The sequence below is a fragment of the Silene latifolia genome, chromosome 2, assembly GCF_048544455.1.
Source record: "Silene latifolia isolate original U9 population chromosome 2, ASM4854445v1, whole genome shotgun sequence".
In the NCBI taxonomy this organism is placed as follows: domain Eukaryota; kingdom Viridiplantae; phylum Streptophyta; class Magnoliopsida; order Caryophyllales; family Caryophyllaceae; genus Silene; species Silene latifolia.
Window position 1 is genome coordinate 82,968,677 of NC_133527.1, and position 72,089 is coordinate 83,040,765.

At 38.0% G+C, this 72,089-nt stretch overlaps 2 non-coding genes across 2 annotated transcripts; one reads left to right on the forward strand and one right to left on the reverse strand.

Moving 5' to 3' along the window:
- Positions 1-26,729: 26,729 nt before the first annotated feature.
- LOC141644692 (small nucleolar RNA R71) lies at positions 26,730-26,836 on the reverse strand. Its single transcript, XR_012544303.1, has one exon. It is a non-coding gene; the product is annotated as a small nucleolar RNA R71 (small nucleolar RNA).
- Positions 26,837-52,655: 25,819 nt separating this feature from the next.
- Positions 52,656-52,762, forward strand: LOC141645463 (small nucleolar RNA R71). The gene has a single exon (XR_012544945.1). It is a non-coding gene; the product is annotated as a small nucleolar RNA R71 (small nucleolar RNA).
- The last annotated feature ends 19,327 nt before the right edge of the window (positions 52,763-72,089 follow it).

Sequence of the window (72,089 nt, forward strand, 5' to 3'; positions counted from 1 at the left end):
TGACTAGTTTATGAAAAAATTTTGACCAATAGTTTCAACCTTGAGATTTACTTAAGAGCCTAAATGAATCAAAGTAACATACTAGTTATGAACGAATTGCAAGGATTGATATACCGATATCCTCTATAGCTAAGTTTTTTACCTCGCAAATGTCATTACTTAACCACATTATGAAAATGAATTGGTTAAACCTCCTTCTAAAAGGGATATTTTGAAGGATGTGTATTAGATATTACTTATATTTAATAAATGACATTGCCACACATCATTATGACATGAATGTGTTAGAGATTTAAAATCTCTTTCCATAAGGTTAAAGATGAGACCTCTTCAAAATAGGAATTTTGAAAGGATATGATGGGAATATATATGGTTTCATCTTAATAACTTTGCAAAGCAACATACATTCCAATTTTGAAATGTTTTCAATTGAGTAATCAATTTCGAAACATATGGAATTAAGTGGGAGTTTAGAAATTATCATGTGAAGACATGGAATTTAGTGGGAGCTATCATCCTTTGAATGTTTACAACTCATTACTCATTAGGAATGACGAGCTAATATCTTCTTTCACAAAGAAGTATTTGAGTTTTCAATTCTGGATGAATTTGGACTATGATGAATCCAATTACGTCAAGAAATATTGGATTAGTATTAAGAGATACACATCGTATCAACATACACATAGGTTATTCATGTAGATGAAAATGGAATTGCCATTAGCAGTCATGGTCGTTCATTGAACCTATGAACGGTTGATCTCATGATTATTAGTAACTAATGTTTCCGCCATTAGAATAATCATGCACATGTCCAATAGTGAATCATTTGCATGAGAGCATGATGATTCATTGGCAAGCCATACAAGAAACGTCATGAATTCTCGAGGAGAATCCGATGAGCGATTTCAAGATGTTTGATGAGAATACTCTATTATGTGTTAAAGAGGTTGCACATATTATAGAAAATCCGAACACACGTAAAGATTTATGAAAATCCTAAACTTTTCAAGTCAAAAGGAGAAATAAGAAGTTTGGAAAGATACTTAGTTGAATAAGAAGTTACTCAAAACTAATCTTTCTTAATATGCTAGGACTTGTGAGAAGTGCTAGGTCAATCATCTTGATAAATTGTTGCAAGACTCTACAAAACATGTACCTAGTGCATTGTGTGTGGATGGAGTACTTGATCAGTACAAGTTATATCATTCACCACAAATTCGTTCGTTATGTGATAATCGATAAGGAAGTTCTTTCAAGATAATGAACCGAAACCAAGGTCGGGAACCTTGATGTGTACTTGGTAAGGTTCATGCTATGAGTGATAACATGAATATAAAGGATAATACGATTAAGAAGTTTGAACACATGGACACATGACATGTTAAACTTCTATTGCAATCAGCAAGTGTTTACACACTTACGATATGCATCACAAGGTTGTAATATGGTATTGACTACCCGAGTGTGATGTCGACATTTGTCGTTTGAGTTATTATTAACTCACCTTATACATTGTTATATCCAAACGGGTTGTAGAGACAATTGAACCCCGTTAAAGTGAACATGGATTAACATTGTATTTGCCCATAGTCACTTGTATGAGGTGACGTCTCGAAGTGACTAGAGTGTGATGCGATTGATGGCAAGTTCAAGTGCCATAGAGTCATGTGAGATGACTAGTCGATCACATAGGCAGACTGTTAGGAACCTTTTTGTCGGGCCTAATGACCGCTTATAGAGTTCTGGCAAATTTATATAGCCTGGTCGTGGCGAGAGAGTCGCTATAGTATTCAAATGAGTCGATTCTTTTGACTAAAGACTATTCGCCTAAGATGGCACAGTTTCAGATTAACTTTGATTTGTGTTACTACGACCTTCATAAATGGGGTCAAATGGGCATATTTTGGGTTATGATTGCTGTGGCTAGTTGAAGGGAATGAGTGCGATAGGAATTGTGCACCCCTAGTCAGGGTTATAACAATATTTCAGGGCCACTCGAGGAGTAATGAACTGGAAATGCGTGGCCACGCTCGGAATGTATCCATGGTGGATAAATCCGGTCAATCAGTTATTCTCCAGATCGAGGAAACCACTCTCGATATGATCACTTGCAAGTACGACCTGAAAGACACCTTGCATTGAGTGGGAGATAGTAATAGGACAAGAGAATTGGTGATGCACACTTGTCGAGGACAAGTGGGAGATTGTTGGAATATGTGTCCTCCGACAATAATGCGATCACGACTGTTGATCATGATGATCACATGTTTAAGTCTCATTATAAAGAATGCAATTGGGAAGTAATATTTTACTGTCAACTGGTCCACACATATCGGTAATGATTGGCTGACTAGAGTTTGACATTACTGTCGTGCGACGGTGGTGATCAGTTGATCCCCTAGGTCATACCTATAGGGCAACACTCTTAATTGAACATTTAATTGATCGTATAACGTTACGAGTCAATTAAAATATTTAAAATTGACGGAAGATTTTGGAAGTATTATTTACGTATCTCATTGAAATTTGATTAAAATGAGATACGGTCTGAGTAATCGAATTGTATCATTACTCAGATGAAATTATTGTTTAAGGAAACAATTAAATTTGAATGAATTATTATAAATACAAATTGTTGTGATTTATAATTGGTAAAATATTTTGGTACAAGTAATTATGAATTATTAAGTCGATTTTTGTATATGATGTATTTTTATTAATACGTTGATTTTTAATATGTTAAAAATACATAACAAATTTATGTAACATATGACATATGACATAAGACAAATTGACATTTTAACAAAGATAATATGGAGTCCATATTATCTAAATGGACAAAAATTAAGGGAGTATTAGGCTAATATTGTGTTGATTAAATTAGTGGAGAACATGATGATTACATAAAGACTAGCCATGCAAAACCTATTGTTCATTGTGAAGAGCAACTAGAGCATGCATTGACTCCCTCCCATGCCCTCTTCCACCCGGTTTTTGGAGAGGAAAAACCACTTGGTTTTTCCTCTTCCTCTTATTTTACCTAATATACACAAAAATGTTTTTGTTGTATCATTCATTTCATTCATTCACCAAAATATTTTAGAGAGATAAAATATTTTCACCTTCCTTTCTCCTCTCTCTCAACCGGTTTTGGGAGATAAACCAAATATTTTTGGGTCAAGTTTTCTTACAAAAATTAATATTGTCTAGTATTCATAATATTAATTTTATTAAGAGTGTGCTTTGGGTATTAAGCTTTGGGAGAGATCCTACACTTGGGTCTTTGTTCATCCAGAAGGAAAGCACAAGAACAAGAGAGAAGGAGATCTCTCTTGTGCCCTAAAAACCGAAAATCACAATGTAAGATAAAGATTTCTTCTTTATATTGTTTATAAGTTTGCATGCATAAGATCACCATTAATTTAATGAGTAAATTAAAATAAAACATATATGAATATGTTAGTATATAGATCTACTTTTCCTTCACTTATATTTGTCGCACAAATACGTGTAATTTTACTTTAAACATCGTTTTATGTTTAAATGCTTCCCGATTGATTTTGTCCAAAACACTCCGTAAATATACGTATACCGCTACACGTATTATTTACGTACTAATATTAATCACATTAATCAATTAGTACAATTTTAGTGAATTAACAATTAATTTACTAAAACCTGTCTCAATAAATTTATTATTCAATTATCGCATAATTAAATAATAATAGCCGCGCCTCGAGTTCGCAACTCGAAATCTCTCTAAAAATAATCGACTATCCTATTATTCAATAAATTAAGAGACTAAATAAATTGTATCTCATACAATTAATTAGTTGTCAATTGAGGTTCGTTCCTTTAGGTGTGACCGAAAGGGGTCAGTTGATCACCGCCGTCTCACGACAATAACGTCAAACTCTAGTCAGCCAACCGTTATCGATTTACGTTAATCAACTGACGATGATCAAATAATAAATATCCTGATGATATTCCTTTAATGAGATTTAATATGTAAACGCACTATTGTGGAGGACACTAACTCCAACACATGCTTCCGGGAACAAACGTTCTAGGAGGGGCTGAAAAAATTGATATATTTTTAACTGTACAACATCATGTTGTTACTGTAAAACATGCTGTTATAGTTTATTTTTAAGTTAACTACTGTTAGTTTTGCGGAGAGTTTAGTTTTTTTTAGTAGTTGTTGACTTGACATTTTGTCTAAGAAGATATTTTTCATGAATGAACGTATCCTAATTTAATAATTGTGCAATTTATTTTGTTTTAAATATTATACTATAGTAACACTCTTTCTGCAACAATGTGACACTAAATACAAACCAATCGTTTGGTAACATGGAATCATGAATGATGCTTTTAAAACGGGTCGGAAAAGGTCGTTCATAGTCAAATATATAGTAATACTGTGACTCTAAAACATGCATGGGATTTAAAGATAGAAAGACGCTTCTAAAACGGGACGGAAAAGGGTTTAAGGTTGGATTAGGCGTCACGGCTTCGCGGAGCCGCCTAATCCAACCCTAAACTCTTTTCCTTAGTCAAAGGTCGTTCGTAGTGGAAAAACCCAAGACTAAAACCTAGGGAGGGACGGGTGATACCCTATCGTTATTGGGTTCGCGGAGCCGTCTAATCCAACCCTAAACCATTTTCCGTCCCATTTTAGAAGCGTCTTTCCCCTCTTTTAATGCCATTCATGTTTTAGAGTCACAGTGTTACTATATGTTTGACTATGAACGAACATTAACTAAGGAAAAGGGTTTAGGGTTGGATTAGGCAGTTGACCTTTTCTGTCCCGTTGCATGAGTGTCTTCTTGGAGACGAAGGATGACACGGGGATAGAAGATATGGCCAAGTTTTCTTTGGTAAATGTGAAGTGGGAATGGCAGTGTCAGACTCCTACAAATGAAGAGTCAGCCTCTTTCGTTATGATGGTTATATCCAACTTTAGGGGACGTCCGTATAAGTCTTGGTACCACAATAAATTATATCGGCGGGCATGTTGTGCTCAAATCGCTGCATCTTTGCTCTTAGCAGACATCAGTAAAATAAGGACTGAATTGCTGGACACTGTGGAAATCTTCATCAGATCCAACAAAACTCTTTGGCCTGAAATATATTCAAGGAGAGAAGCCCTTAGAATGGCCAAAGGAAAGGCACCGGAAGACGTTCTGATAGATGGCGAAGAACCGGTTCAGGAGAAACCGAAAAAAATCAACACTGAACTGCCTGTCCTTCGTTGTAAAATCAAAAACAAGTAATGTTAACTTAGGTCTACTATAAAACAGTGTTACTGTAACAGTGTCATAGTGTGTGAAAAAGTGGAGTTGCATTTTCGAATATTCCTATTATTATGTAATGTTCAACAATGATGTTAATCTGTGACTAATTAGAAGTGAAGTTTCTTAATTACCTAACATCTTACTTTGTCCAATTCAATTTTGTTTTAAAACACTGCTCTTGGACAATAACTTAAACGACAAATCGTTAATAAGTAACTGTAACACTGTGAATAATCATTAATAAGTAACTGCTCTTAATCAGGGGAAACATGCAACGTGGGTTACAAAAATTTTTAAACTTAATTTTAACTTCTCAAATAATTTTTTAACTTTCTGAATTCCAAAAGGTAAAGCAACAGTTTTTTTATAACAGTTAATTAATTCTGAAAACTGTTTTTAACCATTTGAATTTAAAACTATAACTGCTATTGGACGTTATTTGAAACCACAAATCATTAATGATATTACTGTAACAATGTGACGGTTAAAGAATGTGACGCTTTGAACTCTCCACTCTCTATAGCAGTTATTACTGCTCTTAATCATGGGGGACATGTAATCTTGGGGAACATACAGCATGGGTTACATCAATTTACACTTATTTTTAACTTTCTCAATTCCAAATTAAATTAAAAGTTTATTATGTAGCAGTTAATTAAAAAATTTCACTACTTCTTAATCTCACTTGTCTATAAATACAATCATTTCCATTCAACATATGCACTTCTCTTTTGTTTTTTGTTTTTTTTTTGTTTAAAAAACTAAGACAAAACACAAATCCACTAAAAAATTATCGAATCTTTAATATTAAAAATGTTGATGTGTTTCGATTTTAATATATTAATATCTTGCTTTATGTTTTCATCGTACCTGCGTTACTGAAATGTTATTACTAAGAGTAACACCATTACAGTTTAAGTTTTTTTATTAATATATTTTGTTTTCGCTCATACAGAGACAAAAGGTCAAAACAAAGGAAGAAAATAAGAAGACACTTTCAGACACCAAGAGTGAGCTTAAAGAAACAACAAGGCATAGGGATTCCTTGTTTGAAGAGGTTATGGCGCATCATTCCAAGGTTCAAGAATTAGAAAAACGTGTACAATTGCTTGAAGAAGATTTGCAGAATGCTGAAGCGCATGTCAAGTTTCTGATTGGAGAAAAAAATGTATTGCAAGACAACTAGAAGAAAATAAGAAGAACAAATACACTGAAGCTGATCTAGACAGGCAATTTTTCCTTGGTGTAACAGCTTTAAGGGAATCATATGTTGGGAAATGTGTCCTCAACAATAGTGCGATCACATGATTTAAATATCATTATTAAATCTCATACTAAGAATACGTGAGGGATGATTCTTTATATAGTCGACTGACCGTCATTAATCAGTAATGATTGGCTAACTAGAGTTTGACATTACTGTCGTGTGACGGTGGTGATCAGTTGATCCCTTTAGGTCACACCTATAGGATGAGGCCCAAATAGATATTTAATTAATTGTATGTGATACAGATTAATTAATTCCTTAATTATGGGAGTGCAATTTTACGTCTTATTGTAATGTGATTAAATAAGATTTAATTTAGTAATTAAGTGTTAAATTACTAAATTAGTTGAGGTATTATATAAGTTTAGAGGTAAAGGTAATTAGTTATTTAAAGTTACAAGAAGTTGTAATTTTAACTAACTAGTAATTATGGGACCCATTATATGTTGATATAATGGTAGTATACTACTCAAAAAGTGGAGTGTATATTATATTATTAATTGTAATATTTAAGTGTTAAATGATTACATTAATAATTAATTATGTAAGATAGTTAAACATATGACTTATAAGCATTTGTGGGACAAATGACAAAAGGAAAAAATGGACCAGAATGGCTCCATTATTTCGGTCATATGGAAGAGCAAAAGATGCTCTTTTGTTTTTTGTTGGTTTTGATTAAAGGGTGATAGTGACACTACATACAAGCTTTAATCATACCTATTCTTACATTACACTACCTAGCCTAAACAAAAGAGTAAAAACAAAAGCAAAATCTTTTCCCCACATGCTCCAAGGCCACCGGTTTTGGCTCTTTAAGATGAGCATGTGTTGCTCATTTTTCTTGTTGTAGTTTTGCTTGTTTTCTCTCTAAATTTCCCTCACATGCAAATTGCTAAAAAACTCTCACAAATACTAATACACTCAATCTATTACTAGAGGTAGTAATACTAGAAATATTAGTATTATTAAGGTTACATTTCTACTACATATCTAGTTAATATTAGTAGGAATTTTTGGGATTAATCTTGGGTGCAACTTATTGGAGTGTCTTCTATACTTGGAGTCTTAGGAGGATCATCCATCATATTTAGCTCAAGAACAAGTGAAGGAAGGTGACCTTACTTGTGCCCATATTTTCGAACCTACTACCAATGTAAGGGACATTGTTTTTCTTATAAATCTTTCATTTTGTTATGCATGTACTAGATCTAAAGAACAAATAATTAACAAGTTAATTAGTTCATTATTAGAGGAGTCTAATAATAGGTATATGAACCTAACAAGTGGTATCAGAGCATAAGAATGTTGCATGCATAATCGGTTATTGTTGTTCCGAGTTAAAAGGTTAACATATAAAACTAAAAAATTGTGATTTATAAGTATAAGCCACGAAATCACCATGCATGTTATATATTCTGGTCCTAAAATGTTTTTAGGTCATTTTTATGATTTATGGAAATTTATTGCTCATTTTAATGATTTTTGGTCATTTTATAACATTTTTATGGCTAAAATGGGAATTAAAATGCTAAAAATAGTTACACTAAGTTTCTGACTTTGGAAATTTTATATGACCTCACATGCATATTTTACATGTTGTGTGTAAAAACTAGTATTAATTTGATTAATATTGCATGATTTATGATTTTTAAGAGATAAAAATGGACTAAAAGAGGTAAAATGGTTAAAAATAGTTAAATTTCGAATTAAGCCATGATTTTTTAGTATGATGTCACATGCATAATTTACAGAGAGTACGTAAATTTTGAGATTAAAATATCTCTTTTAGCATGATTTATGGATTTTTAGACTAAAAATGGCATAAATAGGGACTATTTTAGCAAAATTAGCTAAAACGTATTGCATGGCTTGAGAAAACTATTTTAAGTTGCATTAATATCCCACTAATCAGATATAAGGTTGTAAAAATTATTGGAGTAATTTTTGGATACTTTAAATATTTTATGAGATAAAACCGATAAAATGCAACTATATTTTCTCAAAATTAATTCGAAAATTTTAACCATGATTTTTGATATTATGAGTGTCATGGTATTATTCCAGAATATTCAAAAATTTGAAATTCAAAATTTGAAATTTTTATCAATTAATTTGGATTTATTTCATAAATATTATGATTTTAAGGTAAAAAATGAGCATAAAATTAAATCAAGTTGAATTATTGTCAAAAATTGAGTGATGACTAATTTTGTGAGTCCTAAAAAGTGTTAGGATAATTAAATTGAGCTTAAATGTGATTTAAGTGTTAATTAGTGATTTTAAAAGGTTATTATCACGCATTTCCATAAAACCGGGTTATATGTACGACATAAGTTAAATAGGGCGATTTGGCACATAATTTGGCATGATAGGTACATATTATAATGCTGCATATTTCCATTGTTGATTGTCTTTTATTTATATAATTTTGAATTATGTAATTTTATATTAGTATGGCCTTAGTTTTAATCGATATTACCCGTAATGAAAGGGAATATTGATTCGGTTGTAATTTAATGTGATCTCGTATCACTTTTATTTTTATTTTATTAGTTTTTCCATTTTACAAATGTATATAGCTTTGTATTTATATTATTATTTGTAATTATCGAGTATCTTCAAAGACGGCGCCATTTGGAAAGGTAATTCGACGAAGACGGTGTCTTGGGAGGCGTGCCACTTGAAGATTCAAGGGACCAAAGGAGTTGGTTTTTGAATATGTAATAGATTATTTGATTTTCTATTTTAGGAAGGCCATACTAGGAGTTTTATTTATTGCTTTGCATTTCTTTTAATATGTTGCATGCATTGCCAAGTCGCCATAACAACACATGCATATCATATCGAGGCATCGACCGTGTCAATTATAATTATCGTAGTTCACCGCTTTAGTTCACTTAAAACGTGATAGATAATAAATTGACAAGACCTCTCACATAAAAAATTGAGAAATAGCCTTACCAAATAGTAGAAACCCATGAAGTACCAATTTCATAATGGAGTTGAGCCCGCTTTACCGTAATACAAACCTTGTTACGTTGGCGAAGTGGGGTAGTAAAATGTAATTACATCGAAATTTGGATTGAGCTCAACGGAATTATTCGTGACCGTAGTCGCATGTGTTCCGGGCTAAAGATGAAAATTAGAGTAATTTTTATCGACCGAGAGTTCTAAAAGTAGAATCGATTAAAGAGTTAATCCACCGAGTTATATTAATAAGGGATGAATCGGCTCACCGTGCCCGTATTAATATGAATTTGGATCTCGGAATCATTTATGTTAGTTGGGTGGAGGTCACTACATAGATGCTTAAATACTTGTAGTTATAATTACGAGTATTATTAAAACGATAGATGTTAATTAATTCCTTCAAACTTCCTATTTTGTAGCCAAAATTTTTTTTACAATTGCAATGGCAACTCCTAATTCATCTAATACTCCTACACCAATCACCGTTGAAACATGGCTCCAATCATTCGCTGAAAAGTGCTCCGAGTATGACAATGATACGATTAAAGAATTACGCATTGGCATTGGTCAGGATGGAAATTTTTGCTTCTTTACCACCTCCACTCCACCCACTCCAATATTATTGCCCACGACCTTGGAAAGAAAATCTTGTGAAGAAAAACTTACAAAACCCAAGGCATCCTTGTTTGAAGAAACAAAGAGAAATGTTAAATTCAGTGGGAGTTCTAGCAAGAGTGTCCTGGCAAATGAAAGGAGTATTGGTATTTATAAAGGGAAGGCAAAAATGGGCAAAAAAACGAACCCTGATTATGAATTGGAAATGGATAGTGGGACTACCAAAACCAAGATCAAGAAGGGTGCCAAATCCTATGAGGAATGTCATTATTGTAATGTCATGGGCCATTGGAGGCGAAATTGCCCCAAGTATTTGGAAGATATTATAGTTCGGCTTGTTACTCCAAGTGGGACTTGGAAATGTGGAAAAGCTAAACAAGAGTAATATGAATCTCCGACAAGGAAATGGAGCTAGGGTAGCCGCCACTTCAAGAGGGGCTTATGTACTTGTTTTTGCTAATAGCTTTGAGTTATAATTTACATAATTGTTATTATGTACCCACTTAGTCTAAAACATTATTTCCATTTCTATGTGAGACATGAATGGATTTATATTTTGTCATCAAAGACAATTGTTGTATTTTATTGAAATTAGACATGGATGTGAGCAATGTCACTTATCTTTATGATATACAAGTTTTAGACACCTCCAACTCAAGCAATGATATCTACATAATACGATCAAAAGACTCATAACTAGTAATCCAAATTATTTGTACATTTGATTTTTCAATTTGGTTACGTAAAAGAGAAACGCATTAAAGGCTAGTGTCGCTGGTCGTACTCACTTGAAGGTTTGGTTTTCGGTTACTAGTCGTTAGGAGCACCTAGACCAAAACAATATTTATAACTTCACAAACAACTCTACTATTAGTAAAGAAGCAAGTAAAGGTCGGATCCCAAGGAACGGGTATTGAAGTAAGATTTTCAATTGTAAGTAGCGGTGTCTAGGGGTGTCACAATTTGGGGTTTGAAGTAGAAGATCACTAAACTAAATAGCAATGAGAGTAAACAAGTAAGATGATTAAAAAGGGATGTAAACAATTGATAAAAGGCACTAGGGTGTCATGGGGTCATAAGGTATTCATGGGAATTGATCATACAAACATATTCTCAAATTATAAGAAAACGATTATTGTTGTGATGGATCGAGTTGGTTTATATCTTACAATCCTAGGAAGGTTTGGGTCCCGGAGCCGAATCGATTAGATTGTACAACACCTACAAGTCGACTTAATCCTCCCTACTCAACTATATGTATGGTCTAATGAGACTCGAGTTGGTTTATGTCTTACAAGTCTCATTGAAAAGGTAAGTGATGGGTAAAAAATGCAAGGATTCATAGGCTCGCATTTCATCAAACATAACATGTGCATAAGTTGAGATCACAACAAGCAAGAAAATAAACTATGAAAACATATTAAATTAAGCATGAATCATTCCCCATGTTGATTTCCTCTAATTACCCATTAACCCTAGTTAAGGAAACTACTCACTCATTATCAAGTTTAGCATGTTAACAAGGGTGTCAATCACATTAACAAAGCAAGACATGATGAATAAATGAAGATAATTAACAATAATTAAAAAGGGATTAAGAGAATTATACCTACTAATGATTCAATAATAAAGCAAAGAATAATAGAAGTACTTGATGATTGATTGGAAGGTTGTCAATCTCCCAATAATAACCCAAATAATCTTCAATTACCCAAAATAAAAGATGTACAAAAGAGAGATTAAGGAAATGAGATTTGTATTAAGACTTGATTAAAAGTTGATTACAAGATTAAGAAGAGACTAGAATGATATAAACTACACTAGAGATTGATAAGAAGAACATGATTATCTAATTAGACTAATGGGGTATTTATAGTGGGGATTAGGTACATAAATTAAGGTTTACTAAGAGCTTAAATGACGATTAAGTCCTTGAGGAATCGCTCCTCTCAAAATAGATGTCGGTCTCCTTTTTGCCGGTCTTTCCGAAATATGCGCATCCTTCATAGAACAAGAAAAAAACAAAAAGTTGTTGTAACACAATCCGAGCGTCCAAGGCAGCGGGACGAGCGGATTGCTTGGCTGTTGGACGAGCGGATTCCTTGGTCGGACGCTCGGATTCTGGCCTTCTTGGACGAGCGTCCCGAGGGTCAAGCCGCTCGGATTCTTCGTCAGTTTCCTTCTTTTCTTCTTTTCTTCCTCCTTCTTCCAACAATCCTCGGGGATCTTGTCGGAGATGCAAGGATCTTTCCTCATCATTGCCCATCTACTATAATATGTACAAAGGCCTTCTAGTCTTTTCTTGTCTTTGATGCTTGGTCATTGAATTCAATCAATTTAGCTCTATTTTGCCATGAAAATGCAAGGTTTGCACTCCTTTCCTACCAAGGGAACAAAACCTCAAAGAATATGCAAAACAAAGGACTAAAGACAATAAATGACCTAAATATGCACTAAAAAGCATGGGAACAAGGCTAATTCGGGGACTAAATATGCTCAAATAATGGTCACATCAAATATCCCCAAACCGAACATTTGCTCGTCCCGAGTAAAGAAGTGACAAAGATTAGGAACGTTATTTAAACTAACCTAATAGAATTGCCGATATGAGACAATTAGCGGGTCTCACTCCACCCCTTCAACTCATAACAAGACAACCATGAGGTAGGATGCCTTCTTGCAAGGCAAGGTGGGTCTTGCCAAAATGGCGACACATCCGAACATTAAAGCACACAAAATAAGTAATGGATGCATCTACAAAAGAATAGCCACTTTCCTCATCTAAGTGGCGGAAATTATCTACAAGGGAAACAATTCAAGGGTACACACTCCTTTATAGATGCAATTTCTTCAAACTACTAAGCCTAGAAGGATACCAATAAATCACCTCCAAGTTGTGTTAAGCTAGGGTACCTTTGTCCTCAATCGTTAAATGCTTTTGTCAAGAGTAGACTCCCTATGGTGTTAGAAACACTGGAGGATCGCGGAATTCCCCTTCTTGCCAAGAGAAGAAGAACGGTCGTCCCCTCTCTACCATGCACAAAAATGGATACGATGGATAAAGGGATCGATAGTATTTGAGTTTCATTTGGGAGTTTGCTTTTGTTGTTTGTTTTTTCCCCCAATTTCTTGTGGCATTTGACATTTGAGAACACTTTCTTTTTGCGATTTCTTTTGATTTTTGGCTTTTCAACACTTGACAACTTTTCAACTTTTGCATTTTTCTTTTGAACATTTTCAAAGTCACCCCAAATAGTAACGAGGGTGCCTTATTTTTGAAGCATAGGAGTTTTCATTTTGTTACTCCTCTTTTCTTTTGATGCATTTGCAAACTTTTTTACTTTTCATTTCATTTCTTGAACTCATATTTTGAACAATTTTTGTGCCCATTCCCTTTGATGACAAAATATATGGTAGAACATGGATGAATGATGGTTGCATGGTTTCAAGGGTCACCTTGGAATAAATGGTAGCCAAGGAGTTATCACACCATAAGGTACTCTTGACTAGGCCTTAATCCATGGATCAAAGGATACTAGCATGACACATCCTAGGGTGTTTTACAAGTATTCTAACAAGCAAAGTCTTAAGAAGAAAAAGCATCTACTAGGGCCTATATACACATGTGAAGCTTGCCAAGTAGACGGTTTCACAAAAATTTTCTAACATGCAACTATATGCCATGATGCAACTGACATTTATACATCCTAATACATATGATTCTACCAACTAGTATGACAAATAATCTAAATGCAAGTCCTATAATCACATTGTTTATACCGCATCAATCAAAATAAAGCCACATAGTCATTAACATAGAGAGAAAAAAAGGAGATTGGAAAGATCATATCATGCGGTCTTTAATATCCTCATGTCTCGGATGTGGCGTAGTCGATCAATGTGAACAAGGATAGACAAACATAATAGTATATACAAAATATATACAAGACTACACTACAAAAGAAATGAGCATGTTTTTGGATTTTTCAATTTTTCAATTTTTTTGGATTCTTCGAAATTTTGATTTTTTTTGGATTTTTGAATAAAAGTCAAGTTAGAATTTACCATCCCCACACTAGTATGGGCATTGTCCCCAATGGCCAATATGATAGGAAATTATGCAAGTATGATGCATGATTTCTAAACTAAATGCAAGCTATACTAACCTACACTACATGATGCATGGGTTTTTGTTATGGCGGAGAGCGTAATTTATATTTCCTCCCGATGCGTATGCATGTACTTCCCCAAACCAAAGTAGACATTATTTCTAATGTCTTAAATTTCGGGGTAGTTCATGCACACGAAATGCAATGCATGAAACAATAAATTGTCATTTTGGATTTTTCATGTGGGAACAATAAAAAGAACACCTTAATGGAGCCAAGGTGTTAGTCCTCCGTGTTGCTAGGACTCTCAAGACTATGATCAATATAAAATAAAGAAAACAAAAGAAGTAGACAAACCATAAGAGTGTAGGAGCCTCCAAGGTTTGCTAATCCTCCATCATATCATCATTATCATCATTTTCCTTCATAGAAGTGGAATCATCTCTACTCCCGCTTTCACTTCCTTGATCTTCCACACTTTCTTCTCCTTCTTTATCTTGAGCTTCTTCTTCATCATTCTCTTGAACCTCTTGTTCTTCACCACCCTAATCATCGACGACTTCATCATCAACATTCTCCTCCCCACCCGATCTTTCACCACTAGATGTGCTTGGAAAGAAATCTTCCCTATCCGCCCAACTAGGCAAAGGACATGATGGATCAAGTAGTCCTTGCCTAGCTAAATGAAGAAGGGGTGGATATTGGGCCTTGTAGGCATCCACTCGATCATTATATGCTTGTTGGTGCATTTCTCTCATGAGAAGGGTCAAGTAATCATTTCCCACTTCAACATCCTTGGGTTTGAACTCTTGATATTTGAATGGGTAGGGTGGTGTGACAATGGAGGAGGAAGGCCCTTCGATTTCGCCTCTTTGTTGATGAATGATATACTCGGCATCCTTGGAGAGTGGAAGAAGGTAGTTTGTTCGGTGAACACTCAATCGGCAAATCTTTGAAGGTAAGGTGAAGGATCTAGCTTCATTGGTTAGCCACCCATAGTTGGTGTCTAGAGGATCATGCTTGACCCACTTAAACTTGTTAATCATGGCGTCCATATCAATGAGATGGCCTCCTTTGACCGCTACATAAGTTTTGTCTTTGTTGAAGTTTGGGTCAAAGTGCTTGGCCAAATAGGTAACTAGTCCTCCATTCACAATAAAAGCGGTGCCCTCTTTGCCACAATCGACTTTAAGCCATCTTTCAACCAAAAGCCTTAGAGCATTATATGGCTTAGTATACTTCATTCCTATGTTCAAGGCCGACTCAAGAAGAACAAAATCGAGCTTGTTAAGATGATTAGTGCCATTTCTCACTATCAAAGTATTTCCAATGACCTTGTGCCACACTCTAATGCCCGGATGGTGGACTAATAGAGCACGACAAGCATGAAAGCTCACAAATTTCTTTCCGGAAATTGCCTCCCAAAGAGGAGCGGGGTCATACTTTTCGGGGATCTTATGATAGTATGGGGTATCATTAAGGCCTAATATCTTACTCAAAATATCAAAGGTGATGCGTCTATTCACATTTGCAAGACGAAACTCGATGTATTCTCTAGTCTCCACCTTAGTAACTTTCAATGAACTTATGAATTCCAAGGTGAGGGAGGGGTATGTCAATTCTCTCATGGTAAACAATTTTCCCAATCCCATGGCCTTAAAGAAGGATTTGGTTTGCTCAAGAACACCCAACTTTGTCAAGGCATTATCACAAATAAATTTTGCAGGCATAATGGTCTTCTTAGCAAAATGGACAAATTTATCCCTATGAGAATCGGAAGTGAAAATTACCTCCGGATAGTCGGATAATTGAGCAATAACCGGAGTTGTTGATGTTGTTGCTTCCATAGGGGGATCATGTTGTTGAATTTCCAAATTTGCATTAGAAACTACCAAAGCCTTTGAAGCTTTCTTTGTTTGAAGAAGTTGTTGCCTTTTTTAAAGTGCCTTTGCTTTGAGTGCCTTTGTTGCTCCTTTATTTCTTGCCATTGTTGATTTACACCAAAGAAAGATTGAAATCTCCAATTTCTAGCTATGCTCAAATCGATTCAAGATGAAAAGATGTTGCTTTGTATCCCAAAAATCGATTCAAAAGTTGAAGATTTTGGTGTTTGAATCAATTGATTTTGTAAAAGGAGTGATTAATTTTTTTTGTGAGAAAGTTTTGATTTGATTTTGTCGAATTTGGTTGAGGAAATCTTGTTTTGGTGATGGAGAGGATGAGGGTTTTGGGGTTTATGGGTAGTGTTTGAATGTTAAAAGAATGAAATGAATGAGGGAAGGGGGTTTAAAATACCCGAAAATTTCAAAACAGCAGGGGAAGACGAGCGGCTGGGGGCATGGGACGCTCGGATGCTGCATAAATAGGCTTCAGGAAAACTCGCCACAAGACGAGCGTCTTTCAGTGAAGATGAGCGGATTCTGCTATGTGGGACGAGCGTCTTTTTAAAAAGACGAGCAGATTCTCTTACAGGAACTTTTCTTAAAGTGTTGCAGCAAAAAGACGAGCGGATTCTCCTTAAGACGAGCGTCCAGAATCAGACGAGCGTCTTCTCAGGTGGGACGCTCGGATTCTGTTACAGACCAAATTTTTGATTTTTGCAGCTCAACAGGATGAACGGATTCCTTCTCAGACACTCAGATTCCTGCAAGACGAGCAGATTACCCTTAAGCCGATCAGATTCCTCTTGGACAGCACGGATTCAGGTCCATTCGTGCACTGCATAACCCGTTTCATTTCCATCAAATCTTGTGTTCTACATTGTAGGGGCACTACAAAGGCATGAATAGCCTAAGCAATTGTTATCTCCACACTAAGTTAAAGCACTACACATCAATAAAATCATTAGTCCCTCCCTCACTTCTCTCAAAAATGATGAATATCTTGATCAAGGCACAAAAATCCAAAAATGACAAAAATGCAATGTAAGAATTAAAATGCAAGTTAGGGAGTTAGAATATTTACAAATGATGGTTTGAAGAGGACTCCACCAAACTCTCTGATGTGACCATAATTAGAGCATATTTAGTCCCCGAATTAGCCTTGTTCCCATGCTTTTTAGTGCATATTTGGGTCATTTATTTTCTTTAGTTCTTTGTTTTGCATATTTTTTGAGGTTTTGATCCCTTAGTAGGAAAGGAGTGCAAACCTTGCATTTTCATGGCAAAATGAGGCTAAATTGATTGAATTCAATGACCAAGCATCAAGAAGAGACAAGATTAGAAGGCCTTTGTACATACTATAGTAGATGGGCAATGATGAGAAAAGATCCTTGCATCCCCGAGGAAATCCCCAAGGATTTTATGAGGAAAAAGGAAGAAAAGAAGAAGAAACAAGATTTCTTAACAATCCGTGCGGATTGTCTAGAAGACGCCCGTCTTCACTCCACAATCCGTGTGTCTTCACCCCCAAGACGCCCGGGCAAAAGCTCCAGAAGACGCCCGTCTTCACCACCTGGACGCCCGGGCAGAGACCGCCAAATCCGCCCGTCCCGTGCTAAAGACGCCCGGATTCCCAGACAATCCCATTTCGTCTTTGTAACACCCCTAATTTCCGTAATATAATACTTTAATTTTATTTTCCCATATTTCATATTTTATTTTTCGGGAAAATATCCGTTTGTTGTCTTTTGGGCTCGTTGGGCTCGAAAACCGGTGAAGACCCATTCCTTCATTGGGTTTCACGTGATTTTGTTGGTTATGGGTGGATTTTGGGCCTAAACCTAGAATAAACCCTGGTGGTGATAAGATGTATAAGGATCTGAAGCTAAAGTTTTGGTGGCCGGGTATGAAGAAAGAGATCGCCGAGTTTATGAGCCGTTGCTTGGTTTGTCAGAAGGTCAAGTTCGAACATCAGAGACCTAGTGGTCTACTGCAACCCTTGGAGATTCCCACATGGAAATGGGATTCGATTTCGATGGACTTCGTTATGGGCTTGCCGAGGTCGCCGAGAGGAATGAATGCGATTTGGGTTGTGGTTGATCGTTTGACTAAGGTCGCGCATTTCATTCCCATGAAGGAGACTTGGAGTCTCGAGGAACTAGCGAATCCTTATCAGCGTGAGATCATTCGTCTTCATGGGGTTCCTAAGGATATCATCTCCGACCGTGATCCGAGGTTTTGTTCTCAGATTTGGAAGAAGCTTCAGTTGGCTTTGGGTAGTGAGCTTAAGATGAGTACGGCTTTTCATGCTGCAACTGATGGTCAGACTGAGCGTACGATTCAGACGCTTGAGGATATGTTGCGAGCTTGTGCTTTGGAGTTCCAAGTTAGTTGGGAGAAGAGTTTACCGCTAGTGGAGTTCTCCTACAATAACAGTTGCCAAGCTAGTATTCAGATGGCTCCGTTTGAGGCACTTTATGGAAGGAAGTGTCGTAGTCCTTTGTGTTGGGACGATTCTAGTGAGGCTGTCGTTCTTGGCCCAGAGTTTGTTCAAGAATCGATTGAGCAAGTGCGGTTGATCCGTGAGAAGCTTAAGGCAGCCCAGGATCGACAGAAGATGTATGCAGACTTGCGGCGTAGGCCGATTGAGTTTGAGGTTGGCGATAAGGTTTTTCTTAAGGTTTTACCAATGAAAGGTGTTAAGAGGTTTGGGTTTAAGGGCAAGCTTAGTCCTAAGTACATTGGACCGTATGAGGTGCTCGAGAGAGTTGGCAAGGTAGCCTATAGGTTGGCTTTACCTCCGAACTTGTCGAAGGTTCATGATGTTTTCCATGTGTCACAGTTGCGACGTTATCGCAGTGATCCTTCTCATGTGCTACAGGCTGATGTTATCGAGGTTGAGCCTAACCTGACTTATGAGGAACGTCCTGTTCGCATTTTGGAACGTCAGGAGAAGAGGTTAAGGAATAAGGTCGTACCTTTGGTTCGGGTTCTATGGAGGAGTCAAAAGTTTGAGCAGGACACTTGGGAAACCGAAGCGTCTATGCGAGAGAAGCATCCACATCTTTTCGAGTGAGGTAGTTCTCTTATCAAGTTTTTAGGACGAAACTTCTTTTTAGGGGTTGGATTATAACACCCCTAATTTCCGTAATATAATTCCTTAATTTTATTTTCCCATATTTCATATTTTATTTTTCGGGAAAATATCCGTTTGTTGTCTTTTGCGCTCGTTAGGCTCGAAAACCGGTGAAGAACCATTCCTTCATTGGGTTTCACGTGATTTTGGTGGTTATGGGTGGATTTTGGGCCTAAACCTAGAATAAACCCATGAGCTTCTCTATAAATATAAGGGGAAACCAAACCCTTGCTCCTCTTTTCTCATAATTCTCAAAACCCTAAACCTAAATTCTCTCTTCCTCTTTCCTCCTCGTGCCGCGCGCCCCTTCCTAGGGTTTCGTGCCGTTCTTCCTCTTCCTCCTCCCTTCATCATCTTTCGTGCTTAGATCGATACTACTTCTTGGATTTATCTATCTTCTTCGTAAGTTTTATGTTTTCGTATAGTTTCATAGTTTTCATAGTTTTTATATATAGTTAGTATATTTATTAGTTTCGTTATCTTTGGCACGTGGATGATTTCAATGAAGGCGTGGAAGTTGCTCCTGGAGAAGACGTTTATATCATTGAAGACGATCTCTAGGGTTTATTTGCTTAATAAGGTAACTAGGTGTTTTCTTTTAATTGTGTTTATGCCAATTGATGTAATTAATATGATTTAATGATTGTTTTGCATGATTGGTACATGTTTGATTATTTGTTGTCATGATTAAATATGTTTCGCATGTTTGTAGATGTTTTTGTGCATTAATTATATCATATGTTGCTTATGCATTAAATTATGGGTGTCATGAGCGCAATTAGGGTTTACGAATAAACCCTAGTGGCGGCATGATAGGCGGCCAAGGGTGCTCTCCAAAGTTATAGCTAAAGCTAGTATATCCTTGATGATGATTCATGAGTTATAGCTAAAGTTAATACAACTTTGGGTGGCTACTCTAGTTATGGCTGGAGCTACTATAACGTTGAAGTACGAGTGAGGGTTATAGCTGGAACTAATGTACCCTGAGATTTATGGCTCAAGGTTACGGTTGGAACTAGTATAACTTTGAGTTTCATGTCAAGGTTATAGTTGAGGTAAGTATAACTTCAAGTAGTATATGTTGAAGTTATAGTCGAGGTTACTATAACCTCGCATCCAGGGTTTATGTTATGGTTCGGGTTATTAGAACATTGAATGGTTAATGTTAAAGTTATAGCTGAAGTTACTATAACATCGGTTGCTTATACTTGTTTCATATGTTGTATTGTGTTCAACATGTTATGTCCTTGTGTTGCATATATCTTTGGTTACTCTTGTTCATATGATAAGTAGGATGGTCAGTTACACTATCCTATGAGTTGAGTCATGATGTGGTTAACACATGTTAGTACAGTCGGTTATACTGTGCATTTGTTTGTTGGCTAGTTTGAATAGATTACGGTAGTTACGGTTATGTGCTATCGGAATGAACCAAAGCCACCCGTTGATGCGGGATTGATTTGGTCTATGTTCGGGATTGGGCAGAGGCAGTGGTTATTGTGGACAAGGCCCTCGGGAACTGCGTCCGCGGGATCCACACTAGGCATAATCGACTCGAGGTTCTTTCGAATCGAATTAAGACAAAATAGATTCGCCACCAAGTTTTTTGGGAACTTGGAACCGTTCAAGTCAACTTTACACCTTTCATCGAAAAGCATAAAGCCAATCGACTGCGAGTGATTAAAGATAAAGACTTGTACCCTATATCACTCGATTTGAATGACTCTCGTAATCCAATGGTATTTAGACGGATCCAGAAACCATAGATCTTGAGTAAGGGGTGAGGGTACGTGTTAGGAAGCCCATAAGGACACCTAACCCCGCCCGTCAATAACGGCCTCTACTAAGTCAAGTATCGGATTTCAAACAAGGTCATAGCTACTACGATATATGATATGCAAACATCATTTTAAAACCCTAACATGTGAAGTTTCTATGTCGATTTAGATGCAACTAAACTAACTTTGTCAAAGTTGTAATATAGCATGTGGGTTGATTGATCTAACAACATACAAAACAAAGCAAACAAGGCTTAGGGGGAATGGGGGAGCCGTTGGGATCTATCCTATTACAACCCAGGCATTTCATGCCGACACAACGATAAATTAAAGATACAACTCGATCTAAAATACAACGCTATACACAAAACCGTACATGACGCATTACACGGCCATTCGACCTAGAAAAACGTGCACAAAGGGGTGGCCCACGGCTTACTTGACTCACGGCCTTGGGTTACTCCTCGTAATGTGTGCTTTCACTTAATCTTATCGAATTAGACATAGGGCTACGCACCAAAGCATGCATTAGCATAAATCGGGCCATGTTGCTTTAAACAACATGTGATTTACTACGCTCTTACATGCATTGGGGCACAAGCATCTAACCAAACAAGACTAAGGTTTTTGGAAGAGGTTTTGACTCGATAAAATAAAGCTAACTTTAAAATTACAACTCGATGAACAAACGATAAACTACAAGCGATAAAGCAAATAAAGAACGAACGATGTAAAAATAAACGAAACAAGAAAGATCAAAGGACACGGCCAAGCCTCACGGCCTAAAGCCACGTCAAACCCTAGGTCCTAGGTCAGGTTCATTAGTTAGATTAATTGATTGCGAAACGAGATCGAAAGCGAGCTAGAAAACAAGTTAGAAACGACGTTGATCGATTGGAAGGATGCCTTGCAAACGCGCATTCTACACGGCCTAATGGTCAAGTTCGCTAATTAATTTAACTCATCGAGTGTTAATAGGAAGGTGCTAATCACGCACTCTTATACTAACGAGAAATTAGGTGAAAGAGAGAGATGCATTCGATTTAAGTTACAGAATCGTCGGTTGATTTTTTAAGCTATGTCGATGTACCCTAAAGTGTCTAATTAGGTTATTAAACTGATCTAATATCATCTAAACGAGTTATATGTTAACAATCAGAGGTCATACTAACATGTGAATGGTCCTAGGGTGGGTCGAATCACACGAAACAAAGGAGAGGTCAAAAGCGAAGAACGAAGTTAGAATTTGTTTTATTAATGCCCTACCTTGAACACGAGGATATGTAAATGAGACGGGGGTGTACGACCGACTGATGTAGCGGTTTCTTTCCCATCTCAAGTCAACGTGGGTGTTCATGGTGGTACTTTAACTCATACTCGGACTAAACTAGTTTCATAGTTAATTTAAACGATAAATAAAAACGATAAACGAAATAAAACGAAACAATAAAAAAACAAACATAAAAAAACGAAATAAAAGGGAGAAAGAGGAGGATTTGATGCGCCCTCAACCTACATGTATCGTTGACACCGTCTTGGGTCGTAATCGATGGTAGATTTTATCTCGAGAGGCCGTCGTCGACGAAGAAACAAAGCAAACAACACGTTTTTATCGAATCTGGACAGCAACTTTCAAACAGCGATTTCTCTCTCGTTTCTTGATGAAAATTCGATTTAAAAGATGTTTTGAAAACTAGAAAGAGAGGAGAACAGAGATCCTAAAGCAACCCCTGCTGGTTTTGAGTTATTGAGCACGGAAAACGAGCACAAACAGAACTGGACAGACAGGAAAAGCCGCGAAAACAGAGTGTATAACACTCTGTTTTTCGAGGGAATTCGTGTACTCTCAAGGGCAATTTGGCTCGTAAATCTTTGTCTAATGTGTAGATGGATGTTGTATGGTTAATTTGGAACAAGAAACCCGAATTTTAATGGATGTTTGAAGGAGGAACAAATTGTATTTCGAAGAGGACACACAAACTGTTCCAGTTTGCAAGTCGGTTTTGTGGAGGGTTTTTGAGAGGCAATTAGGGTTTGTTTCTGGAGTTTAAAGCTTGTAAGTGACGGTTGTATGTATGAAGGACTTAGAGGAATGAATGTATGGTGAAAGGGGGGTATTTATAAGGAGTTAAAGTAGGGTAAAAGGGAGGAGAGGCAGACGGGCTCGGCTGAGCATAGCTGCTGTCCAGCAGCTTTTGGGGGGTTTTCTAGGGTTCGTTTGGGGGGTTTTCTTGGTGGTTAAGGTAAGGTAATATGGGTAGGATATTAGGGTATGGGTTAGGGTTAATGGGCATGGGTTTTGGTGGTATTTGGAGCGGGTTTTGGGCTCGGGATTGAGCTGCAAAACAGGGGGGGCTGCTTTGTGTATGCGGGCTGTTTGGGGGTGATTTGGGGCATGATTTGGGCCGTGGTTATGGGGTTCGAACTGGGGTTGGATGGGTAGAGGCTTAGGTTGGTTAGTGTACTCGAGATTCTTGCCAATTCGTAAAGAAAACGGGCCCAAAAACCGAGCCATAATCGAGCTCCAAAACACGTGTTTAAAACGAGTTCTTTTCGATTTTTAAATCGATTTTTCAAAACAATTAACACATTAAAATAAATGATTTTTCAAATCAAATATACTCATAAAATGATTTTTCAAATAAAATATTTATTTTATTTTCAATAAAATAAATTTGAGAAAATAAATTCAAAATAAAAATAAAATGAATTCACCTTAAAAAAACTTTAATTTAAATATCATTTAAATTAATAAAATACTCCGTCGACAACGCTCATTCTACATCGTAAAACGAACCCAAATAATGACAATGACAACTAAAGAATACATGTGTCCTATCATCATCGGGTGTTTGTCGGGTTCTCTATAAATTCCAATATCGACGGATACGGGTATCTACAGTTATACGCTCTGTTCCCCGAGTGTCGTTCAGTTTACCGAGAGTCTGGCCAGGTCTTAGACATATAGGCAGTGGTTATACGTTATACATAGTACCGTGAAGGCAGTGGTTATACCCTCCACACCGATGGAGGCAGTGGTTATACTCTCCGTCAGCTAGAGGCAGTGGTTATATGCTCTGGCAAGTTAGAGGCAGTGGTTATACGCTCTAACGGGCGTTCACTCTATTCGCTATGCTTTGTTGCTAGCTTTGTGCCTTCTGTTGCTGTGGATTGTGTGTCACCATGTTTGCTATGCTTCGATGCTAGCTTTGTGCCTTAGGTAATTGTGGGTCGTTTGTTGCTACTAGTCTTGTAGGTGTTCATGGTCTAGTGGTTGCATATGGTCAAGGTTGCATGATTGCATTCGTCCAAGGTTGGTAAGTCGTGGTAAGCTTTGTTGGGTTTTTCATGAGTATAGATGATCTCGCATGTTTACTGGTTTTACATTTCAATTGTTAATGATTGTTGGTTATATTCGATTGTTGTAAACACGACTGGGAGAGCATCTAGTTACTCCCGACTGAATTGTCGACACCCTTTTCAGGTTGTTCAGTTTGTTGCTGTTTTGGATGACATCTTGCTGGGAAGTTCCGTGCGGCGAGATGAATAATAAATTAGGACTTTACTTTGTGTTTTAAGAACCTTTGAATAATGTATTAGTTGTTTTGGATTTAGTAGCGAACCGGATTGGTCAGGTGTTTCCGCCACCTTGACCCTTTTATCAGTATCGTACTCTGATATTCTTTTTATATAAGTTTTTCCTCTGCTTTATAATCCGGGTTGTTACAGTCTTCTTCAAGCTTCAAGGAAGAATGCACATCTTTTTCTAAATACCGGAGTCTTCCAAAAGAGACCGGCGTTTCCTCAACAAGGGACTTAATCGTCATTTAAGCCCTTAGTTAACCTTAATTCATACACCTAATCCCCACTATAAATACCCCATTAGTCTAATTAGAAGAGCATGTTCTTCTTAGCAATCTTTAGAGTAGTTAATATTAATCAAATCTCTTTTTAATCTTGTAATCAACAATTAATCAAGTTTTAATGCAAGTTTTATTTCCTTAATCTCACTCTTGTTCATCCTTTATTTTGGGTAATTGAAGATTATTTGGGTTATTATTGGGAGATTGACAACCTCTCAATCAAGCATAAGTACTTCTTTCTTTGCTTTATTATTGGAATCATTAGTAGGTATAATTCTCTTAATCCCTCTTTAATTATTGTTAATCACTTTCATTTATTCATCATGTTTCACTTTGTTGGTATGATTGACAACCTTGCTAGCATGTTCAACATGATAATGAGTGAGTAGTTACCTTAGCTAGGGTTAATGGGTAATTAGGGGAAACCAACATGGGGGATGATTCATGCTTAAATTAATATGCTTTCATAGTTTATTTGCTTGCTTGTTGTGATCTCAACTTATGCACATGTTATGTTTGATGAAATGTGAGCCTATGAATCCTTGCATTTTTTACCCATCACCTATCTTTTCAATGAGACTTGTAAGACATAAACTAACTCGAGTCTCATTAGACCATGCATATTGTTGAGTAGGGAAGATTATATCGACTTGTAGGTGTTGTACAATCTAATCGATTCGGCTCCGGGACCCAAACTTTCCTAGGATTGTAAGATACAAACCAACTCAATCCATCACAACAATAATTGATTGCTTATAACTTGAGAATATGTTTGTATGTTCAATTCCCATGAATCCCCTATGACCCCATGACAACCTAGTGCCTTTTATCAATTGTTTACATCCCTTTTAATTCATCTTGCATGTTTACTTTTATTGCTATTTAGTTTAGTGATCTTCTACTTCAACCCCAATTGTGACACCCTTAAGACACCACTAGTTGCAATAGAAATCTCATCTCAATTCCCGTCCCTTGGGATCCGACCTTTAATTGCCTCTTTACTAATTGTAGAGTTGTTTGTGAAGTTATAAATTGTGTTTTGGTCTAGGTGCTCCTAACGACAAGTAACCGAATAGTAATCCACGACCAAAAAATGGCGCCGTTGCTGGGGACGGTGTTAACTTGATTTAGATTTTCTTATATTGTTATTAGTTGTGTCTTTCTTTGCCTTGGGGAAGTAAAACTCCTAAAGGTTTGTTCTAATTGTTTTCGAGTTGTTTGATATTTTGCATGTCTAGAAGGTCACAAGGTGACTTGTTATCTTTTGATCGCGAAATTGAAAGAACTTTGACAACCAATAGGAGACTTTCTAGGAGAACTTTAAGAGGTATTGGTGAGGTTGTAGATATTCAACCAAATACTATTGAGTTCATCAACCCTTTTGCAAGATAAGGTGAGGAGAACCCAACACAAAATCCAACACAAAATCAACCCACAATGCCTAAGTTTTCATCACATTCCGTACCCACCGAGGAGAACCTAACCAATGGTACTCCCACACCACAACATCTAACCGGAAATTTTATTGCCAAATCCGCATTTATCCAATTAGTCGAAAGAAGCCAATTTGTGGGGATGCCTAGTGAAGACCCTCATTCTCATATGGAGACTTTTGTGATTATTGTGATGCGATTTCTCAAACCGGTGTAAATGAAGACCAAATTAGATGGGTCTTATTTCCTTTTTCTCTAATTGGCACCGCAAAACAATGGTTGAAAGGCCTTGATAAGGCTACTCTCGGAATTGATTCTTGGAAAATGTTGGCTCTAGCTTTCTACAAAAAGTTCTATCCACCGGAAAAGACTAACATGCTAAGGGCTCAAATAACGGGCTTTAAGCAAAGGGATGAAGAATCTTTGTAAGAAGCTTGGGAGCGATTCAAGGGAATTTGTCGCTCATGTCCTCACCATGGACTTAGCGAGTGGTTCTTGGTACAACAATTTTGGAACGGTCTTTATGAAGATTCAAGGAACATTCTCAACATGGGATCAAATGGAATGTTCACCGAAGTTGATGACAATCAAACTTGGAAAAAAATTGAGGAAATGGTAGTCCATAACTCACAATATAGTAGACCTCGCAAGGCTACTAGAGGAGGAAAGCATGAAGTGGACTCCATTACTCAATTGGGTGCTCAACTTAGTGCTCACATTGATACCTTCAATTTGAAGTTTGAAAAAGCTATGGCTAGACTTGAAGAAGCCTCAAAATCACCAAAGCATCATGTTAATGTCATGACGGCATCTTCATCAATCACAAGTGGGATATGTGAGAATTATGGAACTTTGGGACATGACCAAAGTGAATGTAGGGGAATAAATGAACAAGTGAATGCTTTCCAAGCATACAAGAGTGGTACCCCTTATTCAAACTATTAAAATGAAAACACCAAATTCCATCCAAATCTCTCATACAAAAGCCAAAATGTTCAAAACCCTCAACCAACATACACCCCACCTCCCATGAGAAACCAAAATCAAAGACCCTTTTACAACCAAAAGCAAGGTTACCAAAATCAAACTCCATACAATCAACAAAATGACAAAGGTTTTGATGTTCAAAAAGCGGTCCTCCAAATGCAAAAGAATCAACAAGAGTTTTTCACTCAAATGCAAAAGGATAGTCAAGCAAAGGAAATCACCATCAACAACATCCTAGCTCACACCAAAATGTTGGAAATCCAATTGACTCAACTAGCATCTTCAAGCTCACAAAGACAAAAGGGGCAATTACCACCTCAAAGTAATCCCCCAAGACATGAAACGGTTAGTGCCATTCACTTGAGGAGTGGTACAAGGTATGAAGCACCGAAGAAGCAAGTTGAGGATAAAGTTGTAGAAGCTAGTGACAAAGAAGAAATTGTGCAAAACTCCAAGGATGGAGAACCATCAAAAGAAGAAATTTCAAAGAAAAATGAAGACAAGGTCAAGGAGAAGGAGCCCATTGTGATTAGACTTCCTTTTCTGAGTCGTCAAGCCAAGCCCAAATTTGATGACCAACTTGGAAAATTTATTGAAATTGTGAAGAATTTGGAAGTCTCAATTCCTTTCACGGAATTAATCAATCACGTGCCGGCCTATGCAAAATACATGAAAGACATCCTCACAAAGAAGAAGTCGATCCGGACGCTTGAGACTATCGCCTTCACTAAGGTGAGTAGTGCAATACTTCAAGGGAGTTCACCTCCAAAACTCAAAGATCTGGGAAGCTTCTCAATACCGTGTACCATTGGCGACACCACGATCAACAAAGCCTTATGTGATCTAGGGGCTAGTGTGAGTGTTATGCCGTACTCGGTGAGTAAAAGGTTAGGGATGGGAGAGCTTAAATGCACCAATATCACACTCCAAATGGCCGATAGATCGACGAAGACACCATTAGGGATATGGGAAGATGTTCCCGTAAGAGTTGGGAAATTTTTCATCCCGGTGGACTTTGTCATTGTTGACATGGAAGAAGACTCCAACATTCCAATCATTCTATGAAGACCTTTCTTACACACCGCGGGTGCGGTGATTGATGTGAAGCATGGAGAGCTCACTCTAAAAGTGGGAGATGAGAGCATAACTTTCAATCTTGACAAAACCATGAGAGCTCCACGTTTGCATGAACCATGTTTTATGGTTGATCATTATAGCCGGCAGGATGATAGGAAAAAGTCGGAATTCCAATGCAAGAAGAAAATTGAAGATGCTCCATTCAAAGAGCAAGTGAATTGTAACAAAGAGAGCTTGAAAAGCTGATCAAAGTCAAGCAATGAAGAGGATGGCCTCATTAGCCAAGACAAGAAAGTGGGAGAGTTGTCTCCATCAACTCAAGAGATCTTTAGTGATTAAGTAGATGAAGTTTGTGGTCTTTGGGACGATGAGTTTGAAGGGATTTTCAATCCCTATATTGGTAATGCTATCAATCAAGACCGACAACAAGGGCAAAGGTCTATTGAAGACCTTTATCATGACAATGAACAGGCTTTTGATTACTTCTTCAAGGTGTTGAGCAACATCAACAACACCTTGGACATGCCCCCATGACATCTCACTAAGGATGAGAGTTTGGTGGAGTCCTCCCTAAACCACCATTTGTAAATATTTCTAACTCCCTAACTCGCATTTTAATTCTTACATTACATTTTTTGTCATTATTTGATTTTTATGCCTTAATCAAGATAATTATCATTTTTGAGAGAACTGAGGGAGGGACTAATGATTTAATTGATGTGTAGTGCTTTAGCTTAGTGTGGGGATAGCAATTGCCTAGGCTATTCATGCCTTAGTAGTGCCCCTACAATGAAGAACACGGGATTTGAAGAATGGAAAATGACAAGGGATATGCAAGTGCACGGATGGAACTGAATCCGGGTAAAGAGGGGCAGAATCCGAGCGTCTTCATGGGAATCCGCCCGTCTTCAGGCAATCCAGGCATCTTTGTCAGAATCCGCCCGTCCATTTGAGCTGAAATTTTAAAATTTTGGGACTGTTGAAGAATCCGAGCGTCCTGGAGGAGAAGACGCTCGTCTTCAGAAATCCGCCCGTCTTGGAAGGAAAGACGCCCGTCTTTTTGGCTGGGAGAAACAAGAAATCACACTGTCTGAGAATCCGCCCATCTTCAGCAGAAGACGCCCGTCCTGCAATTGATAAATCCGAGCGTCTTTGCTGAAAGACACCCGTCTTTAGGCGAGAATTCTCAAACCAAAACAGGCAGAATCCGAGCGTCCCGAAGGAATGACGCCCGTCTTCCCCTGCTATTTCAAATTTTTCGGGTATTTTAAATACCCCACCCTTCATTCATTTCTTCATTCCTTCATTCAAAACACTAACCATAAACCCCAAAACTCAAAACCCTCATCCTCTCCATCACCAAAACAAGATTTCCTCAACCACATTCAACAAAATCAAATCAAAACTTCCTTCTAACAACAATTAATCACTCCTCTTCCAACAAAAATCAAACCAAGCAACAAAATCTTCAACCTTTGAGTCGATTTTTGAAATTATAAAGGCAAAGCCTTTCATCTTAAAATCGATTTGGGTATACATGGAAATTGAATATTTTCACTCTTATCTTGGTTAAATCATCAATGGCAAGGACAAAAGGAGCAACAAAGGCACCTAAGGCAAAGGCACTCTCAACAAGACAAAAGAGTCTTCAAGCAAAGAAAGCCTCATTGGCTATGGTGGTAGCTAGTTCAAACTTGGAAGTGCAATAACAACAACAACCTCCCTCGGAAGCAACAACATCAACAACTCCGGAAATTGCTCAACTATTGATGCGGTCGTTTCGTATCAAAAATAAATACCTAAGTACAACTAACTAATAGCTAGCAGTAAGTAGGGTCGATCTCCACAGGGAGGCAAAGTTGCTAAATATCTGTCTAATTTGGTCTGTCAGGATGTCACAGAACTGGGGGTTTTGAATTGATTCAACTAAACTAGAAATTAAGGCAAGGGAAAGAATTAACAGTAAAAGAAAGAAGTATGCTAAGAGTCGGTCCACCGTGGCAGCTATCAGATCTATTATATCAGGAATATTAAGGCGATTAGACTATTGATAAGAAGAACTATGGTCGTCACCTTTCGGTCCTTAAACCGCCCTAGAGTGTAAACAGCTTAACTTTCGCCCTCACTGCAATACCCTATTGTAACTAAGCAAGCCTTCCCTTCCAATCTTTCGATCTAGGTCGGGGTTAACTAGAATTATTGGTCTCCCCGTATGTCACTCATTCGACCGGATAACAATTAAATTGCCTAATACAATTCCTACTTTGCAAGACTAATCTATTTAATACGATTAAAGCATCGCTACTACGCTTCCCTAATCCTAACATACTAGGGGGAATTAGCTACTCATGGGAATGGGGGAAACAAGAATTAAAATAAACAATAACAATAAACATTAAAAGGGAAGAAGGAAAGGGAAGAGGAATTACTAGATTAAAATCCGGAAATGGAAGAACAAGAGTAACAGTGTAACGTAACAAGGGAAAGAAGAAGAGAATTAGAATATCTCCGGATATGAGGAGATGATTACAAATGACATCCTAACTCCTATTTATAAGAAATTAGGGGTAGGATTAAACCTAATGACGGAAAATTAGACTAAAAAGCCCAACCCGTAGCAAAGTACACTCGATCGAGTAGAGAAGGTACTCGATCGAGCAAACTCAGCCAAGAAACAGCTCGATCGACTAAGGAAACTGTTCGATCGAGTAAGGGCATAAAGAAACTGGTCGATCGACTTAGGCTAGAGCTCGATCGACTGATTATTCAACCTAAAACCACTCGATCGACTAGAATAGCACTTGATCGAGTGATAATTGACTTCAGCAACTACAATTCCCGTTAATTTGACTTTGACTTGTCCTTTTAGCTCCCGAAACACCTTCACGCATCCCAAGACAGCAACAATTCCCGCTCCAAATCTACTCTTCCTCCAAATGCATGCAAAATGGACGGTAAATGACTTGATTCCGCTACTTTTGGGTTCATTCCTGCAAATAAGACAAAATACACCAAAGTAGCATATTCGGGGCATTTCGTAGCATAAAACTACGATAAAGGCATAGAAATACGTGCATAAAATAGGCTAAAAAGACTATATAAAATGCACGTATCAAATCTCCCCAAACCAAACCTTTACTCGTCCTCGAGTAAACTCAAAACTATACGCTAATGGAACGGAAAAATAACTCAGAGCTAGCTACAAATGCCCACTTAAGCCAATTTAATGCAGACAAACTAACACTTATAGCTAAACAGTCAAATGCAAACGAGTTATAAGATGTCTATAATAAAGCTGAACCGTCGACCTTGCAAGACCTTAAATAATGGACTCTCACGGGTCACTCTTTCTCTCATGAAGCAAAGGGCGAACATATATGTATAAGAGAGAAAGAAAAATAGTCGCTCACCTAAACTACGACCCACATAAACATGCATGCAACTAATATGATAGACAATTCTAACTACCGTACACACATTCCAACCAAACAAGGTCCGTCACAGCCGAGGGCTTACAAAAATATGGTAAAGTGAGGCAATGGGTAAGAAAAGGCAAAACATTTATGGGAATGTGGAGGTATAGGCGGCCAAGCTAGTACCTAACAAAACCATATGAAACAAATCCAATTCTCAACTCAATTATGAAATAAGCACAATGCCCTTCATTCGGCATAAAACTCACCAAACCAACTGAACTCACTCCTCAAATAATGTAAGATAAAGCATAGGAGTGAAACCGACTCAAAATCAAACATCTTTTTTTTTTTTGAAATTTTCTTTCTATTTTTTTTTTTCTTTCTTTCGGTTTCTTTTTTCCTTTTTTTCGAATTCTTTTTTTTTTCTTTCATATTCTTTTTTTTTTTCTTTTTCACGTCATTTTTTTCCATCATCCTCCTTTTCTTCATAAAATACCAACTCCGAATCAATAGATTATGCGCCAATATTTGATACAATAGAAAATATACCGCAAAACAATCTAAACTAGCTTGACAAGGCAGGCTAAATTTGGATGTAGCTAAGGGTCAATAGGCAAATTTGGCTAATGTGGAGTTTATGGGTAAAATGAAAGAAAGGGAATTTGTAAGCACCTCCCCGCATGTGACACCAACCACTAACCCGAATGTATGATGGCAAAAAGCAATTGAATTTCATATACGTGCAAATTGATGATACATGATATGCAAGGAGTAACTACTCACAATCCTACATGAAACTGGTCATAAATGACACCAGTTTATAAGGCTCTAAATCTTAGAAATTATAAGTAGGTTGCCAAAATTTCAGGTCAAGTCTATATGTTCAGCTAAATTTAAACATTAACTCGTAGATTATGCAAAAGACAAAGCTAAAAGAATAATAGTTCAATGCAAGGCTTAAGCAAAAAGACAAATGTAGTGCAATATCATCATGGAAATCGACCGTTCCGACTCAACCTATATGCTAAATTAAACGTGAAATTTTTGAATTTTAACAATTTTTCAATTTTTTATGGAATTTTTGAATTTTTATGAAATAGATAACAATGCAAACAGAAAATTAAACGTGATACAGAAATGCAATAAAAACAATATGCAGACACAGATATGGATGCATAACCTCCCCAAACCAAACCGTACAATGCCCCCATTGTACCAAAACATGGAAAGGAAATGCAAACTAAAGGAAAAAGAGAGAGTAAGCGGAAAAAACTCACAAGATAGCGCGAATAAAGGGGACCTCCCCAAACCGACCATGAACATGGGAGGTTGCTAAGGGCCCGGAAAACCGTCTCAGTAAGCTAATCCAAGTCAAAAACACTCGATGGCAGTCCAACAGTGGTCGATCGAGTGAATGGGCATCCAAAAACTGCTCGATCGAAGGGAATATCAGTCGATCGAGTGGTTTTGTTTCTGCAGGTGGTCGATCGAGGGGAAGGTCTGCTCGATCGAGTGAATCCCTCAGCAAAGGTGCTCGATCGAGTAGAAAAACTACTCGATCGAGTAATTCTCATTGTACTTCCTGCAAAAACGCAATGTAAACAGCCCATAACTAACTAGACAAGCAAACTGATAAAGTCTATGGTATAAAAAACCATTTATTACAACTGAAATTAAATAAAAAAAAAACAAAATAAAATCGCCGGGTTGCCTCCCGGATAGCGCTAGCTTCAGTCAGGTCCCAGCTCGACCTCCTTTTCTTCGAGCCACTCAAACTAATCACAATCAAAACAGCTCAAGGCGCGCAGCATCAAATCATAAACCTGCGCATGTGCTACACAGAACAGTAAGTAGCACCAAAGTGGAATACAGAAATAGGAAATGAAATTATGTAAGCATTTAAGTCTAACAAATTTCCTATGGGCGCTCCTAAATTTATCCACAAAATGAAGGAGTGCGGGAGCAATCGTCAATACATTATGGTTTGAATTCAAATTAGCGATTTTGAGATGACATGTACGGTGGAAATTAGTTAAATTATATGTCCACATGGGAGGGGGTAAAGCATTAAAAGGACATGCATGAATCAGACGAGGTAACATACAAACAATAATAAAATTACCGTTTACTACCTCAGGTTGGTTGCTCTTAACCATGGAATCACTGATAAAAGAATGTGATACCTCATCCGTGCTAGGGGCAACTACCGTCTCAACTGCTTCTTCATCTACCTCCTCAGTGGAATCTGCCCCGTAAATCGCAGCTTCAAGTGTATCCGACTCGGCTGTGAATAGGGGAGGTTCACCGTAATCCTCATCATCGTCAAACTCGTCATCCAATATGAACCCAAGTGACGAATAAAAGCTCCCATCAATGGCCAGTTCAGTCAATCGAGCAAATTGCTCACTCGATCGACCAAGTTCCTTCCACACCTCACTCGATCGAGTAACAACATCATTCGATCGAACATCATCCTCCTGCAATTCACTCGATCGAGTAAGAAGACTACTCGATCGAGGACTGTCTTCTGGAAACTCACTCGATCGACTATTAAGGGTCACTCGATCGAGTGATTCTTCCTGTACAGCGCTGGTATCCTTGCATACATTCTGGAAATACGATAGAAAATCTTCATCCGAAATATAGAAGTCATTTTCAGCATCGGACAACGCGGGTTCTTCATGGGAAAAACCACTCTCGGTCAAGCACACCTCTTCTGGTTGCCGGTCATTCAACCCAGCCGTTAACCGAGCAATTTCGGACTGTAACTCAGCAATTTCGGTGACTTGAGCACCCACATGTCTACCAAATTCCAGAATTAAGGATTTCAGCTCCGCGGTTTCTTTTTTCTCTACATCACGAGGATCTTGTTGCGGTGGCCATTGATGAGGTGGATGTGGCGGCACAACTACAGCTGCTTTGTGCTCAGCAGGACCACATCCCCAAGATTTCTTCCTTTCCCAACTAGCGGGTTTCTCGGCTGGGCTTCAAACCGAGCAATCGGTCGGGAGACAGAGATGTCATCTTGGCAAGAGGGATCGAAGGTACTCAAGCCTTCCCTTCGATAATCTCCCTCGTGCTTTGTCTAATAAACCTGTAGGCCTATCAAAACAATGCTAAAGAAAAAGATAAGAACAACCTCAAGGTACTTAGTCTTCCCTTGAGGCGAAAAGACAAACAAAAATAAAACAGATAAAAAGCGTCGCCTCCCCGGCAACGGCGCCAAAATTTGATGCGGTCGTTTCGTATCAAAAATAAATACCTAAGTACAACTAACTAATAGCTAGCAGTAAGTAGGGTCGATCTCCACAGGGAGGCAAAGTTGCTAAATATCTGTCTAATTTGGTCTGTCAGGATGTCACAGAACTGGGGGTTTTGAATTGATTCAACTAAACTAGAAATTAAGGCAAGGGAAAGAATTAACAGTAAAAGAAAGAAGTATGCTAAGAGTCGGTCCACCGTGGCAGCTATCAGATCTATTATATCAGGAATATTAAGGCGATTAGACTATTGATAAGAAGAACTATGGTCGTCACCTTTCGGTCCTTAAACCGCCCTAGAGTGTAAACAGCTTAACTTTCGCCCTCACTGCAATACCCTATTGTAACTAAGCAAGCCTTCCCTTCCAATCTTTCGATCTAGGTCGGGGTTAACTAGAATTATTGGTCTCCTGTATGTCACTCATTCGACCGGATAACAATTAAATTGCCTAATACAATTCCTACTGCAAGACTAATCTATTTAATACAGTTAAAGCATCGCTACCACGGCTTCCCTAATCCTAACATACTAGGGGGAATTAGCTACTCATGGGAATGGGGGAAACAAGAATTAAAATAAACAATAACAATAAACATTAAAAGGGAAGAAGGAAAGGGAAGAGGAATTACTAGATTAAAATCCGGAAATGGAAGAACAAGAGTAACAGTGTAACGTAACAAGGGAAAGAAGAAGAGAATTAGAATCTCTCCGGATAAGAGGAGATGATTACAAATGACATCCTAACTCCTATTTATAAGAAATTAGGGGTAGGATTAAACCTAATGACGGAAAATTAGACTAAAAAGCCCAACCCGTAGCAAAGTACACTCGATCGAGTAGAGAAGGTACTCGATCGAGCAAACTCAGCCAAGAAACAGCTCGATCGACTAAGGAAACTGTTCGATCGAGTAAGGGCATAAAGAAACTGGTCGATCGACTTAGGCTAGAGCTCGATCGACTGATTATTCAACCTAAAACCACTCGATCGACTAGAATAGCACTTGATCGAGTGATAATTGACTTCAGCAACTACAATTCCCGTTAATTTGACTTTGACTTGTCCTTTTAGCTCCCGAAACACCTTCACGCATCCCAAGACAGCAACAATTCCCGCTCCAAATCTACTCTTCCTCCAAATGCATGCAAAATGGACGGTAAATGACTTGATTCCGCTACTTTTGGGTTCATTCCTGCAAATAAGACAAAATACACCAAAGTAGCATATTCGGGGCATTTCGTAGCATAAAACTACGATAAAGGCATAGAAATACGTGCATAAAATAGGCTAAAAAGACTATATAAAATGCACGTATCAACTATCGAACTATCCGGAGGTAATTTTCATTTCTAACTCCCATAGGGATACATTCGCCAAGTATGCTAGAAAATCCTTTCTATCCACCAAGTTCATATGTGAAGATGCCTTGAACAAATTGGGTGTCTTGAACAAACTAAATCTTTCTTTGAAGCCATGGGGTTGGGAAAATTGTTTGCTACAAGAGAATTGACATACCCCTCCCTTACCTTAGAATTCTTGAGTTCTTTGAAAGTTACTAAGGTAGAGACTAGAGAAAACATCGAGTTCCGCCTTGCTAATGTGAGTAGGCGCATCACCTTTGATGAATTGGGCAAAGCATTGGGTCTTAGTGATTCACCTAGTCATTTCAAGAATCCCGGAAAGTATGACCCGCTCCTCTTTGGGAAGCGATTTCCAGAAGGAAATTTGAGAACTATCATGCTAGTCGTGCTCTATTAGTCCACCATCCGGGCATTAGAGTGTGGCACAAGGTCATCGGGAATACCATCATTGCAAGAAAAGACACTAACCACTTTACCAAGCTCGATTGTGTTCTTCTTGAGTCGGCCTTAAATATTGGAAGGGAATTCACCAAGCCTTACAATTCTCTAAGGCTTTTGGTGGAAAGATGGCTAAATGTTGATTGTGGAAAGCAAGGCACCAACGTTATTGTAAATGGAGGTCTAGTCACTCTTTTGGCTAAGTAATTTGATCCGAATTTCAACAAGGATAGCAAGTATGTGGCGAAAAAGGGGGGTCATCTCATTGACATGGATGCCATGATTAACAAGTACAAGTGGGTCACTCATAACCCTCTTGACACCAAGTATGGGTGACTCACCAATGAGGCTAGATCTTTTACTTTGCCTTCCAAGATTTGTCGTTTGAGTGTCCATCGGACCAACTACCTTCTTCCCCTCTCAAAAGAAGCCGAATACATCATCCGTCAACAAAGGGGTGAAATTGAAATGCCCTCCTCTTCCATCGTCACACCACCCTATCCTTTCAAGTATCAAGAGTTCAAACCCGAAGGTGTTAAAGCAAGCAATGACTACATGACTCTACTTATGCAAGAGATGCACAAACAAGCTTTCAAGGATCGGGAAATGCTTACTTAGCCCAATATCCACCCCTCCTTCATTTAGCTAGGCAAGGACTACTTGATCCTTCATGTCCTTTGCCTAGTTGGGCGGATAGGGAAGTCTTCTTTCCGAGTGCATCTAGGGGTGAGATTCCGGGTGACGATGAGGTTGTCGGTGATGAGGTTGTTGATGATAGCATTGATGAAGAGGCTAATGAAGAAGAAGAAGAGGATGATGACGAAAGTGAGCAAGAAAGTGAAGAGGGAAGTGGTGATGAGTCCACTTCTATTGAGGAAGATGATGATAATGATGATATGGTGGAAGACTAGCAAGCTTTGGAGGCTCCTACCCTCTTGAGATTTGTCTACTTCTTTCTTTGTTTTATTTACTTTATATTGATCATGGTTGGAGAGTCCTAGCATCATAGAGGACTAACACCTCGGCGCCATTGAGGTGTTCTTATTTCATTGTTCCCACTTTTGAAAAATCCAAAATGACAAATTTAGTTTCATGCATTGCATCTTGTGTGCATGAACTACCCCAACTTTAGGACATTAGAAATAATGTCTAACTCGGTTTGGGGAAGTACATGCATACGCAATGGGAGGTAATCTAAATTACGCTCTCCATCATAAACAAAAACCCATGCATCATGTAGTGTATATTAGTGTAGCTTGCATTTAGAGTAGAATTCATGCATCATGCTTGCATGATTTCCCATCATTTTGGCCATTGAGGACAATGCCCATATTAGTGTGGGGATGGGGAATTCTAACATAACTTTTATTCAAAAATCCAAAAAAAAAATCAAAAAATTTGAAAAACCATAAAAATTTGAAAAATTGAAAAATCAAAAACAAGTTCATTTCCTTTGTAGTGTAGTCATGTATATATTGTGTTTGTTTTATCCTTGTTCACAATGATCGACTACGCCACATCCGAGACATGAGGATATTGAAGACCGCATGATATGATCATTCCAATCTCCTTTTTCCTCTTTATGTTAATGACTATGTGGCTTTATTTTGATTGATGCGGTATAACAATGTGAACTTAGGACTTGCATTTAGTTTATATGTCATATTAGTTGGTAGAATCATTTGCATTAGGATGTTTATATGCTAGTTGCATCATGGCATGTAGTTTGCATGTTAGAAAATTTTGTGAAAACGTGTACTTGGGAAGTTTGACAAGTGTATATAGGCCCTAGTAGATGCTTTTTCTTCTTATGACTTTGCTTGTTAGAATACTTGTAAAACACCCTAGGATGTGTCATGCTAGTATTCTTTGACCCATGGATTAAGGCCTAGTCAAGAGTACCTTGTGGTGTGATAACTCCTTGGCTACCGTTTATTCCAAGGTGACCCTTGAAACCATGCAACCATCATTCATCCATGTTCTACCATATTTCGTCATCAAAGGGAATGGGCACAAAAAGAAGTTGTTCAAACTTGAGTTCAAGAAATGAAATGAAAAGTGAAAGAAAGTTTACAAAATGCATCAAAAGAAAAGAGGAGCAAAAATAGAACTCCTATGCTTCAAATATAAGGCACCCTCACTACATATGGGGTGACTTTGAAAATGTTCAAAAAGAAATGCAAAAAGTTGTCAAGTGTTGAGATGCCAAAAATCAAAAGAAATGACAAAAGAAAGTGTTCTTGAATGTCAAATGCCACAAGAAATTGGGGGAAAAACAAAAACAAAAGCAAACTCCCAAATGAAACTCAAATACTATCGATCCCTTTATCCATCGTATCCATTTTTGTGCATGGTAGAGAGGGGACGACCCTTCTTCTTGTCTAGGCAAGAGGGGGAATTCCGCGATCCTCCAGTGTTTCTAACACCATAGGGAGTCTATTCTTGACAAAAGCATTTAACGATTGAGGACAAAGGTACCCTATCTTGACACAAATTGGAGGTGATTTATTGGTATCCTTCTAGGCTTAGTAGTTTGAAGAAATTGTATCTATGAAGGAGTGTGTATCTTTGAATTGCTTCCCTTGTAGATAATTTCCGCCACTTAGATGAGGAAAGTGGCTATTCTTTTGTAGATGCATCCATTATTTGATTTTGTGTGCTTAATGTTTGGATGTGTCGCCATTTTGGCAAGACCCACCTTGCCTTGCAAGAAGACATCCTACCTCATGGTTGTCTTGTTGTGAGTTGAAGGGGCGGAGTGAGACCCGCTAATTGTCTCATATCGGCTATGTTATTAGGTTAGTTTAAATAATGGTCCTAGTCTTTGTCACCTCTTTACTCGGGACGAGCAAAGGTTCGGTTTGGGGATATTTGATGTGACCATAATTAGAGCATATTTAGTCCCCGAATTAGCCTTGTTCCCATGCTTTTTAGTGCATATTTGGGTCATTTATTGTCTTTAGTTCTTTGTTTTGCATATTCTTTGAGGTTTTGATCCCTTGGTAGGAAAGGAGTGCAAACCTTGCATTTTCATGGCAAAATGAGGCTAAATTGATTGAATTCAATGACCAAGCATCAAGAAGAGACAACATTAGAAGGCCTTTGTACATACTATAGTAGATGAGCAATGATGAGAAAAGATCCTTGCATCCCCGAGGAAATCCCCCAAGGATTTTATGAAGAAAAAGGAAGAAAAGAAGAAGAAACAAGACTGCTTAACAACCCGTGCAAATTGTCTAGAAGACGCCCGCCTTCACTCCACAATCCGTGCGTCTTCACCCCTCAGACGCCCGGGCAAAAGCTCTAGAAGACGCCCGTCTTCACCACCTGGACGCCCGGGCAGAGACCGCCAAATCCGCCCGTCCCGTGCTAAAGACACCCGGATTCCCAGACAGTCCCATTTCGTCTTCTTCAAGCTTCAAGGGAGGATGCACATCTTTTTCTAAAGACCGGAGTCTCCCTAGAGACCGGATTATTCCAAAAGAGACCGGCGTTTCCTCAACAAGGGACTTAATCGTCATTTAAGCCCTTAGTTAACCCTAATTCATACACCTAATCCCCACTATAAATACCCCATTAGTCTAATTAGAAGAGCACGTTCTTCTTAGCAATCTTTATAGTAGTTAATATCAATCAAATCTCTCTTTAATCTTGTAATCAACAATTAATCAAGTTTTAATACAAGTTTTATTTCCTTAATCTCTCTCTTGTTCATCCTTTATTTTGGGTAATTGAAGATTATTTGGGTTATTATTGGGAGATTGACAACCTCTTAATCAAGCATCAAGTACTTCTTTCTTTGCTTTATTATTCGAATCATTAGTAGGTATAATTCTCTTAATCCCTCTTTAATTATTGTTAATCACTTTAATTTATTCATCATGTTTCACTTTGTTGGTATGATTGACAACCTTGCTAGCATGTTCAACATGATAATAAGTGAGTAGGTACCTTAGCTAGGGTTAATGGGTAATTAGGGGAAACCAACATGGAGGATGATTTATGCTTAAATTAATATGCTTTCATAGTTTATTTTCTTGCTTGTTGTGATCTCAACTTATGCACATGTTATGTTTGATGAAATGTGAGCCTATGAATCCTTGCATTTTTTACCCATCACCTATCTTTTCAATTAGACTTGTAAGACATAAACCAACTCGAGTCTCATTACACCATGCATATTGTTGAGTAGGGAAGATTAAGTCGACTTGTAGGTGTTGTACAATCTAATCGATTCGGCTCCGGGACCCAAACTTTCCTAGGATTGTAAGATATAAACCAACTCGATCCATCACAACAATAATTGCTTGCTTATAACTTGAGAATATGTTTGTATGATCAATTCCCATGAATCCCCTATGACCCCATGACACCCTAGTGCCTTTTATCAACTGTTTACATCCCTTTTAATTCATCTTGCTTGTTTACTTTCATTTCTATTTAGTTTAGTGATCTTCTACTTCAACCCCAATTGTGACACCCTTAAGACACCACTAGTTGCAATAGAAATCTCATCTCAATTCCCGTCCCTTGGGATCCGACCTTTACTTGCCTCTTTACTAATTGTAGAGTTGTTTGTGAAGTTATAAATTGTGTTTTGGTCTAGGTGTTCCTAACGACAAGTAACCGAATAGTAATCCACGACCACTCTCATCCTTAGTGAGATGTCATGGAGGCATGTTCAAGGTGTTGTTGATGTTACTCAACACCTTGAAGAAGTAGTCGAAAGCTTGTTCATTGTCATGATAAAGATCCTCAATAGATCTTTGCACTTGTTGTCCTTCATGATGGCCTTGATTGATAGTGTTGCCAATATAGGGATTTAAAATCCCTTCAAACTCATCATCGCAAAGACCACAAACTTCGTCTACTTGATCATTAAAAATCTCTTGAGTTGATAGAGACAACTCTCCTCCTTTTTTGATTTGGCCAATGAGTCCATCTTCTTCACTTGTCATGGGTGAGCTTTCCAAGCTCTATTTGTTGCTATTCTCTTGCTCTTTCGATGGAGCATCATCAACTTTCTTTTTCCATTGGAATTCCGACTTCTTCCCATCATCCTTCCGGCTATAGTGATCAACCATAAAGCATGGTTCATGCAAACGGGGAGCTCTCATGGTCTTATTAAGATTGAAAGTTATGCTTTCATCTCCCACTTCTTGAGTAAGCTCTCCATGTTTCACATCTATCACCGCACCCACGGTGTTCAAGAAAGGTCTACCTAAAATGATTGGAATATTGGAGTCTTCTTCCATGTCAACAATGAGAAACTCCATCGGGATGAAAAATTTCCCAACTCTTACGGGAACATCTTCCCATATCCCTAATGGTGTCTTCGTCGATCTATCTGTTGGAGCTTATGTCCTCCACAAATTATTGTGATAACATTTATAAATCTCTTATAGGTTCACAAGGGTATACTTCGTATTTTATTAGTTGATTAACGATTACCTAATAACGGTTAGCTTGCTAGAAATTTTGACGTTATTATCATACTGATGGCGGTGATCAACTGGTCCCTAAAAGTCACACCTAAAGGATGTGTTTAGGAGATGTGATTATGGAAATGTAATCACATTGATGCCTTATATGACTAAAAGGTTAGTTCATGTATTTGTCTATATAGTTAATCAATGTGTTGATGAGACGATTATTTAATTTAATTAAATAATATTAGCTGAGACGAATTAACTGTCAATTCGTAAATTGAATATAAATTGTTATATTTAATAAATGTATATAATGTTAGCTTAAACGAATTAAGATGTTAATTCGTAATTAAATGTAATCGGCTATATTTAATTAGCTAATTATAAATATGCGATATTTATAGTTAAAGTATATATTATACAATATTGTCAAAACAAATTATTACAGACCGACATTAATAAATCGACTGCAAGCTGTTGTGTGTACACTTTGTATACATTTTCTAAAATACCAAAAATAAGAAGATTTAATCACCTTATTTTGGTAGGTGGAAAAACCGAAAATAAGAGAATAATTCCTCTTATTTTCTCGGTTGGACTAGCACAAAAAAGGGAAGAAAATATCTCCTCCTTTGGACTCTTTACACGGTTTAAGAGGGCTTAGGAGATCAATTTTTCTAACCTAATTTTAACCTAGCACACTCTCATCTGAACAAAAGCACAAAACCCTAAATTAATTAAGGGAACTGGGGGATTGATTCTTGCAAGAACAAAGGCATATCTCATATCATCTTGGGTGCAACTGATAGGAGAATATCATTGCGATATTGTTCATAGGCCATATTTGCTAGGACCGAAGGTCATTTTTTAATTTCTCTATTTTGTTTATGCTATTTCATTTATGACTCGTATTCATAAACATAATTTCGTTATAATCCTTATAATTTAAAGGGAAGTATACCGATATTTCCTACAAGTGGTATCAGAGCCAAGGCCACGAAATTATTTTTGATGATTTTCATAAATTGAATTTAAACAAAATTTCGAGAAAAGGAAAAAAAAACAATCGGCCGTTTTTTTTTATTTTGCCGAAAACAATTTTTTTGGCCGAGTTGATTTTTTTTCTTGTTTTGATGATTATATTTCCATTTTGATTCATTTATATTTTTGTTTTAATCAGTTAAGATGATAATATGATAATTTGTAGATGCTTGATTTAATGAGGATTAAATTATAATGTAAATGGAAATCGTCTTGTTGATGATGTTAAATTTGTTTTTGCTATATAGTTTTTGGCATATATGGTTAATCATGTTTCATTAATTTATATACTAATCTTGTTCTAATAGCAACTATAAATGAATTTGTTCATCTAAATGTTTTTTTTTTTCGATGAAAAAAATATGGGGGCTGTTTTCGTTTTTTCAGATTCAGCCGAGAATAATAAATAAAAAAAAATTTGTTTTTTTTTGTTTTTAGGGCATATTGCCGAAAAAAAAAAGGAAAGCTGTTTTTTTGTTTTTTTTTCAGTTTAGCCGAGAGATGAAATTTTTTTTAAAAAATGTATTTTTTTTTCTGTTTTTGTTTCGGTTTTTACTGAAATGCCGAGAAAGAAGAAAAAAAAAAGAGGCTGGTTTTTCGTTTTTTTCTTGCTGCCAAGACCAAAGAAAAAAAAGTTTTTTTTGTTTTATTTTGGCCAATATTGATTATACATTAAATTATTAATGTATGATTAGTTTTTGTGAAGAAGTTCACAATTTTAGATACCTAATTATTTTAAAGAAGTTTAAAATAATGTTGGATTAAATTCATATTACAAGATTAATGTGAATTAAGATTGAAATTAATGTGAGTAATTGAGGAATTGTCACTTAATTTGATCATTTATATAGGTGGGTTGGGAAATTAATCTACATAATTAAGGAATTATGTCTTGCATGTTTAATTTATTAGTTGATGCAATTTTTGTTGTTGAATGGATTTATTTACGTATTTTTGCAATCGGTTGTAATTTGTAATACCTAGAGTGGCCTTAGTTAAATTATGTTTTCGTAATGATGGAAACATAATTTTTAATGTAATTTGAGATCTCGTATCTCCGTTTTGGTTTTCTTTTATATTATGGTTTTGAAATTAGAATGTAAATAGGTTTATTATGTAATTTTAAATTGTAATTTTAAAGAAGACTAAAGATGGAGATTGGAGCTCACTCCCGCTACATGGACCAAGATGGAACATCAAGACAAGCTTCTCGGGTCCAAGGATGGATTCCAAAGTTGTATTTATGTTCATTTTAGTAGATAGGCCACACTAGGACTTTATTTTGTTTTACGTTTTACCGTTCTTATTGCTTTTCATTCACATTCTAGTTAGTGCATCATTTTCCGCCTAAAATCAAACCACCTACTAAAATGCATGAAAATTGACTCATATAGATTGTATGTTAGTTTTCATAGACATACAGATGTCACACAGTTTAAGCCATCACCTTAGTTTATTCATTCACGCATGCTAGATATTAGTTCACTTAAAATGAATTAAAATAAAGTTGATGGGATCTTCCTCTAAAACGGAAATTGAGACTAGTCTTTATAAGGGCAAACAACTATGAATCCCTTCTTCGTCGGTAGGCATAATATGACCCCTTCTACGTTGGGAAAATAGTTTGTGTTGACTTAGTTTATCTCAACATTATAGTCCGAAGAGTTTCTCGTGATTATGATGGACTAAAGATAGAATTTACAGAAATTTATCGACCAAGAATTCTAACAGTAGAATTAGCCAAAAGGTTAGCTTATCAATTTACAGATAATTGAGTCTTGGGATCATTTATATAATTCTTGAGGGAGGTCAATTGTATAAATGCTTGAGTCTTCGCTTATAACAGTTTTGCATTAAGACTTAAAATCATAACGATGCATATGCTTATTATTTTTATTCTTCTTTTCGCAGTGTAAAATACGTTTATTTTGATAATACTTTTACAACAAATGGCTGGAAATAACGAAATCCCAATGCCAAGTGCCACACTTGGATGCGAGTCCTGGCTTAAAGTTTTCATGGACAACATGAATCAGTTCACACGACTGAAGAATGATGTGTCCAACTTTGCGGACTGGGAGGCAGCACTACGGAATGCTGCCATTGATGACGGTAAGCTCAGGTACTTAACTGAGCCAATACCGGTAAACCCAGGCCCTAATGCAGGAGTTAGCGAGTCACTTGCTTATAGTGATTTCGTCATGGAAGCGGGTGCGATAAAGAACGTACTCATCTTTGCAATGGAAACCAATTTGCAGAGACGCTTCATTGCCCAAGGTGCAAATAAGATTTTCACCACGCTCACTAACGAGTTCTCAAAAGCACCGAGAATCGTTACTTATGAGCATACCTGTCGCTTCTTTGATGCAAAAATCCAGAAGGGCCAACCGGTTAGCCCACACATTCTTAACATGATTGAGAATGTCGAGAAATTGGAGGCACTTGATTGCAAAATCAGTGAGAGCATAGTCAATGACCGAATGCTTCATTCACTTCATGATGGTTTTGCCCTTTTCAGGGCAAATTACTACATGAATGACTTGAAGAAAAGTCCTCATGAGCTACACTCACTTCTCGTACAGAACGAGAAGGATATGAAATTGAGTGGGAGCATGAAGCAAGATGTTCTCATGATTTCTAACAAGAATAATGGTAAGGGCAAAGCTCCCGGCGACCTAACTGTAGGTAAGCCAAAATTCAAGAAGACAGGAAACGGTAAGAGTGGGCCTGGTGAGACTAGTGGCTCACAAGGCAAGGCAAAGAGCAAGGGCGGTGACATTGAGTGCCACCATTGTCACAAGACTGGACATTGGAGGAGGAACTGTCCCGTGTACCGTGAGGACATAAAAGTAGGCCGCGTCGTTCCTGTTGGTATGTCATCTTATATTCATATGATTGAGATTAATCATGCAAGTTTCGGAACTTGGGTACTTGATACTGGTTGTGTTTCTCATCTGTGTAATCATTTGCAGGGCCTAAAAAACATCACACCTCTCGGAAAGGGTGATGTGGACCTGTGAGTCGGGAATGGAGCTAGAGTTGCTGCAGTCTCGAAGGGAACATACGTAATCCAACTCCCTAGTGGTTTTGAGTTATTTTTAAATAACTGTTACTATATACCCAGTTTGTCTAAGAACATTATTTCTATTTCCGTACTTGATAAGGACGGTTTTTCATTTTTAATAAAGGATAATAGCTGTATTTTCTTTTTCAATGAAATGATTTATGGCAAAGCAGTTTTCATGAATGGAATTTACATCTTAGATCAAACCACGGAAATATTACACGTGAATAATAAGAAATTAAAGGTTGGTGACAAAGATCAAACCTATCTATAGCATTGTCGAATGGGAGACATAAATGAAAAACGTGTAAAGAAACTCGTCGATAATGGGACTATTCCCGCATTCGATTTTTCTACATTTGGCACGTGTGAATCATGTCTTATCGGCAAAATGACTCGAATTTCCTTCAAAGGTGTTGGAATGCGCGCTAGTGACCTATTAGGACTCATACATACTGATGTATGTGGACCTATGTCAATTACCGCTAAAGATGGCTATAGATATTTTATCACTTTCACGGACGATTTGAGTAGATACGGATATGTCTACTTAATGAAGCATAAAAGTGAGTCCTTTGAGAAATTCAAGGAATACCAGAACAAGGTTGAGAACCAACTGGGTAGAAGGGTTAAAGCACTCCGTTCAGATAGGGGTGGCGAATATCTTTCAAATGAGTTTGATCAACACCTTAAAGACTGTGGAATCGTTTTACAGTTAACTCCACCTGGAACACCTCAATTAAATGGTGTGTCCGAACGGAGAAATCGAACTTTACTTGATATGGTTCGATCCATGATGAGTCACACGGTAGTACCTGATTCATTATGGGGTTTTGCTCTTTTGTCAGCATTTCTTATACTTAACCGAAGTCCGACTAAAGCTGTCGACAAGACTCCATATGAAATGTGGAGGGGAATGGTCCCCAACTTGTCCTTTATTCGGGTTTGGGTCTGCGAGGCTTATGTCAAGTGGAGACACAAGGATAAGCTCGGCCCGCGATCGGTCAAGACATACTTTATTAGTTATCCAAAAGGAATGTTTGGTCATTAATTCTATTCGCCTACCGAACATCGAGTTTTTGTTGCGGCTAGTGCGACGTTCTTAGAGATAATTTCTCGAGAACAAGACCAGTAATAGAACCTTCGAGCTGTCGGAGATTCCAGAACCAACAGCCGAGGAACAGATGGAGGAAGTTGTTCCTCCAACTAATGATACGGTTAATATTCCTCAGGAACCTAGGAGGTCGGGTAGAGTCTCTAATCCTCCGGACAGATACATTGGTATGGTCGAGGAGAGTGACGTTTTACTCCTAGAGAGTAATGAACCCTCTACCTATAAAGGTGCAATGACCTGTTCCGACTCAAAGATATGGCTTGAGGCCATGCAATCTGAGATGGACTCCATGTATGAGAATGACGTATGGGATCTAGTTGATTTACCTAATAAGGTAAAACCTCTACAGTGCAAATGGCTTTACAAAATAAAGCGTTCTGTAGACGGGCAACCAGATAACTATAAGGCACGACTAGTGGCAAAAGGTTTCACTCAAGTGCACGGATTGCGTTATGATGAAATTTTTGCACCCGTAGTTATGCTGGGTTCCATTCGGATTATCTTAGCGATTGCCGCTTTTCATGACTATGAAATTTGGCAAATGGATGTGAAAACCGCCTTCTTAAACGGTTATTTGGAGGAGGAGTCGTACATGGTGCAACCCGAAGGTTTCATAGATCCTGAGAATCCTAAGAAAGTGTGCAAGCTTAAGCGTTCCATTTATGGACTTAAGCAAGCTTCTCGGAGTTGGAATCATCATTTCGACCTGGTGATAAAAGAGTATAGTTTCACTCGATCGGTCGAGGAACCATGCTTATATATCAAGTCGAGTGGGAGCAAGATTGTTTTCTTGATATTGTATGTCGATGACATACTCTTGATTGGGAATGACATTCCTCTCTTATCTTCGGTTAAAGGATGGTTGAAGAACCATTTCCAGATGAAAGATCTGGGTGAGGCACAACGCATATTTGGAATCCGTATCTACCGCGATAGATCACGACGGACGTTATCATTAAGTCAGGAGTCTTATTTGGATAAGATTCTTGAAAGGTTCAGCATGACCAACTCCAAGAAGGGGAACCTTCCAATGACGTCTGGGATGCAGTTGAGCAAGTCTCAGTCACCCACGATGCCTGAAGGGATTGAGCGCATGAGTCGTGTTCCTTATGCATCTGCAATAGGATCAATCATGTATGCCATGATATGCACACGTCCAGACGTGGCATATGCATTGAGTATGACGTGTCGGTACCAAAAGAATCCAGGTGAAACACACCGGATATCTGTTAAAAACATCCTTAAGTACCTACGGAGGACTAAGGATAGGGTATTGACTTATGGAGGAGATACTAAGCTATGCGCAATCGGTTACGCAGATGCTAGCTTCCAAACGGAACGAGATGACTCAAAATCTCAGTCCGGGTTCGTCTTCACTCTTAATGGTGCTGCGGTCAGCTAGAAGAGTTCCAAACAGGATGTTGTAGCAGATTCTACCACTGAATCCGAGTACTATGCCGCTTCGGAAGCAGCAAAGAAAGCTATATGAATGCGTCAATTCTTACAAAGACTTACGGTAGTTCCTAGTTCGAATGACCTGATCACCATCTATTGTGACAATAGAGGTGCCATCTTCCAGGCTAAGGAGCCTAAGTCTAGCAACAAATCTAGACGTGTACATCGGAAAGCTCACCTGATCCGTGATTACGTGGAGCAAGAAGAGATAGTGATTGACAAGATAGCTTCGGATGACAACATCGTGGATCCTTTCACTAAACCGTTGAATTATGATAAGCATGAAGGGCACGTTATTTCCATGGGAATTAAACGTGTTCCTGGGTTGTAGTAGTTGATTATGGATTTGATACATTATCTTTTTCATATACTATTTATAACTTCATCGTTTTATTATAATATTTTGTTTTTCATGTGGATTGTACTGACAACATTGAACGCCACAAAGTGAACTGAATTACATTATATTTGTTTTGGTCCGTAATTGCCTTAATGAGCTGATAACCCTGACTATTATATTGTGCAGTCGATTGATGGTGGGTTCAACGAGCCATAAGTCAATCAGTTGGCTGATCGATCACAAATACGGGTTATAACGATACCTCGTAGGACAATCATTTTTGTGACCACGTAATGGAGTCCTATATGTTTAAAAACATTCGGTGCCATGTCGTGGATTGGACGTCCATTGTGTTCCTAGAGTCGATTCTTTTGACTATCGACTGTCTCTTGAGATTACGGCAGTTTTTGGGTGACTTTGGTTTCTTTCTCATGGTCTGCCGTAACAGGAGACTAAGTAGATTTTTTCTAGGTCATTTCATACTGTGCTTACATCTGCAGGATTCAAGTTGAAGAAAATATCCAACCTTTATCAGGTATAGTTATTTCTCAGGGCCACTCGAGGAGTTGTAACTGAAACGTATGGCCATGCTCGAATGATGATTCGTTTATCAGTTAAGTTACTCTCTAGTCGGGGAAACCACTCTTGATATTGATCACTTGTAAAATACGGCCATTGTGAATACGGATTTTGCAAATTGTTTTACATTGAGTGGGAGAATTTTAGGATATGAGAATCGGTTATCGCACATACACTTGTGAGGACAAGTGAGAGTTTTTTGGAGCTTGTGTCCTCCACAAATTAGTGTGATAACATTTATAAATCTCTTATAGGTTCACAAGGGTATACTTCGTATTTTATCAGTTGATTAACGATTATCTAATAACGGTTGGCTTGCTAGAAAGTTTGACGTTATTATCATACTGATGGCGGTGATCAACTGGTCCCTAAAAGTCACACCTAAAGGATGTGTTTGAGAGATGTGATTATGGAAATGTAATCACATTGATGCCTTATATGACTAAAAGGTTAGTTCATGTATCTGACTAAACAGTTAGTCAATGTATTGATGAGATGATTATTTAATTTAATTAAATAATATTAGCTGAGACGAATTAACTGTCAATTCGTAAATTGAATATAAACTGTTAAATTTAATAAATGTATATAATGTTAGCTTAAACGAATTAAGATGTTAATTCGTAATTAAATGTAATCGGTTATATTTAATCAGCTAATTAGAAATATGCGATATTTATAGTTAAAGTATATATTATACAATATTATCATAACAAATTATTACAGACCGACATTAATAAATCGACTGCAAGCTGTTGTGCGTAGACTTATTAATACGGAATAAAATAAATGACAATTTATAAATAATACACTTTGTATACATTTTGTAAAATACCACAAATAAGAAGATTTAATCACCTTATTTTGGTAGGTGGAAAAACCGAAAATAAGAGAATAATTCCTCTTATTTTTTCGGTTGGACTAGCACAAAAAAGGGAAGAAAATATCTCCCCTTTGGACTCTTTACACGGTTTCAGAGGGCTTGGGAGATCAATTTTTCTAACCTAATTTTAACCTAGCACACTCTCATCTAAACAAAAACACAAAACCCTAAATTAATTAAGGGAATTGGGGGATCGATTCTAGCAAGAACAAAGGGATATCTCATATCATCTTAGGTGCAACTGATAGGAGAATATCATTGCGATATTGTTCATAGGCCATATTTGCTAGGACCAAAGGTTATTTCTTAATCTCTCTATTTTGTTTATGCTATTTCATTTATGACTCGTATTCATAAACAAAATTTCGTTATAATCCTTATAATTTAAAGGGAAGTATACCGATATTTCCTACACTATCGGCCATTTGGAGTGTGATGTTGGTACATTTAAGCTCTCCCATCCCTAACCTTTTACTCACCGAATACGGCATAAAAATCACACTAGCCCCTAGATCACATAAGGCCTTGTTAATCGTGGTGTCGCCAATGGTACACGGTATTGAGAAGCTTCCCGGATCTTTAAGTTTTGGAGGTGAACTCCCTTGAAGGATTGCACTACTCACCTTAGTGAAGGCGATGGTTTCGAGCTTCCGGATCGACTTCTTTTTTGTAAGGATGTCCTTCATGTACTTCGCATAGGCCGGCACTTGATTGATTAATTCCGTGGAAGGAATCGAGACTTCCAAATTCTTCACAATTTCCATAAATTTTCCAAGTTGGTCATCAAATTTGGGCTTAGCTTGACGACTTGGAAAAGGAAGTCTAATCACAATGGGTTCCTTCTCCGTGGCCTTGTCTTCACTTTTCTTTGAAAATTCTTCCTTTGGTGGTTCTCCATCTTTGGAGTTTTGCACAACTTCTTCCTTGTCACTAGCTTCCACAACTTCATCCTCAACTTGCTTCTTCGGTCCTTCATATCTCGTACCACTCCTCAAGTGGATGGCACTAACCGTTTCATGTCTTGGGAAATTACTTTGAGGTGGTAATTGCTCATTTTGTCTTTGAGAACTTGAAGATGCTAGTTGAGTCAATTGGGTTTCCAACATTTTGGTGTGGGCTAGGATGTTGTTGATGGTGATTTCCTTTGCTTGACTATCCTTTTGCATTTGAGTGAAAGACTCTTGTTGGTTCTTTTGCATTTGGAGGACCGCTTTTTGAACATCAAAACCTGGTCATTTTGTTGATTGTATGGAGTTTGGTTTTGGTAACCTTGGTTTTGGTTGTAAAAGGGTCTTTTTTTTTGTTTCTCAAGCGAGGTGGGGTGTATGTTGGTTGACGTTTTTGAACATTTTGGCTTTTGTATGAGAGATTTGGGTGGAATTTGGTGTTTTCATTGTAATAATTAGAATAAGGGGTACCACTCTTGTATGCTTGAAAAGCATTCACTTGTTCATTTGTTCCCCTACATTCACTTTGGTCATGTCCCAAGGTTCCACAATTCTCACATATCCCACTTGGGATTGATGAAGATGCCGTCATGGCATTAACATGATGCTTTGGTGATTTTGAGGCTTCTTCAAGTCTAGCCATAGCTTTTTCGAACTTCAAGATGATGGTATCAATGTGAGCACTAATTTGAGCACCCAATTGAGTAATAGAGTCCACTTCATGCTTTCCTCTTCTAGTAGCCTTGCGAGGTCTACTATATTGAGAATTATGGACCGCCATTTCCTCAATCTTGTTCCAAGTTTGATTATCGTCAACTTCGGTGAACATACCATTTGATCCCATGTTGAGAATGTTTCTTGAGTCTTCATAAAGACCATTCCAAAATTGTTGTACCAAGAACCACTCGCTAAGTCCATGATGAGGACATGAGCGACAAATTCCCTTGAACCGCTCCCAAGCTTCATACAAAGATTCTTCATCTCTTTGCTTAAAACCCGTAATTTGAGCTCTGAGCATGTTAGTCTTTTCCGGTGGGTAGAACATTTTGTAGATAGCTAGAGTCAATTTCTTCCAAGAGTCAATTCCGAGAGTAGCCTTATCAAGGCCTTTCAACCATTGTTTTGCGGTGCCAATTAGAGAAAAAGGGAATAAGACCCATCGAATTTGGTCTTGAGTTACACCGGTTTGTGAAATCGCATCACAATAGTCACAAAAAGTGTCCATGTGAGAATGAGGATCTTCACTAGGCATCCCCCCAAATTTGCTTCTTTCGACTAATTGGATAAATGCGGATTTGACAATGAAGTTTCCGGTTAAGTGTTGTGGTGTGGGAGTACCATTGGGTAGGTTCTCCTCGGTTGGTACGGAATGTGATGAACATTTAGGCATTGTGGGTTGATTTTGTGTTGGATTTTGTGTTGGGTTTTCCTCACCTTCTCTTGCAAAAGGGTTGACGAACTCAATAGTGTTTGGTTGAATATCTACAACCTCACCAATACCTCTTAAAGTATCTCTAGCAAGTCTTCTATTGTTTGTCAAAGTTCTTTCAATTTCGTGATCAAAGGGTAACAAGTTACCTTGTGATCTTCTAGACATGCAAAATATGAAATAACTTGAAAATAATTAAAACAAACCTTGAGGATTTTTACTTCCCCAAGGCAAGGAAAGACACAACTAATAACAATCTAAGAAAATCTAAATCAAGTTAACACCGTCCCCGGCAACGGCGCCATTTTTGGTGCGTACTCACTTGGAGGTTTAGTTTTGGTGCGCCATTATGTACCCACTTAGTCTAAAACATTATTTCCATTTCTATGTGAGACGTGAAAGGATTTATATTTTGTCATCAAAGACAATTGTTGTATTTTATTGAAATTAGACATGGATGTGAGCCATGTCACTTATCTTTATGATATACAAGTTTTAGACACCTCCAACTCAAGCAATCATATCTACATAATACGATCAAAAGACTCAGAACTAGTAATCCAAATGATTTGTACATTTGATTTTTCAATTTGGTTACGTAAAAGCGAAACGCATTAAAGGCTAGTGTCGATGGTCGTACTCACTTGAAGGTTTAGTTTTCGGTTACTAGTCGTTAGGAGCACCTAGACCAAAACAATATTTATAACTTCAGAAACAACTCTACTATTAGTAAAGAGGCAAGTAAATGTCGGATCCCAAGGGACGGGTATTGAAGAAATATTTTCAATTGTAAGTAGCTGTGTCTAGGGGTGTCACAATTTGGGGTTTGAAGTAGAAGATCACTAAACTAAATAGCAATGAAAGTAAATAAGCAAGATGATTAAAAAGGGATGTAAACAATTGATAAAAGGCACTAGGGTGTCATGGGGTCATAGGGGATTCATGGGAATTGATCATACAAACATATTCTCAAATTATAAGCAAGCAATTATTGTTGTGATGGATCGAGTTGGTTTATGTCTTACAATCCTAGGAAGGTTTGGGTCCCGGAGCCGAATCGATTAGATTGTACAACACCTACAAGTCGACTTAATCCTCCCTACTCAACTATTTGCATGGTCTAATGAGACTCGAGTTGGTTTATGTCTTAAAAGTCTCATTGAAAAGGTAAGTGATGGGTAAAAAATGCAAGGATTCATCGGCTCGCATTTCATCAAACATAACATGTGCATAAGTTGAGATCACAACAAGCAAGCAAATAAACTATGAAAACATATTAAATTAAGCATGAATCATTCCCAATGTTGATTTCCCCTAATTACCCATTAACCCTAGTTAAGGAAACTACTCACTCATTATCAAGTTTAGCATGTTAACAAGGTTGTCAATAACATTAAAAAAACAAGACATGATGAATAAATGAAGATAATTAACAATAATTAAAAAAAGGGATTAAGAGAATTATACCTACTAATGATTCCAATAATAAAGCAAAGAATAATAGAAGTATTTGATGATTGATTGGAAGGTTGTCAATCTCCCAATAATAACCCAAATAATCTTCAATTACCCAAAATAAAATATGAACAAAAGAGAGATTAAGGAAATGAGATTTGTATTAAGACTTGATTAAAAGTTGATTACAAGATTAAGAAGAGATTAGAATGATATAAACTACACTAGAGATTGATAAGAAGAACATGATTATCTAATTAGACTAATGAGATATTTATAGTGGGGATTAGGTACATAAATTAGGGTTTACTAAGGGCTTAAATGACGATTAAGTCCTTGAGGAATCGCTCCTCTCAAAAGAGATGCCGGTCTCCTTTTTGCCGGTCCTCTTGCATTTTGACAATTTGTCATCCTCATATCATCAAACAAACTAAATTGCATTTTAGAAGTAAGTAAAAGCTCATGCTTATTGTCTAAGTTCATTACAAGCTCTTGCTTAGAACAATTATTCTTTTACATTTATTTGAACTACGCGCAAGGGTTTGATTTCATTTTTTAAATGAATACGTAGGCAATCCTTCACGGGATACAACCCATTTAATTATTTTAAATGTAAATAGAAGGACATTTGCAATTGCATTTGAAATTGGACAAGAATAATAAAAAGAAAATCACGACGGTTTCATAATCAATTAACCTTTTTTATTTCATTTCTAATAATAATAATAGTACGTTACATAATAAAATAATGCTAAAACAAAATAGGCTAGGATTCAAAAAAACTCCAACTTCTTCTTATAATAATAATAATAATAAATAATAATAAAGACTTAGGCTACTCTTCCATTTTCCCTTTGCCTTTGTCATTTTTGTCAAATTTCTTGTCCCGACCTCGAGCCGGACGCTCTTGCGCCACTTCAGACCTAATCACCAACGGTCTCTCTCGTGGTCTTGCTTTGCCATTCTTGTCAACCACCATCTCGACGGCAGGACAAGTCTTCGGTTTCTTCGAAGGATGAACAACTCGGAATCCGGCTTCTTCCTCTCCCTCAGTCAGATGCTTCTCTTTCTCCTTTTCCACCTCGCGAACCTTGTAGTCAACAGGCTCGCGCTTCCTCTGGAGTAGTAGCTTTCCTCCACCGCAGATTGGAATCTGACACCCATAGAACACTAACAGAAGAATTCAAGAACCATACATTTCTTTGAGCCCATTTGATGGCCCATTCTCCTCGACTCTCAGTAGTAAGCGCTACGGCAGTCTGCGGGATCGTGTCAAGCTTCAGAATCATCTGCTTCAATCCGACCTGTCTCATCAACCTCTCCATGAAGATGCATATCATAAACTCCAAGCCGGGAATGCGAGCAGATCGGGTAGGATCCAAGGAAGATACTCCAGTGACAGTTTTGAGATGCCACCATGGTACGATCCATCTAATTAAGGGGCAGTCATCACTCTTCAATTTGTTTTCCCAGTAGTTGCAGACTCGAGTGAAGTCCACCATGTAGAGCCTGGTCCTCATTGCAATTGAGCGAGCATGATAAGCAGGAACATTAACTGAGTGCTCGATCAATTGAAGACGCTCCATAAGCCAGACCTACCAAGAGCAGGAACAAAATAAAATTAAAAAAAAAACAAAAAAAAAAGAAGAAACAAAAAAAAGAAAAAAAATTCTTTTACCTGCAAAATAATGGGACTCCCCAGATAAGGAAGGTCATGATTGCCTTTCCTGTTATCTAAACCCAATAGGATCTCTCCTAAACACAGGCGAGCTGGGCTCCTGCGCAGCTCTATTTGCTCAATCAAGCTCAAATAACGAGGGTCGCCTCTCAAATCCTCATCAACATGCCCTTGAAGGACATATACATGTAATAGGCAAAACCCGAATGCCCTTCGCCTCGCAACATAAGAGATAGTGGGATCGGCCCTATTGATGAATCGGTCGATGAAATCCAACATTCGCACTCCTTTAGAAGTCACAAGACGGTCCATATCAGCTCTTGCCAACACAAGCAAGTCCCTAAACTTGTTCCTATACCATTGAGAAGTGGAGGGAATAGCAGGCAAATGTTCCGGGTCCCAACCACCAATCGCAGCAATTTCTTCGGGAAATTGGCAAATGTCGCCTCCCGGGAAGGAAAATACGTGATAATTCGGGTCCCAGTAATCAAGACAAGCATCTAGGAATGGTTTGACTACCTTGATCAGCTTCAAACTCAATAGTGGTCCAAAGTTATAGGCACCCATGTCGTGTTTCTCCACATTAGAGAACTCATTTGTCCATTTTTTTAGACGAATTTCGAGAGTATTCATGATGTATGGTTATTTTAAGAGCTTTATGTAATAAGACGAAGAAAAGAAGGAAGAATTATGTGAATAAAACCTCCCTCGACGTCTCTATTTATACTAAAAGCAGTTTCCTAAAATCCGTCAGGACGGATGCACTGGGGAACAGGCGCAACACCTGCTGCGCCTCTTCGAAGGGACGCAGCTCTTGCTGCGCCTATTCCTCAGCCTTCTTTCTGTGATTTTCCGCGTTGGATGGTTCCTAAATTCCTCAACGAATAATTTCCTATTCATACGGGTTATTATTTTGGTAAATACGTCAAGTTGCCATATTTCGTATTTCCTAATTTCACGGGCATGCATTTCGAGGCGATATCGACATTTTCGTCATTTTAGCACACTTATACATTTCTTTTTATTTTTCTTTTTTGGGGAATCATCTCACCAATTTAATTTAATTTATTCATTTTTTCCAAACTTATACATTTCTTTTTATATTTTTCTTTTTGGGGAATCATTTCACTCCCATCCCACATTAACCTTCAAACTTATATGTTTCTAACTTTTTCTTTTTTTAGGGGGTCACCCTCCCTACCGTCCGGTCATTTCCGGCAAAATTTTTGCATTTTCGAGTCATTGTTTTGCGCTAATTTACGCCATGTGTACAAATGTATGTTCTATGTGATTTCTGTGTAAATTTCGGCAGCATGACGGCGCAAACCGTCATCTACCAAACCTGTGCAAAGCTAACATGTAGGTACAAACAAAGCAACCCGGCAGCAAAGGCACTCAGGCTATCACATATACAATCAAGAAGGGATATGTACACCAAACTGGGGGCTCGAGCCCCAAAACAAAGTCCGAATGTCCAAAATGTAGGTCCTAAAAATGTACAAAATATACAAAATACAGCCGAAAACAAAAAGCAACAATCAAGCTACTGCTGGTCGCCGTCTAGCTCAGCAACCCTCGCCTCGAGAGCAGTAACCTCGACATCACGAACCTCGAGCTCCCTCAGCAGGCGAGCTGTCTCCTCCTGAGACTGGGCTAGCTCTTGCTCTAGCTCACGCTCCCTCGACAAACAACAATAATTGGCTCATGTCAATCATTTCAAACACAAGGAAAATTCGAAAATGAAGTAAACGGAAGGTTCATACCTGACCTCCTCGGCCGCCAGCAAGTGCCTCGACGGTAGTAGCCCGCAGCCGCTTGGCTACCCTCCACAAAGCCACGAACCGGGATGGCGCAACCTACATTTCAAAAGAAGAGATTCATAACCATTGGACAAACTTAAGCAAATGTGTTCTTACACAAAATTATACAAGTTAGGAGACTCACCCTCCGAATCAGATGCTGCCACTCATCTAAGCCAGCATCTCTCACCGCCACGTCAAATTCACGCAGCTCGGAGATCGTCGTCCTCCCAGTCGCGTCAGTGTACTCGAGGGTCTCTGGGTAATCTGGGGGCTCGATGCCCGCCGCCTCGACCTACTGTAAAGTCAAAAGATTTCTATTAACCGATGATCATTCATCGTGTTCTCAAAATGATCAAAAGCAAGAGTAAAACACTTACCACGACCGGCCAGTATGCCAACCTCCCGTAGAGGAACGCCGAGTAGTCCTCGCCCGGAAGAAGGAGGGCGTCACCACCAACACCGGCCAAGTCAGCCTCCCTCTCAGCCTCGAAAGGCTCCCTGAACATCGTCCTAGGAGGATCGATGGGAAACGTCAAGACATCCCCGGAGCACTGACGAGCCAAGCGCTCACCCAAGTACCACAACAGGACCCATCGACGTCCTCAGCAGCAACCGGCTCGAGCTCCTAGGTCGAAGGACCTCAGCCACGAAGGGAGGAGCGCCAGCGTAGTCCGTCCAAGGCATGGGTACCCACTAAGAAAAGCAAACGAAGGGTCATCCTTTTGATCAGTTCTAAAGATAAAGAAGAAAGACAAATAACGCAAGGTGAAGTACTCGCGCTGTCCAACTGAAGAGCGTTCACCTCCCGTCGACAGACGTCGTGGAAGGAGTGTCGGCTCCTCGTGCGGCACATCACCCAATCCCTCACAACGAGATAGGCCTTCTCCACCGGCTCCGTCCTCTTGGGCGCGAGGCTCGGAAAGTAGGAGTACACCCACGCCTGTAAAGCAAGATAATCAATAACGATCTTTCGTGATTTGACAAGAAAAGGAAATGATCTTGCATAAAATAAAATGAAGGTTCATACCTCCAACAGCAGTCCAAGGCCGACGGCCTAGGGAGCTCAGGTCAGAAAGAAAGGGAAGGAGCTTCGTCGACAGCTTCTCCCCCTTGTCTCCGAGGTAGATCGAAGACAAGAACCACCAGAGCCACAAACGGACTCTCTGCTCTGCAGTACAGGGAGGAGGAGCCAACTCCCTCCCCTCGATCACCACCAAAGTCGGGGTCTTCCCAATCAAAGTATTCTCGAACGTAAGAACTAGGCACCAAAGCGGGTACCGCAGCAGCCTTCGGCGCCAAGTTCCAGCCGATCAACCTCCTCGCCTCGGCCGAGTCTACTCTCATGGCAGTCTCCGGTCACTCCACCACCTCAGTCCCACACGGCAGACCAGAAATCATATCGTAATCCTCAAACGTGACCCCCACCTCACCAAAAAGCATGTGAAAGGTGGACGTCGTGTCCCAAAACCGATCCAAGAAAGCTCGGACCAGGCTAAGGTTGGCCCGAAGCTTCTTCTTCGTGATATCCCTCCAAGCCTGCACCAGGGCGCCGAATGCTCCCCGCTCGATCATGGCTCGCTCCTCCGCCGACAGCCTCTCGTAGCACCCTATCGCCGTCGTGTAGCCTGAGAACGATCTGATGTTATTGGCCTCCTATGTTGGTTTGAAACTAAAGCTATATTTAGTTTGAATGAATATGAATGACAAATGGAAATGAAAGAAGATGAGTGAAGAGTGATGAATTCGAGTTACCAAGCTCTTCACCGTCCTGTAGGACAGGTGACCCTCCGCAGCCCAAAGTAGGTGCCTACTGTCCCAGGTCTTAGCCCACGCAGGTGATCCCCTCAGCTGGCGACCACCCCGTCCAACGTTGGCCCGTCTCGGGGCTTCCTCCTCCTCAGGAATCTCCTCCTCGAGGACCTCGTCCTCAGCAACCTCAACAGCCATCACCGCAGCGGTGAAAGCCTCCTCCAACACCTCCTCAAGCATCTGAGAAGGGCTAAGAGCAGTGTTCACGTCTATGGGATCCCTTCCAGATGTAGAAGCCTCGTCACCCGCAAAATTAAAGTTAATTTAGGTCGCGTCAAGTGACGACAAGCCTTAATTAGAGGATTTTCGAGTTTTCGGAGCTCCGAAATCGCTCTTTTCTCGCCATCCTAGGCAATTTTTTTCCACAAACCCGTCCGCTCATGTGATAATTTGTGTCAAGTAAAGCCTAAGTTGAAGCCTAGTCAGGGGTCCGAGTCGTAATTTCGACACCATTTCGTTATAATGGCGATTATGCCCTAGAAAAGTGTCCTGAAAAAGCCGTCACAAATCAAAATTCCGAGATCGTAGGAAGTTTACCCATAATACAAGGACTCCAAATACCAAGTTTTGTCACAAATGGCAATCCTAAGGTTATTTTCGAAGCGATTTACGGTTTAGCTGGAGACCGTCACAATTTCACTCAAATGTTCAAAACTCAAACGAAAATTCGAAACAAATACATGGTTATGATCCTTATACTACCAATTAGCCATTTACAAGGTCAATTATTCAAGGCAAAATCATTTGGGGGAAAAGCCGCAAATTTTCGACATTTTAGGGTTGGAAACCCTAATTTTGTCGGTCCAATTTGATCTATTATTGAAGATTAATGCAAAAAAATACACATACCTCGATTAGTCATGGCAAATTCAAGCTTTTGGATCAAATTTGGACGGAAATGGCTGGAATTTGAGAGAGAAATTGAGAGTTTGTATTTCGAAATAATGAAATAAACCCCTCTGTTTCATCGGGTTTTTACGAAGGATTGACACGCCCAGGAAAAGACGCAGCAGGTGCTGCGCCTATTTCAAAGGATGCAGCTCATGCTGCGCCTCTTCCTCAGTTTCCCTCCATATGAATTTTCGAAGATTCGTTATAAGTTCGTTATTTTATGGGCCCACATTTGGTGCGCCTCTTCCTCGATGCCATATCACATATTTTGTCCGTTTGACATTTATTCTTTGCCCGGACCCGTATTTCCAAGCCAACAGCAAACTGTAGCCATGTTTTTGCCAATACCTTGCTTGTCACAACGAGCGGTTCTTCTTTGACAGGTGTTTCGACACCCCTTTATTATGTTCCCCCAGCGATAGTACACGGATAGACATTCCCTCTCGAGACACGGAGATCAGTTCCCGATTATGTTCCCCCAGCGAGAGTTCGCGGATAGACATTCCCTCTCAAAACATGGAGATCAACATCGACCCCAAGCTCTTCTGAAGTTTGTTTGAAGCCGACCCAAGCAGATTTCTCCCAGCAGTTCCTAACTACGTCCTGTTGTCTTCTCCCAATATCGCGTTTTCTTTCCCCTGGAGTTTTGAAAAATTTCAGGTATGGTCTCTTCTTATGGCTGGCGAGCCTCCTCACGTAGTCTAATGGACTTTAAACGACCCTCCCCGATAGTCGACATACTCTAAAATGTTCCCGACGATAGGTCCTTGGCTCAGACCCCTTGAGCCGCCTCGCGTCGCCATAGTCGTCAGGATGTAATCTTCGATTGACCTGATGGATATACTTTGACTTTCGCCTTGTCCAAGCCTCAGTCAAAGTGGGGGCTCTGTAGATACCTCTTTTCTTCACCTCCCGCAAACCACCCGGTGATGATTGGGCCGCATGTTTGGTACGCGGAACAATTTGTGACAGTTCGTAAGTTTATCGTCAAGTGATCGCTCAAACACTTGTGTCTACCTCTTAATTGACATCTACGCGCCGATACGTTTGTTTTGGCAGTAATTAGAGTACATTTGGAGTCCGGGTCAAAAACCGTCTTCATTTTCTAAAACCGAGTCAGAATGTTCTGGAATGTTCCGGATATTTCTATTCCATATTTTGCAATCTTTTAATCTTTGGTAAAGAATTTCCCGTAATATTCACACAAAATATTAAGGAAACGAGATTAATCCGTTATTCCATAATCAAAACACGGAAATCTTTCTTCCGCAGGAGGAAACCACTTGGGAAAAGACGCGGCAAGTGTTGTGCCTCTTCCAAGAGACGCAGTTCCTGCTGCGCCTCTTCCCAAGTCCTTTTCTACGTATTTTTCGTATCTTTTCATATCTTTTCGAGATTCACTTCCAAAGTTTCTCCAAAAAACCCTACTTCCGTCGTGTGATTAGTATAAATAGAGACCTTCGGTCTCACATATTTCTCACGCGAGTGTCCGCCCTTCTCTTCTCCCTTTGCATTCTAGACCACGTTCTTACTTTTTGGCGTATACGTGCTTGAACATTCGACCACGTAAGCTCGGATCCTTCTGAGTATCAGCCTCGTTTTGCATGACCGACCAATTTGACCAACTCAACACTAATCAACTTTAATCAATCCTATTCGTTTTCCTCTTAGAGGGCACTTTCGTCGTACATTGTTCTTTATTTATTGTAATCATAATGTAAGGTTTACTTAGTTCATCTCGTTTTGTCAAACATGTAAGTCTAAGGGTGTAAATCCTATTTTATTTATTGTTCTTTATTTATTGTAATCATAATGTAAGGTTTATGTCGAAAGTATTCTTAAAACCGATTTGTAAAACCATGTTTTAAAACCTTTTTTTTACAAATTATCAGAAGACAGACGTCGAGAATGGACGCAGCAACTGCTGCACCTCTTCGAAGGGATGCAACACCTGTTGCGCCTCTTCGTGAGGCTGCCGCAGTTCCTGCTTCCTTTCTTCTTCCTTCGTCTTTTGTCAATTCGTTTCTTTTATTTTCTTTCGTTTGTTCTTCGATTCTTTGATATAACGATTTAAACATAGTAATTTAACATATTATTCATCATCATTAGTATTGAATTCATCTTTTAATTCCCGACTTAAATCCCTTATAATCCATATTTGCGGGTTTTCGTCATTCAAATCAATTCGGGTTTTAGAGATTCGATTCATTAATATTGAGTCTCTGGAATTCGATCTTTGATATATTCCCATCTGTTAGTTATCATATCCATCATTAACAACTTGTTTAGCCTAATTAATTCATTAATTAACCTTTTAATCTTGTAATTAACTCGTATTGTTTAATTCCATCCATGTTCATGCTTTGTCACCCCAATGATATGGAAATAATCTGTTAATCACTTTCATCCGAGTCAATTATTCATAATCGATCATTAAAATCACCAACGAATATTAACAATTTGCAATTTCGGCTTCACAGCCAGAACTCAGCCGAGGAACGGACGCAGCAACTGTTGCGCCTCTTCTAAGGGACGCAGCTCTCCTGCGCCTGTACCTGGTTGATTTACGTCTCTGAACTCCCGTTTTTCCTTGACCTAGTTTATTAATTACGTATTAATTAACTATTACTCGTATTATCACCCTAATTCCTATTCGTTAATTTATTTATTTATTCTTTCTCCAATTATCCGTTTTAAAAGTATTTTCGACATAAATCATTAATCCGATGTAATTATTGTAATTTTCTTTATTGTATTTTCATTATTGTTTTCCTTTCATTATTGCTTTTATGTTTTCACATGTAATCGATTTAAATCTCTACTTCGACTCACTTGTATGATAAATTACGTGTTAACCGACTTAGTCTAATTCTCACATGTTAGGATTAAAACGTTGGATGTTGCATTGCATGCATATAAATTGACAATACATCGAGTATAGACGATTTTCCCTAATCATTGGTAGAGGCCGCTATCGAGGCGGGCGGGATTAGGTGTTCGATCAAAAGAGCTTCCTAATACGTACCCTCACCCCTTACTCCAGATCTCTGTGAACATCCGTGTTCATTGGCATCCACGAGAGTCATTCTAGACATAGAATGCTAAGGGTGACGAGTGCTTAGTGTTCATGTCATTACTTTATGTCTTGACATGACATGAGGTATTCGAACGGTTTCCATTATTCCACAAAAAATTGGTGGCGACTCCACAAATGCAAATAAACCAAAGAGTGAAAAGCTTGCTTCACTTTTCGCCTCCGTGAGCCCGCGTCCACAAATCTATTTGCAGAGATTGTGACCAAAGGAAACAGAGATGTTTGGTTACCTCATCAAAAATTCGACCAGTGAACCAAAGTGATTCTCATACCGCTTGAAAAATGAATTTGCACTCTTGGATCGCTGTGTTGTTTTGAATATGAAGCCCATGGGAAGGTCACGATGGTAGGCAGGAACCTAATGCTTTTGGTCAGTGAACATTGTAGATAACCAGTCGTTATCTTCCAGTTGAAAATCTGAAATAAGTTGCTGCCACTTTTCTTCAAACTCAAATGGTTCCAAATCAGACTCCCAGACAACAGCGTTGAACCGATTAAGGAAGTCAGTGTCTTTTCAAAGTGCTGAACCCACTTTGTCTGTGATCTTTTGCGTTATATGCCACATGAAATAACGATGCCGAGCTTCCTTGAAGACATAGGGGAAGGCCTTTTTTATACCAGGGCATTGATCCGTGATAAGGAATTGGGGCTGCTTTTGACCCATAGCAGTCAAGAAATGATGAAAGGTCCATTTGAAGGACAATTCATCTTCGTGTGATAGTAAAAAAGCAGCGAAAAACACCGACTATATGTGGTGGTTGACACCTGTGAATGGTGTAAAAACCATATCATACTTGTTTGTGCCATTGGTGGGGTCAAAGCTAACAACATCCGCAAAGAATAAGTAATTTCAAAATAATGTGGAATCAGCCCAAATAACTCGCGAGACAGTTAGATGCGTCAACATCATAGGCAAAGTAAAACTGGGGTTGGGTGGCTTTGAGCTTTTCAAGAGGATCAAGGAAAAGGTCAACGTCTCTTTCCCCTATATAACACTTGATATCTCTTTGAAAGTTTTGAAAGTCCACCAATGTAGCACCTATATATTCATACCCATGTACAAGCTCCTTAACCTGCCTGAAAGTCTTTGCAGCCCCGATGTTCAACTTGGAATTGTCCAATATAAGCTGTTTGTGAAACTTGTCAAGGGATCTCGAAATATTTTCGAGATCTCGATTAGAAACAGAGGTGAGATGATGGTTATGAAACTCAGAAAAGTCGTCAATCATAGCAGGTCCCTCAAGCCCATTAAGAAGAGCAAATCAAACGTAAGCTCTGCAGCCAATTCTTGTGATTTTAACGCGACTTTTAACTGTTTCAACTGTGAAAGAGTTGTCACCATTATTATGCTCATCGACAGGAATGGAACGCAGTTTTTATTTCCCCTAAACCCTTGAGGATTACAGACTATAAATTTTTCGTGTGCTATGCCACCTCAAAGTTTTTTGGCAGTGTACTTCATGGGAGTAAAACCACATGAGCGTGCGTAAACCCCGTAGAATTCAATTCCTGCCTCAAGTGAGCTAAAAACTGTACAAATTGTAGGTCTGAACTTGCTCTCAACTACACAAATGCACCTCTCGCTTCCATTAGGTGCATGAGACAAAACAAGCTGATTATTTGGTTGAACATTGGGTGGTTGTTGTGCGATTGGCGTAGAAAGGACTGGATTGACAATACTGGACTCTGTAATATGAAAGGGAAAAGAGGAGTATTATTGATATAAATAGACGAGCAAAAATGCAAAGGGAAATACTGTTACTATCACAATGTAAGTACGCAAGGATTTACCGTAGAACAGAAATATGGCCTCGATTAACAGTAATAGACTCTGCAATTTTAAAGTGGGAATAGCACTATCATTTAGCTAAAACATCATCAAAAGAAGTTACTAACACAATTATATAGTAACACGTTTTCATAATTATTTCAAGTTCAGTGCTGACAACATGTTGTTGTTATAATAATGATATTACATTAACAGGTGTCGAATATTTTAAGAACGTTGATTTAATCCCCGTAATTGGTACAAATTTCATGAAAACACAAAAATGTTTGAATGTGACTAGATTAGAACTCTATTTTTTTTATAAACACGCAGAACACGTATAGTCTAAATGCTTCTAAATTGATTGACGTAACATGCAGCTGATGCCTACAAATTAATGTGAAATAAGAGACAAATTACAATACAGACAAGGTCGAATGAGAAAGTGAAAAGCATAATTACAATAAATTTGTATACCTACATCAATTTAATCCAAACATTGCAGACGAACAACAAAAAAACCTAGATCTAGTGTGAATTAGCGCAAAATCGTAACCCCGAGCTAAAATAACAGAATTGCACAGTATGTCGAATGAATCTTAATGATAATTGAAACTTAATAGTAAGAAATAAAATGTATCAACAGAAATTGCAAAGGTACATCAATTTAACGACAATGAAAACATGAAATCAAAGAACAAAAAACCTAAAAAGCAAAGGATTCATGAAATTACCTACGCGCGTGGTGTCCTCTGTAGAATGGGAATCCATAGTAGCAATAAAAAGCTTAAAACTAGGGAAAAAGAATTGTATGAACAGACTGAATTCGAAAAAGGATTGAAAATCAAAATTAGGTTGATTGAATTGAACGATGTGATAGAAAATTGTTTTAATTATTGAATGAATTGATTCGTCAATTGAACGCGAAGACGACGAAATAAAACAGAGAAATTCGTAGAGAGAGAGAAAGAGAGTGAATGAAGAGAGAGACAGTGAAACTGAATTCTGAGGGAAGCTGTGAAATCTGAAATTTATATACATCAATTATAATTTGTGAGGATTAATCTCAGCCGCGCATTTGTATTAAATCTAGTTGTTGAGATTCACGGAACGGACTCACCTAAGATACCGAGACTCACCGAATACAATATATATATGTATATATATATATATATATATATATGTATATATATATATGTATATATATATATATGTATATATATATATATGTACATATATACATATATATATATATGAACATATATACATATATATGTTTATATATATATATATGTATATATATATATAAACATATATATGTATATATGTTCATATATATATATATGTATATATATATATATATATATATATATATATATATATATATATATATATATATATATATATATATATATATATATATATATATATATATATATATATATATCAGATCTCGTCTTGGCCCAATGTCGGTGCGAACTTACAAACCAACTAAGATTAGCCTTATCACACATACTGCATATCTGTACAAAACACAACAAAGGCTGACACTCCTTATCTCCTCTCTCCTTTCATTTTCACTTAGCAACCATTCATCACCCACTTATATCCCAACGTCAGCTGCCGGTGGCCGGACGTTTCACCGGCGAACCACCTCCGGTAAAAGGCCCACCAAATCGCCGACGACTGTAAATTTATAATCACGACACGTCACAACCACTTCACAGATGAACGACCCCACCCACACAAAAATACAACCACAACAGCAGTCCACGGCCGTCATATCTCCGACGGCGTCTTCACCACCGGCCACCTTGAAAGTCGTCGGGGACTACCCGAATGACACAGACATCCCTTCTGAACTACGTTGCACAATCACACGCCACGGATGACGACACACACAAATCCCTTTGTAGAGGCTCGCCCTAGCTCCGGTCTTCGTGGGCTCTCCTCACCTGCCTGCGCCTTACCATGCCGCCGGCAATGTGGTCTCTCTTTGGCGATGCGATTGAGATTATAGAATTTCAGATCTACTAATTTAACAAAAAAATTTATCAACTAATTAATATTGGCGAAATCTGGCAAAGTCTATGGCGTTTCCTAGTGGTGAGCGGCTGTCGGTGATCTCCGACGAGTGTGTGAAAGATTGAAAATGAGGCGAATGTTTTCTCTACCTCACACGATGACATTTTGTGTGGAAAATGGTACAGTGTTCGTGGTGCCTACGGTGTCTTCGTGCGGTAGATGTTGGTGTCGTCGTGCGGTGGTTCGATAAGGTGGTTGAGTTGTTGTCGGCGTTGATTTGGTTGCGTTGTCTTGTGTTAGTTTATTGTCATGATGGTGGTGATAGGTGACTAGAAGTGGTGTTAGTTAGGGTGAGGCGTGGTCGTGAGGGCGGTAATGGTGGTGGGGGCAATGGTGGTGGTGGGTAGGTGGTGGTGGGGGTTGTGATGACGGTGGTGGAAGTGGATACACAAAATACCTCCCCAGATACACATGGTATTGATACGGGATACACTTAGTATTAATACGGGATACATGTGTATCTAGTAGTTATATTATGTGTATCTGGAAGTACTAACTTGTGTATCCGAAAGTATTATACTGTGTATGTGAGTAGTTCGTACAGTTCGCACCGTACTTTAGTTCGCACGGGACCCTGCCCCTATATATATATATATATATATATAATAATAATAATAATAATAATAATAATAATAATAATAATAATAATAATAATAATAATAATAATAATAATAATAATAATAATAATAAGAAGAAGAAGAAGAAGAAGAAGAAGAAGAAGAAGAAGAAGAAGAAGAAGAAGAAGAAGAAGAAGAAGAAGAAGAAGAAGAAGAAGAAGAAGAAGAAGAAGAAGAAGAAGAAGAAGAAGAAGAAGAAGCACTACTACAGATACAGGCTATAACAACGGTTCAAAACCGTTGTTATATAAAAAAGCGGACGTTGTTAAAGCGTTCGTTGTAAAAGGTTTTAACAACGGTTGGTTTTCTTAAGGAACCCGTTGTTAAAACTATTAACAACGGTTTTAAGTATAAAAACCCGTTGTGGAAAGTGTGACTCAATTTTGGTGGGAAAGTTATAACAACGGTTGTAATATACAAAACCGGTGTTATAACTAAAGACAACAGGTTGTTTCTCAATAACCGTTGTTGTTTGTTTTTTTAAAAAAAAAAAATATTACTAGATGCATGCATAATTACGGCCCGTTATAATTCCGATGCATGCATTATTACTGCCATCCCTGTGCATATGAATGGACAATATGGAATGAGAAGGGTTATAATAATATTTGAAGCAGCAGAGAGAGATATGATGATGATTATGGCACAACTTCCTAACATATATTAATTAAAAAACAACTCAAACCACACATTACTTAGTATAAATACATGCATTAGCTCAACTACCATTCCATTATCTCACTATCTCCAAACCCTAACTGCTAAAACAAACTCCAAACTCTAATTAATCTTTCAAACAAACTCCAAACTTCATCAACAAAATGAATGATATCATCCTTAAAACTCTTACTATGATCGAGAACAACAACAGTTTCATCCACCGGTTGCTCCACATTGAGGACAGTTTCAGGAGCTACCTTGTGGATGCTCGATCCATACTCAAGGACGCCAAAAAAGATGGCTTGACAGAGCAGCAGTTGTTGCAGCTATATGACGATATAGCAACTGCAGAACGGAACCTCCAAATACCTAAGGAGGAGAGGACGGATATCATATAAGAGAGTAAGACTCTCTATGAAAATATAAGAATTGCATTTTTATTAATGTAATTTTTTTTAATTTATGTATTTATATATATATATATATATTAAGTTTATCATGCATTCCTCTCTATCATCTTGCTTCTTCTTTGTTTTATTTTATTTAATTTGTTTTACTAGCTAATTAAGCGAATAATACTTAGAGAAATAACATAATGATCGATAAAAAGACATACATGCAAATGAAATAATTAGAAAAATAAAATAATGACGATGAAAGACGATGAAACCAACAGTAACGGCGAGATTTACCTGATAATTAGAGAAAGTAAGAGACGATGTAATCAACAGTGACGGCGAGATGATAAAGCGACGATGAGAAAGAGAGAAAGAGACGATGAGAAAGTGTGTGTTTTGTGTTTGTGTTTGTGTTTGTCTGTGTTTGTGTTTGTGTTTGTGTTTGTGTTAAGGTTTATGTTTTGTGGCTCTAGCTGATCTGTGTTTATGTGGTTTATAGTATGGAAAGTATTGACAACGGTTGTTAAACAAAAATCGTTGTCAAAACGTTTTAACAACGGTTGTAAAACAAAAACCGTTGTAAAATAAGTTTTAACAACGGGTTTCAAAAATAACTGTTGTGATTACTTTTCACTAACTTTGCGCCAAATTTGCGCCAAATTATTAACAACGGTTGTGCATGTTTGACCCGTTGTTAAAACTTATAACAACGGTTATATAACCATACCCGTTGTAATTAATTTATTAAAATTCGCGGCATACATTCTACAACGTCTATTGTGATTTTCGTGAATAAGCGTTGTTAAAGGGGCGTTGTAGTTGCCTAGATTTGTAGTAGTGAAGAAGAGGAAGAAGAAGCAAAAAGTATTTAATCTGATGTTGAGGTAGTATTTATAGGTATTAGGGTAATTAAAGTAGGTTTAAGAAAATATAATAATATTATATAAAATTAGGAAAGTCGGGTTTTAGGAGAATAATTTATGCTGCTACACGAGGGTTCCTCAATCGAGTAAAGCCCCTACTCGATCGAGGGATCTCGCTCCGAGAACTGCTCCGCCTCGACAATAGCATAATCATAACTAGGTCAATTCCCTCAATCGAGCACCATCCCTACTCGTTCGAGGGACCTTCCCCACACACTCTACACCACAAACACATAATATTTTACAGGTATTACAATTTTACATCAATGTTATATTAAAATTCAATTGACACACCCTTTGATATTAAAATATTGAGGGTAGAGAGAGAAGTGTCCAAATAAGGTTAAAGAGCTTGGGCAAAATATCATTTATTGAGGCAGCCTCGTCAATATCTGAAATCGCAATTTCACTCGATCGTTTAAAGCTTACTCGCTCGAGTGAAATTTACTCGACCGATTTTTCCCAATCGGTTGAGTAAAAAGTGAAACTTTTGGCCATTTTTTTGCTCAATTTTTGCTCGATCGAATGAAATTTCACTCGGTTTACCAAAACGTTCGATGTAACTTTTCGACAATTTTCATATTGAAGCCTGCAAATACTCAAGAAACTCGTAAGTGCAGTCCCTCGCGTCACTCGAAAACACAAAATAAATCTACAACTATAAACGAAAAAAAATGGGCAAGTAAAATGTACAAAGGTGATACAAAAATACTGATTGCCGTCAGGTTAGCGTTGGTTTATAACGGTCCGAAACGATCTAAATACATCCTCAATTTAGGTATAATCATCGACTTCTGTGTGGTCCATTACCTCAACAACTCTGATTAAGGCACCATGATCAAGCCTGTCTTCGGCCCTGTACGGCCCGTGTAGTAGCACAGGGTCCCCAAATTTTTGGCCCAGAGTCAAGTAAAATGCATTTTCTGTTAAATGTGAAAGTTCAGCGAAACTTTGGCCCAATAATAAGCATGATTTATCTTACAAGGAGTATGTGAACTTTCCATTTCATTTAATGAGTATTCTTTTTTTTAATCAATTTAAAGTATTCCTAATTCTTTTCCTCTTCCCAAAAATATTAATTACCTCTTTGATAAATTATCCCTAAATAAAAACCGTATTTCATGTACCCTTATAAAGATTTAGAGACTTGCTAATCAAATTTAAGATGAAAACTCTTCCCAAATGATTTTTTAATGAATCTAACTGATCAAGAATGTGAATTGTGTGTAAACACATGTTCATTTATCTTTTCTCCAATTCATTATATAATTGTTAGTTTTTTTTTTCTGGATTTAGATGTTTAATATTTTTACTGCGACATTTATTATTATTGTTTATGATTTTTTTTTGTATAATAAGCTAAATTTACTATCTTAAACGTTTACAGACACAAAGTCATATTTATGTCCATTTAAAGATCGAACATACGATTTAGTGTAATATTGGGCCAAATAATTAAAATAACGAAAAAAGAATTCACTTACTTACAATTCTTTTTGACAATAATATATTAGTAGGGCCTCATCTTTCGATTTCGTACAGGACCCCTCAAATCCCCGAGACGGCCCTGACCATGATGATAGATCTTGAGGAGTTGACCATTCACTTTGAATTATTCTCCTTCGTCGGTAGTTAGCCTAATCGGCCCAAATTGATTTACCTCAATTGTTGTGAATGTTCTCGGCCATCAGGATTTCAATTTTCTAGGGAAAATGTGGAGGCGAGAATTATAAAGG